Source organism: Ylistrum balloti, unplaced genomic scaffold (genome assembly GCF_031769215.1).
Source record: "Ylistrum balloti isolate Yb309-2 unplaced genomic scaffold, AGI_CSIRO_Ybal_v1 Utg369648, whole genome shotgun sequence".
Taxonomy (NCBI): Eukaryota; Metazoa; Mollusca; class Bivalvia; order Pectinida; family Pectinidae; genus Ylistrum; species Ylistrum balloti.
Window position 1 is genome coordinate 461,546 of NW_026781905.1, and position 69,104 is coordinate 530,649.

At 35.2% G+C, this 69,104-nt stretch overlaps 2 protein-coding genes across 4 annotated transcripts; one reads left to right on the plus strand and one right to left on the minus strand.

Moving 5' to 3' along the window:
* Nucleotides 1–413: 413 nt before the first annotated feature.
* Nucleotides 414–28,596, minus strand: LOC132555873 (uncharacterized). Of its 3 annotated transcripts, none has more exons than XM_060220245.1 (19): nucleotides 28,581–28,596; nucleotides 26,382–26,466; nucleotides 25,848–26,132; nucleotides 24,467–24,696; nucleotides 23,702–23,810; nucleotides 22,516–22,671; nucleotides 21,887–21,975; nucleotides 20,857–21,027; nucleotides 20,172–20,351; nucleotides 19,272–19,503; nucleotides 18,801–19,008; nucleotides 17,991–18,175; nucleotides 17,280–17,360; nucleotides 14,864–14,944; nucleotides 13,988–14,005; nucleotides 7,877–8,082; nucleotides 5,267–6,871; nucleotides 4,217–4,404; nucleotides 414–1,215 (listed from the first exon to the last, which is right to left on the minus strand). In XM_060220245.1, exons 3-19 carry the CDS (start codon nucleotides 26,125–26,127, stop codon nucleotides 978–980), a joined length of 4,257 nt encoding a protein of 1,418 aa, XP_060076228.1. In that variant the 5' UTR covers nucleotides 26,128–26,132; nucleotides 26,382–26,466; nucleotides 28,581–28,596; the 3' UTR covers nucleotides 414–977. The 3 variants fall into 3 exon arrangements, with proteins under 3 accessions (XP_060076228.1, XP_060076236.1, XP_060076219.1); XM_060220253.1 differs by lacking the exon at nucleotides 28,581–28,596 and adding an exon at nucleotides 28,458–28,558 and having other exon boundaries at nucleotides 14,864–14,941; XM_060220236.1 differs by lacking the exon at nucleotides 28,581–28,596 and adding an exon at nucleotides 28,458–28,558.
* Nucleotides 28,597–29,184: 588 nt separating this feature from the next.
* LOC132556119 (carnitine O-palmitoyltransferase 1, liver isoform-like) lies at nucleotides 29,185–58,576 on the plus strand. Its single transcript, XM_060220508.1, has 16 exons — nucleotides 29,185–29,309; nucleotides 41,005–41,159; nucleotides 41,343–41,465; nucleotides 42,027–42,330; nucleotides 42,902–43,006; nucleotides 44,697–44,828; nucleotides 46,167–46,221; nucleotides 47,308–47,437; nucleotides 47,812–47,951; nucleotides 49,311–49,510; nucleotides 49,889–50,042; nucleotides 50,491–50,562; nucleotides 52,798–52,958; nucleotides 53,697–53,853; nucleotides 55,775–55,891; nucleotides 58,373–58,576. Exons 1-16 carry the CDS (start codon nucleotides 29,185–29,187, stop codon nucleotides 58,574–58,576), a joined length of 2,334 nt encoding a protein of 777 aa, XP_060076491.1.
* Nucleotides 58,577–69,104: the final 10,528 nt, after the last annotated feature.

Below are 69,104 nucleotides of genomic sequence, written 5' to 3' on the forward strand. Positions count from 1 at the left end.
GTACCAGAGTATGTATACTTAATGTATACTTCTAGTACCAGTGTATGTATACTTAATGTATACTTCTAGTACCAGAGTATGTATACTTCATATATACTTAATGTATACTTCCAGTACCAGAGTGTGTAGACTTAATGTATACTTCCAGTACCAGAGTATGTATACTTAGTGTATACTTCTAGTACCATAGTATGTATACTTAATGTATACTTCTAGTACCAGTGTATGTATACTTTATGTATACTTCTAGTACCAGTGTATGTATACTTTATGTATACTTCTAGTACCAGTGTATGTATACTTAATGTATACTTCTAGTACCAGTGTATGTATACTTTATGTATACTTCTAGTACCAGTAATGTATACTTTATGTATGTATACTTCTAGTACCAGATAATGTATACTTAATGTATACTTCTAGTACCAGTGTATGTATACTTAATGTATACTTCTAGTACCAGTGTATGTATACTTAATGTATATTTCTAGTACCAGTGTATGCATACTTAATGTATACCTCTAGTACCAGTGTATGTATACTTTATGTATACTTTTAGTACCAGTGTATGTATACTTAATGTATACTTCTAGTATCCTAGTATGTATACTTTATGTATACTTAATGTATACTTCTAGTACCAGTGTATATATACTTAATGTATACTTCTAGTACCAGAGTATGTGTACTAAATGTATACTTAACGTACATGTCCCAGGACCAGATTTAATTCTATAACCACCAGATAAAACGTATGTTACATACTAGATGTGTCCTGATGACTTTTTTGAGGTATCTCTTGCCCTATAGTCTTTGTTAGCCATTCTGAAACCAGTTTGATTCTTCATGACTCCAGAAACATAAAATCCTTAAACAACGCTGTATAAAACAACTTGTGGAGATCCTTAATGTCAAAAATGTTGTAGTTTTCTTTTGTCAAGTAATTTCATCGGTCATGAATCAAATTAATGATCACATCACCGATAGTTTCCCTGGTAACCTCCACGGTTTCCATAGCCACCACGACCACCTCTGAAGCTGCCATGGTTTCTATTAGACTGATAATTATCATGATAGCTTCCCTGTCTCCTGTCATCTCGCCCATCTCTAGAATACTGACTGTTTCCATGGTAACTACGATTGTCACGGTGACCTTGATAGCTATGGTGATCCTGGTTGCCATGGTAATTTCTATTATCTGAATGTCTCCAATTTCTGAAAAATGTCAGAATAATCATTTCATCAGTACAGAGAATCACTTCCTCAGATAAAATTAACACTTAAATATCATATTCAGAGGACAATAAATTAGTCCTGCATGTTAGAATGTAACATATCATTTCCCAATTTGCTCGAAATTTGCTGTAGATAAAAGCAACAACAGAATCAAAAGAAATTGATTGACGGAGACAAAAACTATTAACAACAAGCAGGTAAAATCCGACAGCAGTTTAAATCAGTAGTCTTTGTCAAGAATATTTCTCGTAAACACCAAATTATCTACAGAAAGTAATAACACAATCACTTACAAGTTAAAAGGACTACCAGGTACTGTGGAGTTTTTTGTCGGGCTCAAATTTCACAGTCTTACAAAATTGTTTTTTTTAGTGCCTGATTTTGTGGATAAATCTTAAGAATTCATTTGCTTTTAAATTCGTTGTGACAATTTTGATTTTTACATCACTTCTTAAATAATTTGTGAGTTGATAGTAACTGTGAATTTTAGGGAAATAAATCCTCCACAAAAATGAATGATTTTTCAGTAAACAATAATTGTTTGTGTTGGTGTATAATTCTGTAACTAGAATGCAATTTCAGAACATGCAATAAAATTATTTTCATAAATACATGTCTTTTGTTATTTAAATTACACAACTGCAAATTGATGTACATGTGAGGTAGAGGGAGGTCTTTAAAACAACCCAGAAATATTCATGAAGAAAATGTTACAAAATGGCTACTGTAATGATACACATAAGTCCCTATACTATGTGTATCACCTTCAAAAATCACACAGAACTTTGATTTCATCTTTTATGATAAACACACAAGCTGTCTGACATATTTAATGCTCACTTAAAACACACCATACAAGGCCATCATAACATACCACTATAGAAACACACCATACAAGGCCACCATAACATACCACTATAGAATCAGATATTAATGTCCAGGTAGATCAAGTTATACAAGCAAGGACTTCTAACCAATAATACATAGTGGCAACTGTGATTACACAACCTTAATACCCTGATCTTATTGATGTATGGTCTGATGGTAACACTGTGACAATGAGAATACTACACAGTCCATCCTACTGATGGTAACACTGTGACAATGAGAGTACTACACAGTCCATCCTACTGATGGTAACACTGTGTGAATGAGAGTACTACACATTCCATCCTACTGATGGTAACACTGTGACAATGAGAGTACTACACAGTCCATCCTACTGATGGTAACACTGTGTGAATGAGAGTACTACACAGTCCATCCTACTGATGGTAACACTGTGTCAGTGAGAGTACTACACAGTCCATCCTACTGATGGTAACACTGTGTCGATGAGAGTACTGCACAGTCCATCCTACTGATGGTAACACTGTGTCAGTTAGAGTACTACACAGTCCATCCTACTGATGGTAACACTGTGTGAATGAGAGTACTACACAGTCCATCCTACTGATGGTAACACTGTCAATGAGAGTACTACACAGTCCATCCTACTGATGGTAACACTGTGTCAATGAGAGTACTACACAGTCCATCCTACTGATGGTAACACTGTGTGAATGAGAGTACTACACAGTCCATCCTACTGATGGTAACACTGTGTCAATGAGAGTACTACACAGTCCATCCTACTGATGGTAACACTGCGTGAATGAGAGTACTACACAGTCCATCCTACTGATGGTAACACTGTGTGAATGAGAGTACTACACAGTCCATCCTACTGATGGTAACACTGATGGTAACACTGTGTGAGAGTACTACACAGTCCATCCTACTGATGGTAACACTGTGTGAATGAGAGTACTACACAGTCCATCCTACTGATGGTAACACTGTCAATGAGAGTACTACACAGTCCATCCTACTGATGGTAACACTGTGTGAATGAGAGTACTACACAGTCCATCCTACTGATGGTGACACTGTGTGAATGAGAGTACTACACAGTCCATCCTACTGATGGTGACACTGTGTGAATGAGAGTACTACACAGTCCATCCTACTGATGGTAACACTGTCAATGAGAGTACTACACAGTCCATCCTACTGATGGTAACACTGCGTGAATGAGAGTACTACACAGTCCATCCTACTGATGGTAACACTGCGTGAATGAGAGTACTACACAGTCCATCCTACTGATGGTAACACTGTCGATGAGAGTACTACACAGTCCATCCTACTGATGGTAACACTGTGTCAATGAGAGTACTACACAGTCCATCCTACTGATGGTAACACTGTGTGAATGAGAGTACTACACAGTCCATCCTACTGATGGTAACACTGTGTCAATGAGAGTACTACACAGTCCATCCTACTGATGGTAACACTGTCAATGAGAGTACTACACAGTCCATCCTACTGATGGTAACACTGTGTGAATGAGAGTACTACACAGTCCATCCTACTGATGGTAACACTGTGACAATGAGAATACTACACAGTCCATCCTACTGATGGTAACACTGTGACAATGAGAGTACTACACAGTCCATCCTACTGATGGTAACACTGTGTCAATGAGAGTACTACACAGTCCATCCTACTGATGGTAACACTGTGTCAATGAGAGTACTACACAGTCCATCCTACTGATGGTAACACTGTGTCGATGAGAGTACTACACAGTCCATCCTACTGATGGTAACACTGTGTCGATGAGAGTACTACACAGTCCATCCTACTGATGGTAACACTGTCAATGAGAGTACTACACAGTCCATCCTACTGATGGTAACACTGTGTCAATGAGAGTACTACACAGTCCATCCTACTGATGGTAACACTGTCAATGAGAGTACTACACAGTCCATCCTACTGATGGTAACACTGTGTCAATGAGAGTACTACACAGTCCATCCTTTTTTAAACAGCAACAAACACTCTCATATCTAAAATGATACACAAATTGATAAAAATGAAAAACCGATATTCACAAACTAATAACATGCTCAAAAGCTAACAAACTTGCCTGTCCTCCTTGTGAGATCTGCTGTGATTTCTGTCCCAGTCTCTATTGGGATCATGTGACCTGTCGCCATGGTGATCGCCATAAGACCTGTGGTTTCCTTGAGACCTGTTGTCATGGTAATCGGATCTTGATGCCCTATCATCATACCTGGAATCTCTATTTCTTGATCTGTCTTTGTCATAGCGCTCCTGGAAGTCAACAAATGTCTATAAGTGAGTGGTCTTATACACGTATACAGTGTGACTACCTGTTAGTGTTAAAGTGCCAGGAATTGAGGTCTAACAGATGGTATTCGGATTTCAGTGAGCATATTTATAACACAAGTTAGCATGTATCCCTTAATTTTGTTCCAAGGTATATTAAAATGTCCTTCCCCATATCATTTTCTTTTTAATATCTTCAGTGTTGCTTTAATTTATGTCTTATGGGATCTAAGGATGTGTCAAGTTTGGGTGATGGAGGAAAGCTAAGTTTCAGAAGAAAACCAGTTCCTGGTGACTGCCCCACATAGGCCTAAGACCCACAAACCCAGAGACGGAGGGTTAATGACTATTTTACATTTTAACCACCCAGGACGCTTTATCACACATCACTGTTTCATTTACTTCATGTGTATAGAATTAATTACAACATAACATACTACTATAACTATGACAGTTGGACCCAGTGTTGCACAGGAGAATGTCAGGCAACAAAGATCATAAAATATTTCCATAATGTAAGTAATATACATCTAAAAATTACCCATGAAACCTTGACAAGATGAACTTGCATGGAGGTACCTGGTTCCTTATTTGTGACAAATCAAGCTACATATTGTGAAAATATGTCGAACATGCATGTAGATCTATTATTCCACATAACGAACTGGGATGATTAGTCAAATTTAAGCAACAGTTAATTTGATTATAGAATCAAATCTCTGAGATCTGCCATAATTTGAAATCTTTGAAAATAGAATATTATTCAAAATGACTAAGTACTAATTACAGACAATTTACAGACATCAAGACCATTTGCCTAAAAACAAAGCATTGAGAAAATACACACCCTGTCCCTGGAGTGTTGTCTGTAGTGATCCCCACTATCATTGACTTTTCTATCTCCTTTGGAGTGATCTTCTCTCCCTTCTGCACATGAGCTTTCTCTTGAGCTCTGCGAGCTGTTTCTCTTTTCTTCTGAAGACAAATTATCTCCCTTGTCCAGTGAGTTGTCTCCCTTAGCATCAGAAGACAAATGATCTCCCTTGTTTGGTGAACTGTCTCCCTTATAATCAGAAGACGAATTGTCTCCCTTGCTATCAGAAGATGAATTGTCTCCCTTGCTTGACAAACCATTGATGTCTTCACTTTTCTTAAAAGAATCTGTTGATTGCTCTTCCATTTTATCCTCTAACAAATCTTTGTTTTCAGTTTCATCTGAGCGTTCATTTGTCTCCATCTGTTCCATGGTAGATGTTTCTTCCCTATCTTTAATTTCTGACTCCTGTTCGGGTTGTTGAATCACTTCTGGCAAGGGTAGAACTTCAGTGTCTTCCACTTTACTATCTACTGAATCATTATCCATAGAATTTACTGAGGCCTTTTGAATGTCCTCTGAGGATTCTTCCATATGTTTCTCTGTAGTGTTTTCAAATTCAGATTCTGCAACATCTTGGTCTACAGTTGAACTTGTATCTTCTGTCTTTGATTTCAGTTGATCTTGATTCCAAGATCCCTCTGATGCAGCATTCCGTTCTTCCTTTTGTGAGGACGAAGCTACATTACTGTCCCTTTCAGAATTATCTCCCTTGGTTTGGGAATCTCCTAATAGTTCCCTCTCCTTATCCAAAGAATCACACTCTACTTCCATTTTATCCTTGGATGTAACTCTTTCACTCTTTTCCACATCATCCTTTAATAATTCATTAATTTCATCATCATCTAAATTATCCACATCATCATTTGATTTATTTTTAACATAACTTTCACTGTCTTCGGCTCCAGATTCTGATAAATGTTTTGAGTCATCCTGGTTGTTCTCTGTAACGTCTCTTAGACAGGCATCCTCTAACAAGCTATCAGGTGATTTTTCTGACTCATCTGTCACACCTGGTGATATCACACCTGATTCAGATGTGTTTTTAACAATGTCATCTAACTTACCAGCACTGTTACTAACATTCTCAGAGTTTAACATCTCAGCATCCGTAACACTTTCAGACTGTAATGTGACAGCCTCTGTAGTCACACTTTCAGACTGTAATGTGACAGCCTCTGTAGTCACACTTTCAGACTGTAATGTGACAGCCTCTGTAGTCACACTTTCAGACTGTAATGTGACAGCCTCTGTAGTCACACTTTCAGACTGTAATTTGTCAGCCTCTGTAGTCACACTTTCAGACTGTAATGTGTCAGCTTCTGTAGTCACACTTTCAGACTGTAATGTGACAGCCTCTGTAGTCACACTTTCAGACTGTAATGTGTCAGCTTCCGCAGAAACATTTTCAGACTGTAATGTGTCAGCTTCTGTAGTGTCCACATCTGTGTTTTTTGTGTCTAATATAGTTTCATTAATGTTGTCATCCACAATATTTTGTAAAGTAGCCTTCATTTCATCGGACAAAGAAACATCCATATCTTCATCCTCTTCCTCAGCCATCTTTATATCCTCCACCTGTAGATATAAATGACACACATATATGTATATTCTCAATCCCTAAATTCAACCTTCACACTATCAACAATGCGTGCTACCTACACTATAAATGATGCGTACAACTCACACTATAAATAATGCCATGCCAACAACTCTAAATTTCAGTTGATTGTGTTTGTTTTGTTGAGTTTATTGTCCTAGTCCAAGCTAAGGCAGCTTAATTTATTTAAGTCAAGACTAAGATAGCGTTTATCTCTTTTTAGAAATTGTCACCTGTATATAGTTTACAGAAAAATTAATCTTTTTGAGATGTGAAAATGCCATCCTAAAAATAACACTGCCATAGTCAATCTCTGAAGAATGCTACAGTATGTTGTTTAATCAACTTATTTTGACATGCTAAGATTTCTTCATCTGGTGTCAGAGCTTAAATATCTATTTATAACCATGTCATAATTTTGCCTTTCAAGAGAAGGAAATAATGGTTAAAACATTTCTCATTCTCAAATTCAAAACTTTGAAAGTTCAATAATACCCTTGTAATCTGATAGAAAATATTGCCTCTGTTCAAAAAAATTATTATACAATATGCAAAGTTACTGCAAACATTAAACTTGATAGTTGTATGGTATGGGTTATGCTCACTTTTGCTCTCGGCACCCCTGGAACTTTTCATAGTCAATCAGGGTCCCATGTGTGACACTTTTTGGATAAAACCAGATGACTAGTTTGATTCTTTGATTTACATTAAATGAATCTTCAGGTCACATGATGATATGTTGTACTGGCTTGGAAGTTGTGTACTGCTCATTTCTAATCATCTAAGGAGTGTCACACTCTGTGATTGGTTAGTTTTTTTTCAACTGAAACCCACTATAGATCAATGAAATTACCTTGCTTGTGGCTTCAATATTGCCACGAAATGATCCATGTGTGTAGAGAGTGATTGTCACCCCTGGAGTGTTGGGGATACTTCTGAATACTATACTTAGCTTACATAAGTAATATAAAGAGTACACCTACCCCTAGGAAAACAGAGGTCTTTGATGGTACTGCCGAGTCCTTGATTTTAACTGTTGTCCATTTCTGTGATCCAGTTAATTCAGGTGGGATCTCTTCAGTCTCCGTTTTCTGTGAGGGGGCAGGAGTGGGGTCAACTACATCTGGGACCTCGGTCTTCATACTAGTAAACGCTGGTGGGTCTTCCCATGAAGAACGTTTAATCACTTCTGAAATTGAAAAAAGAGAAATGTGCAGCAAAAGAAAAAGATATAAAGATATCATTTTAATTATATCTAATGTTGTCAGGATAAATTCTTACATTAGTCAATCTTACACCAGCTACTCGTTCAAATTCAGTTTTGTCTACTGTCTGCCAGCTGAAAATTCAATTGGAATATGAAAAGATGTCCAATTGTCTTTGGTCTTAGACTGAAGTTGACACCAACACCAAAACTTACCTTAAGGCACAAATCTTTATCATCTTTGAATGTTAACACATACAAGTCAGAGAAATGAAAAAAATATGTGGAAGATCACATTATACATATAATTATCATGCTCTATGTTAAGGTGAAAGAAAGAAAAATGATAAAAACTTCTCAATTATCATAAACATGTTCTACACAACATGGGAGTCATACATGAAACCTGTGAAAAGGGTTATAAACCATCCAAAAAGGAGTGAGATACGTAACATCTACGGGATGTCTTCTGATTAGGCATGCACAGATGCAGTGAAAGTGAAATCCACAAAGTCTGGAAATGACAGATTTAGAACCATTAAACTCTGTGAAAATATTTCTGTCTCCCTAAAATACTTGTTCAAAATTAATGGCGTATATGGATTATTATTTTGATGTGTGTATAAGAACAAAGACGAAAGAAATTGTTAAATGTGCAGGAAAACAGTTCAAAGAATACCTAAAAGGCTGATGTTGTGGACAGACAGCATTATGAAAATACTTCAGCATACAGATTTTATTGGGGAGTATATACAGGGATATATCAGAGTTACATACAGACTTTACTGGGGAGTACATATAGGTATATATCAGAGTTACATACAGACTTTACTGGGGAGTACATACAGGGATATATCAGAGTTACATACAGACTTTACTGGGGAGTACATACAGGGATATATCAGAGTTACATACAGACTTTACTGGGGAGTACATACAGGGATATATCAGAGTACATACAGGGATATATCAGAGTTACATACAGACTTTACTGGGGACTACATACAGGGATATATCAGAGTTACATACAGACTTTACTGGGGAGTACATACAGGGATATATCAGAGTTACATACAGACTTTACTGGGGACTACATACAGGGATATATCAGAGTTACATACAGACTTTACTGGGGAGTACATACAGGGATATATCAGAGTTACATACAGACTTTACTGGGGACTACATACAGGGATATATCAGAGTTACATACAGACTTTACTGGGGAGAACATACAGGAATATATCAGAGTTACATACAGACTTTACTGGGGACTACATACAGGGATATATCAGAGTTACATACAGACTTTACTGGGGAGTACATACAGGGATATATCAGAGTTACATACAGACTTTACTGGGGAGTACATACAGGGATATATCAGAGTTACATACAGACTTTACTGGGGAGTACATACAGGGATATATCAGAGTTACATACAGGGATATATCAGAGTTACATACAGACTTTACTGGGGACTACATACAGGGATATATCAGAGTTACATACAGACTTTACTGGGGAGTACATACAGGGATATATCAGAGTTACATACAGACTTTACTGGGGAGTACATACAGGGATATATCAGAGTTACATACAGACTTTACTGGGGAGTACATACAGGGATATATCAGAGTTACATACAGACTTTACTGGGGAGTACATACAGGGATATATCAGAGTTACATACAGACTTTACTGGGGACTACATACAGGGATATATCAGAGTTACATACAGACTTTACTGGGGAGTACATAAAGGGATATATCAGAGATACATACAGACTTTACTGGGGGACAGGGATATATCAGAGTTACATACAGACTTTAGGGATATATCAGAGTTACATACAGACTTTACTGGGGAGTACATACAGGGATATATCAGAGTTACATACAGATATATCAGAATTACATACAGACTTTACCGGGGAGTTCATATAGGTATATATCAGAGTTACATACAGACTTTACCGGGGAGTTCATATAGGTATATATCAGAGTTACATACAGACTTTACTGGGGAGTACATACAGGGATATATCAGAGTTACATACAGACTTTACTGGGGAGTACATACAGGGATATATCAGAGTTACATACAGACTTTACTGGGGAGTACATACAGGGATATATCAGAGTTACATACAGACTTTACTGGGGAGTACATACAGGGATATATCAGAGTTACATACAGACTTTACTGGGGAGTACATACAGGGATATATCAGAGTTACATACAGACTTTACTGGGGAGTACATACAGGGATATATCAGAGTTACATACAGGGATATATCAGAGTTACATACAGACTTTACTGGGGAGTACATACAGGGATATATCAGAGTTACATACAGACTTTACTGGGGAGTACATACAGGGATATATCAGAGTTACATACAGACTTTACTGGGGAGTACATACAGGGATATATCAGAGTTACATACAGACTTTACTGGGGAGTACATACAGGGATATATCAGAGTTACATACAGACTTTACTGGGGATACATACAGGGATATATCAGAGTTACATACAGACTTTACTACATACAGGGATATATCATACAGACTTTACATACAGGGATATATCAGAGTTACATACAGGGATATATCAGAGTTACATACAGGGATATATCAGAGTTACATACAGACTTTACTGGGGAGTACATACAGGGATATATCAGAGTTACATACAGACTTTACTGGGGACTACATACAGGGATAGATCAGAGTTACATACAGACTTTACTGGGGAGTACATACAGGGATAGATCAGAGTTACATACAGACTTTACTGGGGAGTACATACCAGGATATATCAGAGTTACATACAGACTTTACTGGGGACTACATACAGGGATATATCAGAGTTACATACAGACTTTACTGGGGACTACATACAGGGATATATCAGAGTTACATACAGACTTTACTGGGGAGTACATACAGGGATATATCAGAGTTACATACAGACTTTACTGGGGAGTACATACAGGGATATATCAGAGTTACATACAGATATATCAGAGTTACATACAGATATATCAGAGTTACATACAGACTTTACTGGGGAGTACATACAGGGATATATCAGAGTTACATACAGACTTTACTGGGGAGTACATACAGGGATATATCAGAGTTACATACAGACTTTACTGGGGACTACATACAGGGATATATCAGAGTTACATACAGACTTTACTGGGGAGTACATACAGGGATATATATACATACAGGGATATATCAGAGTTACATACAGACTTTACTGGGGAGTACATACAGGGATATATCAGAGTTACATACAGACTTTACTGGGGAGTACATACAGGGATATATCAGAGTTACATACAGACTTTACTGGGGAGTACATACAGGGATATATCAGAGTTACATACAGACTTTACTGGGGAGTACATACAGGGATATATCAGAATTACATACAGACTTTACTGGGGAGTTCATATAGGTATATATCAGAGTTACATACAGACTTTACTGGGGAGCACATACAGGGATATATCAAGAGTTATAATGTTACATACAGACTTTACTGAGGATTAAATCCCTAGATAATTTAGAGTTACAAGCATAAGCTGATAATTCTTAATACTTAATAATAAAAGACAGACATGAATGAATCAAAATAATTCTTAAAATTTCTCTACAGAGCAAGTTATGAAGTAAAATCAGACAAACAATGAATCCTACCTAAGGCAGCTGCATCAAGAATTTATATACAAATAAAACATGAATATACATACAACTGTAGACGATTGTACATGTCCTTGTTCATTGGCTTAAAGTTCTTACTTTAATTGTGATGTCATAACTTATGACATCATAAGCATTGTAACATCACCAAGGAAAGAGATACAACAGAAGAATGTTTACAATTATGTTCTGTGACAATCTAAGATGGTATAATTGCCAATATTGTTGCAAAAGTTCCGTATTTTTGTTTCAAGGCTTCTATCCATGGAAATGGGAAAGAATCTTTTTATTTCACTTTGGGGAAATTTTCAGAGGTAAACTACATGTATATATTTTGTGAATATTGCCATATCATGAAATAACTCCAATTTAGTTGGAAGCCTATTCTTGGACCTGCCTTTTCCCTATGAAATGAGATTCGTGAAGATCGTCATGAATTTTTCAATCTGCTTTGATTGAGGATTAACAAATGTCTTAGATTTGGTATGTGAATCTGATATGAATGGAAAGTCATGTATGATCCTTTATTATTGTCATTCCTATATTTCTACCAGGCAGAAATTTGCAGCTGTGTCATAACAATTGTTGCCATTAGCAATGAAATATGATATGGACAAATTTACTGCCAGATATGGTACATACAGAAGCATGCTATAAACAAGGCAGCTGTTTCATGGCTGTGTCAATGTCTGATGATATTATGATGGAAATAGTATGAGTGATGAGTGATGACAGATAGAAGGAGACAGAAGTAATATACAATTGTTTCAGGCCTCATCAGTCAACAGTCAAACATATTTCCCAATAGGTCTGGTGACCCTGACCTGATAAATTGTGTCTCTTGGCCCAATAAATTGTGACCCTGACTCGATAAATTGTGTCTCTTGGTCTGATAAATTGTGTCCCTTGACCTGATAAGTTGTGTCCCTTGGCCCGATAAATTGTGTCCCTTGGCCCAATGAATTGTGTCCCTTGACCAGATAATTTGTGTCTCTTGGCCCGATAAGTTGTGTCCCTTGACCAGATAAATTGTGTCCCTTGGCCCGATAAATTGTGTCCCTTGGCCCGATAAGCGGTGTCCCATGGCCTGATAAATTATGTCCCTTAGCCTGATAAACTGTGTCCTTTGACGCGGTAAATTGTGTCCCTTGACCTGATAAATTGTGTCCCTTGACCCAATAAATTGTGTCCCCTGACTCGATAAATTGTGTCTCTTGGTCTGATAAATTGTGTCCCTTGGCCCGAAAAATTGTGTCCCTTGACCCGATAAATTGTGTCCCTTGACCAGATAAATTGTGTCCCTTGGCCCGATAAAATGTATCCCTTGACCAGATAAATTGTGTCCCTTGGCCCGATAAATTGTGTCCCTTGGCCCGATAAATTGTGTCCCTTGGCCCGATAAATTGTGTCCCTTGGCCCGATAAGCGCTGTCCCTTGGCCTGATAAATTATATCCCTTGGCCTGATAAACTGTGTCCTTTGACGCGATAAATTGTGTCCCTTGACCTGATAAATTGTGTCCCTTGACCTGATAAATTGTGTCCCCTGACTCGATAAACTGTGTCCTTTGACCTGATAAATTGTGTCTCTTGGCCCAATAAATTGTGTCTCCTGACCTGATAAATTGTGTCCCTTGACCCCATAAATAGTATCCCTGACCTGATAAATGGTTTCCCTTGACCTGATAAACTGTGACCCCTGACCCAATAAATTGTGTCCCTTGGCAAGCTGCTGACTGACATACATGACATGAAACAACTGTTTTGTTACCTGAATTTTCCAAAATAATCATATATAGGCTATTTATCCTAAAACAAATCAATACATTATTTGATTTGTTTTGACATATCTAAGACATATCAAGAATAGGCAATCATGATCAGAAAGACGCTTTACCATAATCTTTTGGAAGCTTGGGCAATTGGAGATGTTCTTTGTCAGTCAACAATTTTGACTGTGGATTGCTTCGTTACTATTTTTTTAAGCAATTTTCAAAGGAAACAGCCGAAAATGCTTAATGTACATGAACATAGTCAGGTAACAATGTATGATATTGACACACTGACAAGCGTTGACTGGATATCAAGGAATTCTACGTGACACTAACTAGTACTAGGATGATAAAGCTGTAGCAGCAAGCATGATACATCTAGAACACAGAGCTTACCATGTGTAATCTCCTCCTCTGAAGAAATTAAATCAGAACTTTATCAATGATGGCTCCTCATGTTTCAGGAAGTCAATCCAAACTATACCGTCATTTTATAAAAGTATGTACAACATTTGCGTTGGGTGTCATTTATCTAAGTCTGATTCAAATAAGGTTTAGATATGGGTGTAGTTCTATCACAGAGTTTATGTAAAATATTTCTCTCTACAGTATCATCTTCTGTCACAGAGTTTATGTAAAATATTTCTCTCTACAGTATCATCTTCTATCTCAGAGTTTATCAAAAACACTTCTCTCTACAGTATCATCTTCTGTCACAGAGTTTATCAAAAATACTTCTCTCTGTGGTATCATCTTCTATATCAGAGTTTATCAAAAATACTTCTCTCTATGGTATCAACTTCTGTCACAGAGTTTATCAAAAATACTTCTCTCTGCGGTATCATCTTCTATATCAGAGTTTATCTAAAATATTTCTCTCTATGGTATCACCTTCTGTCAGAGTTTATCAAAAATACTTCTCTCTTACTTAATTGTATTTTTGTCTTCACACAATCATTTTATAATAACACTAAATACACAGGGTTAACAATCTGGAATATTTCGCCACTATCTATCCTCAGAAAACCTAATGATTAAAACTCATAAATAAACAGAGCAATTACTATATTACGATCAACTAGAAATTAAATGTTTCAATGATTATTTTTCCTGGGAGCAATATTTCATTAATATGCAGCTCTTGCTGAACAACACCATACATTAAGAAAAGGATTACTGCAAGAGGTAACCCCAGTGTAACATGATAAGTGAAACAGTTTTGTGTAATCAATGATTTCACAAATCTCTATATATCCACGTCAAATGACTTACTAGGTGTCACTGTCCTCTTCTTCACCAGACCTAGTACATCTAAGATGGACGCTCCAGGTTTTCTCCTTGGGTCCATATCTTCTGAAAAACAATTTTTTATGAAATATGTGGGAAATATAAACCCCTCTCTTGTAACTTTAAATGCCTCCCTCGTCCTAACACAATATTTCCATGAATTCCGTAGTTTGAACAATTTTGTATATTCAAGTTTGAAATTGTTTCGTACACCATACACTGAATATGTTGTACACCCATGTTTAAAATCGAATAACATGACAAAGCAGTGTTTTTGGTGCCAGAGAGGTGAGTGAGAAACCAGGGTTTGTTTTAGAGTCACAGTGGAGTATGAGCAGCCAGGGTAGTGTTTTAGGGCCAAAGCAGTGTATATGGGGCCAGGGTAGTGTTTTAGGGCCATAGTGGTGTATGTTGGGCCAGGGTAGTGTTTTAGGGCTAAAGTGGTGTATATGGGGCCAGGGTAGTGTTTTAGGGCCATAGTGGTGTATATGTTGGGCCAGGGTAGTGTTTTAGGGCCATAGCAGTGTATATGGGGCCAGGGTAGTGTTTTAGGGCCATATTGGAGTATATGGGGCCAGGGTAGTGTTTTAGGGCCATAGTGGTGTATATAGGGCCAGGGTAGTGTTTTAGGGCTAAAGTGGTGTATATGGGGCCAGGGTAGTGTTTTAGGGCCATATTGGAGTATATGGGGCCAGGGTAGTGTTTTAGGGCCATATTGGAGTATATGGGGCCAGGGTAGTGTTTTAGGGCCATAGTGGTGTATATAGGGCCAGGGTAGTGTTTTAGGGCCATATTGGAGTATATGGGGCCAGGGTAGTGTTTTAGGGCCATATTGGAGTATATGGGGCCAGGGTAGTGTTTTAGGGCCATAGTGGTGTATATAGGGCCAGGGTAGTGTTTTAGGGCTAAAGTGGTGTATATGGGGCCAGGGTAGTGTTTTTGGGCCATATTGGAGTATATGGGGCCAGGGTAGTGTTTTAGGGCCATATTGGAGTATATGGGGCCAGGGTAGTGTTTTAGGGCCATAGTGGTGTATATAGGGCCAGGGTAGTGTTTTAGGGCTATAGTGGTGTATATAGGGCCAGGGTAGTGTTTTAGGGCCATAGTGGAGTATATGGGGCCAGGGTAGTGTTTTAGGGCCATATTGGAGTATATGGGGCCAGGGTAGTGTTTTAGGGCCATAGTGGTGTATATAGGGCCAGGGTAGTGTTTTAGGGCTAAAGTGGTGTATATGGGGCCAGGGTAGTGTTTTAGGGCCATATTGGAGTATATGGGGCCAGGGTCGTGTTTTAGGGCCATATTGGAGTATATGGGGCCAGGGTAGTGTTTTAGGGCCATAGTGGTGTATATAGGGCCAGGGTAGTGTTTTAGGGCTATAGTGGTGTATATAGGGCCAGGGTAGTGTTTTAGGGCCATAGTGGAGTATATGGGGCCAGGGTAGTGTTTTAGGGCCATATTGGAGTATATGGGGCCAGGGTAGTGTTTTAGGGCCATAGTGGTGTATATAGGGCCAGGGTAGTGTTTTAGAGGATAAAGTGGTGTATGAGGGTCCAGTGCACTTTTCAGGGGCCAAGTAATGAAGGGCTGAGGTAGTGTTTTAGGGCTATAGTGGTGTATATGGGGCCAGGGTAGTGTTTTAGAGCCATATTGGAGTATATGGGGCCAGGGTAGTGTTTTAGGGCCATAGTGGTGTATATAGGGCCAGGGTAGTGTTTTAGAGGATAAAGTGGTGTATGAGGGTCCAGTGCACTTTTCAGGGGCCAAGTAATGAAGGGCTGAGGTAGTGTTTTAGGGCTATAGTGGTGTATATGGGGCCAGGGTAGTGTTTTAGGGCCAAAGCAGTGTATATGGGGCCAGGAAAGTGTTTTAGGGCCATAGTGGTGTATATGGGGCCAGGGTGGTTTTTTAGAGGCTGAAGTGGTGTATGAGGGTCCAGTGCATTTTTTGGGGCCAAGTAATGTTTCAGGGGACAAAATGGTGTATAAGAAACCAGGGCCTAGAGTAATGAATGTGGGTGGCAGGGTAGTGTTTTACAGGTCAGAGTGGCGTGTAATGGGTCAGAAATGAGTTTTCAGGGACAGAAGAGTGAATGATGTGTCAGAGCTGTGTTTCTGATGTGGCATGGTGTATGAAGGCCTAAAAGCAGTGTTTTTTAAGGGCCACGGTGGTGAATGAAGTGGTTTATTGACTGTGGTGGTGTATAAAAAGTCAGATTGCTGTTTTGGGGGCCAGAGTGGTGTATGAGTGAAAGATGTTTGAAGCGTTTGTTTTCTATTCCAGTAACAAATCATGCTTATCATGATTCAACTGCTAACAAAGAGAACAAAAAATAATAGAATATACAAGATTTTATAAACCCAGATATTTTGTGAAGCTTGGATATATTCTGTTAATAGCTTACCATCTCCTCCTTCCTCAGACATTGGCAAGTCAGGCTTGGCCATATAACATGTCCTTTTGGTACAGTATACCAGATGGTTAGCTGTAGTATAAAGTCAAATATACTTTAATAATAAATACAAAATCTTACATCACTTTTGTGTTTCCAATGTGATTTTTTGAATCACGGCTGATGAATTTTTATTTTTGTGAGTTACAGCGAGTAAAAATTGAAACCTTTGATCACTTTCACAAAAATCATATTTGTAATTAATTAATTTTTCTTCTTATTACATAAGTCCAAGAATTTATCTTTAGGCAGGTTCTGAACTAAAAATGTGGAGAATAAAAACGTAATGGAGGCAGCCATTTTAACCTCAAGATGTAACATTATTGTCCATATCATGATCAGTTCCTGACTGGCAGAGCCAATCAAAAATGCTCAAGGGTATATTACTTAAGTGATATATACACAATTATTAAATGGACAAATTTACACGTTGATTATGTGATAAATATTGGAAGTAATTTAGTTCATTTTAATATCAACAACTAGGAAACTGACAATGGTCGTGCAGGTTTTCAAACAATTCATATCTCTATTACTTAAGAGAACAAAACAAGACAATTTGGAGATTTTGAATTTATGTATTATAAGATTGAAATTACTACATATTGTTGATCTTATAAGATTTTTCCGAGATCAGTTCTAGTCATCACCAGGTATTCTTACCTATTTTGTTGCCATATCTTGACCCGAATCCACACAGACAATACATGGGAGATTCCATTCTACGTTCCCAGGGGATGTTAAGATTTAGACTGGACACTTGACAAGAGTGAAATCCCATCATATGGTTGGCATAAGCAATGCTGCAACTTGTGGCAAATCGACACATGGAACACTCAATATACTTCCTGGAAATAGAAGTTTGGTCACACATGACTTACTAAAATTGACCAGTAAGTTTGGTCACACGTGATTTACTAAACTTGACCAGTAAGTTTGGTCAGACAAGATTTACTAAAATTGACCAGTAAGTTTGGTCACACAAGATTTACTAAAATTGACCAGTAAGTTTGGTCACACAAGATTTACTAAAATTGACCAGTAAGTTTGGTCACACATGATTTACTAAAATTGACCAGTAAGTTTGGTCACACATGATTTACTAAAATTGACCAGTAAGTTTGGTCACACAAGATTTACTAAAATTGACCAGTAAGTTTGGTCACACAAGATTTACTAAAATTGACCAGTATGTTTAGTCACACATGATTTACTAAAATTGACCTGTAAGTTTGGTCACACATGATTTACTAAAATTGACCAGTATGTTTGGTCACACATGATTTACTAAAAGTGACCAGGAAGTTTGGTTACACATAATTAACTTGAAGTGACCAGCAACTTAAGTCAAACACAGATTATATATGGAGACCATGAGTTTGGTTAAACAAAGCATATTTGAAGTGACTGATGAGTTCGGTCAAGCATGACATACTTGAAGTGACCAGTTAGCTCTTTGCCATGAATACTTACTTGAAGTGGTCAGGAGTGCCCATGGACATCTTACATTCCAGACAGGTTAGATAATTAACCACTGTGGGGAAACGAGTTCCTCCAAAGTCTAACACTTTACTGACTGCTGGGGCGTTCAGAGACTTCACACTCTGTGGTTTTGGCTGCAGACCTGACTCTGGTACCTTAATCATCACTTGACCAGGTGTAGAGTACCTATTGTTTGGTCCTGTCACAAAAAAAAAAAAAAAACTTTTAAAATGAAGGGTATTAAGGTAAAAACTGCCTGGGGTTAAGACAACGTATCCATGTTTTTTAACTGCTAATAAAAACGCTGCAAGAACACTGAGAGGAGGAGAAATGGAATCTGCAACCAACCAATCAGCAACAATGTATACCATCTCGTAATAAAGTCAAATTTCTATGAATCTTAAATAATGAGTTGACACCTTTACTACAGTTGGATAAGTAAGAAAAACATGAGGCTGTTACCTAATACCCCTTTATGATTAGCTTGGTGATCTTTTTTCTTGTGCGCCTTGACATCTGGAACATTGTAGAAAGTGAGACGACACAGAGTACATTTCTTAGTGGATGCCTTGGACTGGTGCTTGAGGAGATGGCCGTAATATGTCTGAGTCTGACCCCAGCCCAAGGTCACAAACTTCACCTTGAACACCTTTAGACAGTACAGGCACAGAATGTGGGGAGAACTGTCATGTTTCTGTAAGGAAAATCACAATTAACAATGAGGGTATGTAAAACTTGTCAACAAACAAGCAAAATACTTAAATGACATGAAAATATGGTCAGTGAAACACATTTAACAAGAAATTAGTGCTTTCAGCATCAGAAGTTTTTGGTCAGCACAAAAGCTATAGAGTAAGATAAATCTTTTAATAGATATATTAAAAACAGAAATTCATGAAATAATGAATTGTTGTTTCTACTAGGACTTATTAATTAAAATAGCACATACAAAACACCTGGAAATTGAGAAGAAAACATTCAATGAATGAGTCTTTTTTTCCAATAGGAATAGGGTTTCTTGTAAACGAGTCAAAAATTTCATAATCAATTAGAAAATCAAGAAAAGATTTTTTCTAGATATCACTGTGCTCCCCTAGTAAAATTTAGGACGATAACATCTAACTCCATATTAGGCAATTGTTTCCACTAACAATGACAGTCTCCTCTTGCCTTGTAAACAGTATTTTATCTCATCAATATTGATTCTACACTGGTAAGCTTCTCACTTTTTATCTTCTTTTTTTGTGATGTCACAATACATGTGATGTCATGAATTTATGACGTCACAATAGAAACCATGGGAACCTCCAGCCAATCACAGCTCTGCTATGTCTTACTACATTGAGCACGTCTGTTACCTACCTTTTTAAAGTGGTCGACCACATCACTGTACATTGAGGACCTGAAACTACACAGGTGACAGATGTACGGCATCTCACAGGCATTATGGTTCTGTCGCATGTGGTGTGTGAGAGCGTTTCGAGATTCATGATCCCTTTCACATATCCTACACAGCAGAACATTTGCTCCATTCATATGCACCTGTAAAATAATTTTGGTGAATTAGCATCTCACAATACTATAGTAGTGTTGAATTTTGTTTTCTTTTTTGTTTTAACATTTTCATTTATTTCATCACAAGTGTAACACTGAATGTAGCATTAATATAGAGATAAATAACTTTCTTGTAACAATTATGAAACAGACTATAATTTACTCCCATTTACCTTTACATTTGTACTGATATTTCAATCATTACATTTTTTCTAGAATTATCTATCATATAATGGGGAGCTTTTGTAATTTGATTTAAAATATAACAATAATTAATTAATCAATAAAAAAATATATTAACAATTAATTGAAATTTTAAAATTTCAAAAAAAGAAAAAGAAAAGAAGAAAATAAAATGGAGCAAAACCGCTTTTTAAAAGAAGTATTAGCTGACTGATCAAGAGATCTTTGGAAAGACTTGCCTCTAAACAGTCCATTACCAATAGTTAATTAACACTGTCTTACTATTAGTATAGAAATCCAGCACACTCACCTTCTCTACGTGGGTCTGCATCTCAAACGGCGTGTCAAACTGTTTGTAACAGTGCTTACATTGAGTGAGGTCACTAAGGTCAAGGTTATGTTGTTTTCCACTGTCAATATGACCTTGAATGTGCATCATGGCCTTAATGTTATTGTACAGCATCTTCGAGCAGTACCAGCACTGTAAACAGCCCAACAACAACATGCAACAGACATTACAAAGTTTGAGCTTGAAGGCATTTTTTAAAATTCAGGACAACAATTCAGACTGAAACTTGCATAAAAATTGTACAAATTTTACCAGTTACGTATCTTATTGTAGAGCTGATAGTTTTGTCCTAAAATATAATAGTCCCTAAGAATTACAGTTCCTGTAGGGTGTTACTGTAGCTGTCATGATGGATTTGTAAAAAGGCGATCAGGCTTTAAAATTGTATCAAATTAACATCAATTAATTGATCAATTCAAGCATAAAGTAGTTTTTATTTTTTCAAGTATTCAGATCACAATTGAGACACTGATGTTTACTAAATTCTATACATCATTGCTGTCCTCATTATACTGGGTTGTTAGAGTTGAATCAGTAGGATATTTTGTTTCTGTCATCAGGGATGGTGTTTATTAGTGATGGGGCAATGATCAGATTTAATTGTCTGATTGTTTAATTATAATTTTTCAAAATGATCATAAGCACTATTAGATTTTCTTGTGTCATGTATAAAAATACAATATACATAGTACAGATTACATTCAATCTTGTGTCAATTTTAGGTAAGAAAGTATTTTAGTAAATAGTTACAAATGAAAATATTACTTCAACAAAGAACACATTCACTTTCTGTGAATATTAAACACACAGCCAGCCAGGTATATTATCAATCAACTACCCTGGAAAGCTAATCTGATTTTAAACTATTTTCCATCCTGGATTTTCACAGAGTTTCCATCACTACTGTTGATAAGAGTTTAATGTTTGAGTGCAACTCTATAAAAGGCCTGATGAAATCCTGAAATACTGTGAACTTGACAGTGTAACAAACCTTGAATCTGTATTCTCCTTTCTCCTCTACATATGAAGGATCTCCCTCCATTTTACCATAATAGTACTCATCCAGGGGCACCCAGCTTCCTGTAATACAAAAAGTACTTCGTCTGAACAGAAAAACACCAATGAAACAAAATCTATAAGTAGAAATATTCTTAACAAGACAGACGAGTGTGATGTCTATAAGTAGACTTTTTACCAAGCCTTCCTCAACTGTTTAAATACTAATAATAAAGTTTTGCATATTTTTTTATTTTCATAAAAGGTATTTATATGTTAACTAGGAGTCTTATTTGACATCTTGTTGGACATCTTGTTGAATTATATTAGCACAATTAAGACACTTCCAACATGAACCATCTGACTTTTAAAACCTCCCCTCAATCAATATACTGAATAGGACATTTTGGGGAGTTTTGAGAAGATAATAAATGACATAGGATTTTAACACACACCCTCATCAATACTGCATACTGAATAGGATATTAGGATATTTTTGGGGGGTTTATGAAGAAAATAATTGACCAGTTTTGGAAGCAAATTATGCAGAGTAAAAATAACAAATTTCGAGTATTATTGAATTTGAGAACTGGTCCATTATTATGACTGTCAACATGTATGTACCAATTGTATCAACGACATCCCCAGGTTTCTTGAGTTTTTTCTTAGCTGGTCCGGCACTGTCCTGGGTACCTTCCAGATGGCGTTTAGCCATGATTGCACTGTTGACAAGCATGGATGCTGCTGACATCGCCGTAGACTGAGAATTCCTCGAGGTAGCTGTATACAAAAATATCTCACATGTAGCATTAAATATTAACAACAATATGTCTAATATATAACTTTACAGAATAAGAAAACAAATATTTCAAATTTAGTTGAATTATAATGTTTTTCTCAGTTACTATAGGAAATTGACACCATGCAGGAATTGAAATTTGTTTGTGTGTGACTAAAGCGGATCACTCGTCTCCAATAAAAACCTCGGAAGTTGACAACCTTAAAAAGTTAAAATGTATGTATTGAACCTTATTAATTTACAATGAATACATTATCAGACAATGAAATACACACATACATATATATATATTCCTGGGTAGTTTATCTTCACAACTCAGGGCTCTCACACCCCATTTTGGGACTGGGGCCCGGGGCCCTTTGAATTGGGAAAAATAATGGTGTTTTCCTTAGAATTGGGAAAACTTGGGGTCTAAATTGGGAAAAAAGATAATATTTCGCATTGGGATATTCGGCCCCAAATCTGGCAGATTGAGAGCCCTGCAACTTAGTGTTATATGTTCACCTATATCATCATATTATGCAGACTATTTTAGTTCATCCATCGGAGGACTTCCATAGAGAGTAGTGAACACTCCACCAGAAAACAAAACTTGCACCATAATCATGAACCTGACAGCAATGGGTCTAATCAACCAAAAAATGGCAAACGGCCATATCTCCAGATCTCACGTTACAATTCTATATCACAAGATGTACTAATGTGGTTTGTTGTTCACGATGCATCGAAGATCCTTACATCTCTAGTAACCATCAAATCAGATATTTATGTGGGGCTCAATTTTCATGGTTTTCCCAAAATACCACTTCATGAGATAAATATAACTTGATACATCTACTTATATCATTATATAGATTTGATCAGTTCACAGATATATGGTTTGGGTAATAAAGAGCAACCACGAAGATGAAAAAGCTTCAAAAATTTATGTTCACTGTATCCCAATCTACTTAGGCACAGACACCAGAGTAATTCCGATATTCATGAATATCCATATACAAATCATCTTACCAACAGCATTTGTAACATTCTGTTTTGGCACCTGGAATTGTACTGGGACTGGAGGCCGCTGATGATACTGGTTTACAGAGCTGATAGGGACAAGACGCAGGGGACCTTGCTGTAAAGTTTAAATCAATTATATGTTACTCAAAATTTATATATTAAATTCTCTCATTCACATGCTATGAATTACTATGACACTATGTCTTCATAACATACCACATACTCTTATAAGAAAAGGATAATATTTTATATGCTGCTGCAGGTTTTTCCATAAGAGCCGGTCGCCGGCCAATTTGACCGGCTACTTTGATCATTTGGCCGCCTACACCAATCCAGTTCCGTAATAATGTTCCGTACACGACTACGCGTACACGGCAGGCCAGCCTCCTACATTCACTACACAGCCTACTACTAACAAAATTATTAATAACCCTGCTGCTGGATGTAAATCTCTCCAAGATTTTGATAGGAAAAGGAAATATATTTATATACTAAATGAAAGAACGATAATATATTCATATTTTAACATTCAACAAATCAAACATTAAAAGATCTATGGTTATGAAAATGGGAATTTTTACAATTTTTTCTATTATCTTTAAAAGCCCATATATTAAATCTTTACTTTAAATGATAAAAATATAAAAATACTGGCCTGTTTCATTACGTTGAGTGCATATCCTTAAATCATTATTTTACCAACAGCTAGAGTCAGTTTTGTGCCGTAAATAAAGTGGTAGAGAGCCGATTATTTCCCTTGAGTCTACCTACCATGTTGTTTCCTAAGTTGCTGCCCCTAAGGATGTATTGTGGAGCCCCAGACTGAACGTTAGTCATCATGGAGGCAGATGTCTGCATATTGTTGCTGATTACTGGAGGTTTGGATAAAGGTGGGGGTTGTGGTTGGGGCGCAGGAGTCACAGTCTTTTGTGTTGTCTTTTGAGTTGGAGGGGGCGGACTCTCCCCCACAAAGATAACGTCAGGACTTGTGGATCGTTGAGCTATATAATTGAGAACGTACAAGCACTACAATAATATTTAAGGCAGATACATAAACATTAGAACCTACAAGTTATTATTTAAAAATGAATATATTTATACTATCAAATTAATTTGAAATTCATATGACTATGAATGCTGAAAGTTCTTCAAATGAAACATTAAAGTTTTAGTAATAACATACAGATAAATTAAATAGCAACAGAAATTTTAAATGGTCTACTTTTCAAAATCATTATTTTTCATACTTATGACTATGTAATTAATTTGAAATTCATAAAACAATGAATGCCACAGTTATTACAAATAAATATTGAAGTTATATTAAAGATAAAACAGAAATCAATTTGTTCATAATAGAATTTTTCAAAACAGAAATATTCACACTATCAAATTAACTTTGAAATTATAAAGCCATGATTACATTGACAATGGATATAGGAACCAATATTAATGGTTAAATGTTGTCAAAATAAATTGAACAAAACAACATACGGCAGTTTTTTTTCATTTGATATTTATTATACTTGCAAGTCATTATATGTATATTTTAGTGCAAAGAAAAAATTTCAAATGTAAAACCTTGATATGAAGTCAAGTTAAGCGATGAATGAAGAATACATACTTATTTCAGCTATTAAAGGCCTAATTTCCATCCCTCTAAACACCTTTCTGGACGTTAGTTTTGAATTACCTCCCTTGTCAAAAATCAGATTCTGTTGATAAGTTTTCAAATTGCTATGTTTATTTGATTACCAGTTACCTGAAAGTTATGTTACACACAGGAGCTGTAAATAAATACTTAATAGTTCAGATGCATCTACTATTTCTAACTGGCTGAGATAAAATAAATTCTTTAATCAAAACTCCAGCCCCAACATCATTTTTATTACTTAATTTATTTAAAATAAAAAGACCACTTCATTCAAAGATTTACTAGACACTTTAGAGCAGAAGATACTTCCCCATCTCATACACCTGTTCTTATTCTTAATGTGTATTTTCAGTGATCACCATTAAAAATAGACCTGATCAAATTTTGTTCTATTTCATAAATTTTTAACTGGAATTAAAATTCTTCTGACATGTTGGTAATTTCCCGTATGGAACCCTAATATTTCTTAAGACTTTACATGAAATGTCAAGTACATACCTTGTTTCTGTTGATTTAGCGGTGTACCCATCGTTTTGGGTGGTGGAATGTTTTTCATGTGAACTTTCTGAACAGAAACTGTCGCCTTCCCAGCCCTCGCTTTCGCTTGAGCAGCCTTAATCATGGCCATGGCGTTGTCAAATTCAAGACGACATTTTTTCATGTACTGGAGCTGTGCTGGTGACAGATCCTCATTCTGACAATCCATCATTAACTCAAGCCCAATGGTACGTCCGCTACTCCGCCGAGGAGCTCGCGTGTTTGAATTTCTTTTCACCATCTTGTCTGAAAAAGGAAAGACAAATTGATATTGTGTCATCTTAACAGGTGCAAAATATCTAATTGTTTATGTTTAATGTTTCACTGTCTGATCAAAATCAAATTAAAATCTTAAAAAAAAGAAGTAATTTCATCCTGTTGTAATCTATTGTATTAGCTTACAAACAGGACAATATAACAGCATTGTTCTGTAATTTTACTGAACGATCAGATATATAGATGGGATTATTAACAGAGCAAGGATTCTATATTTACCTGTTGTACCTGAATCTGATATACCAAATTCTGACTACTGTAGCAGTCAGTGGCTGTCAGAAGAAGGGGTTCTACATGGTGAAATCTGTAAACATAATGAAATGTAATTTAGACATAACAGAAAAAATATATTTCCTTTATCACATTATTTTTTTTTAAATTTGGGATAAGTAGATTGGCAAAAATTTTCAATTTTTGGTTTGTATAGGGGAAAAATCATAACTTTAAAATTCCTTTTTTAAAAAATGGCCTTAAAAGTCAAGGGGAAGCATAACTAGTGTTATCTTTATATTCAAATTTTTTTGTCAAAAATTGACAACCTATAGCCAAGATAATTTGAGATTTGATGGAAATATTATGCATGTTGGTATTATCAAATTATATTGGAATTATTCACCATTTAAATATCGAAAACTGACAAACAACAAAAGAAATAATTAAACACACCAAATTCTTTAACCAATCATCTATGATGACTTTTAATCTGATTTCAAACACTGATACAAATTCTAAACACGTATTGAGCATGAAGAAACTTGACGCCTGTATCGTATTTTTCACAGAGGGTCGTCCTTAATGTTTCTGTTTTAATTTTTTTACTCCTTTAATTTGTCTTCCTTCATATTATATGGTTGTATGTGTATCAGTGGAAGAGGAACAGTGTACTTGTGTGTGTTTTAATGATGATGTTAAAGAATTTATTCATAAAAGTAATGTATTGATGTATCCAAGGGTGGATTTGTCCGAGTGTATGCATGTCTTGTCTAATGCACATGCATATATGTCTATATATAAAATCTTACAAACATAAAATGAACAAATAAAAAAAACATTACAGCTTTGAATGAAAACAGAAGGTACGCTTACAGGAAAATTAAATAGGTATTTGTTAGGAATTTTACTAAATAGTAGTATTTATAGATAGGCTTATTTCCAAAGATGGGCTTATTATAGTATCAAGATTAAGAACTCACTGGAAGGTCACAGAATAAAGGAAAGCTCGCATGTAACAAGCAAATCAAATTCAAGGACATCATTTATGAAAAATAAGTGAAAACCCTGAAATCAACGAAGGAGACTGGTAAATTAGTTTTCAATGTACCTTAATAACTTAAAAAATTTTTTGTTTGTTTGTTTGGTATTTTTACTTTGTAAAATCTGTTTTCTTGACCAGTAAGCAATCATTGTGCATCTGCATATGGCAACAGAATAGACAATATTCACCTGTTTTTGTAGCATTAATATTTGGAATCCTTTCTAAATGTTGATGAAGATTTTATACAACAATCTGCAATTATTTTTTTCACTTAAAAAACCTCGATGTTATCAACAATTTCATATTCACAAGGCAAATTGTGAAAAAGATGTCAAACCTGATTCATATCTTCATTAATTTAAAATTTTAATTGCAGATCACCTTATGTAGCGAATGCAGCAGATTTATCATTTACCTTAAAATGAAACAGAGTGATGTCCCTTTCAGAGGAAATATGATCAAATGGTGTAATTAAAAATGTTGCAGCATTATTGCAGAAAAGGAAGAGAATTAGCAGAAGTTTAAAAACAAAACATTTTCATTAATATTTTAGTTCCGTTTCTTCCATTTAAACAAGTTAATTTTTCAACAGTGTAAGAAAAAGATGCAAATTCTTTTAACATACATGAGAAATGTCTCAAACAAATCTTATGAATAATCTTCATAAAAGTATGAATGTATGTATTGGAATTATAGCATACTTAAATTTCAAATAACCATTCTCATTAGTTCAATGATCCTCTAATTAAACTGTATATTATAATGTCTGAAAAGTAGGTCACAGGGACATAACTCTTAATGTTTCCCCACGTGATACTGACAGACAACGTCAAACCTTTATCTTAATGACTATGACACATCACATGCATCATATTAAAATAAATCATGATGTAAATAAGTCATAACATGTGGCCAACAACCTAAAATGATGATACGTTTACGAAATCATTGATTAAAGTACCAAAAATATTATTCAAGATGGCGGACAATAATAAACCCCTTTCATTACAACAAAGATGATTTTTGCATAAATACTTCACCGTTTCGCGCTATTTGCACATGTGCAATGTAGTTTAAGTTGAACTGAATTGTGCTCCGAGTCAAAAAATCAAAGTCAATGCTCAATAAACTAACGATCACAATAAGACCCTTTCGGTTGTTACCGTGCTCGCCAGCTTCCGATCACCAAAAGTCACGTGACAGAAATTGACATACATATTTTTACTCAGCTAAAAATTGTTTTCTGCCACAACGGAAAAGAAATATCCTATTTCTATGTGATCGGAGTATTAAAATTTGTGAAATACGCATTCTTTTTTATTTTTGATATTTCGATATTCTATCATTTCCCTTTGGTATCGAGAGTTTTATTCTGATATTATCTTGGTTTTCAGCACGCTCTGCGTTAGATATTTTAATTGCCATCGATGCAAACATTTCATCGATAAAGACAAGGGCATCTGCAAAATGTAAATTATTTTACAAATTTTAGGTTTTAAATGGAATACCTTTTGGAATTTTGAATTATATTTAGTTATTTTTCTGTTGTTGTGGATAAAATATTCTCCATTAATACAATATAATTACAACAGTATGGCTTTATCCACAGAATAGTGACGAAATATAAAATATTTTAAGAAATTCGTTGTCCGTATAAATGCGTGAATCCTATAAATTTTAATTAGAAACTGTTAGCAGACAACTTTACAAGCTCATTAGACAGGAGAACAACAGAAGTTTGTGTTTCCTCCGTCAGAGCTGTAGGAGATGGCCGAAGCTCGTTGTGCCGTGGAAGAACCTAGAATATCCCATGTTATTTCTGAAGAGGAACAGAAGCGTGATATATTCCAGGAATGGAAGCGTTCGCTTGCACGTCGCTTTTACAGAACACGGTAAGATCCTATCCGTACGATTGGTTACGTTGACTACCACAATCTTCTCGTCATCTTTGTTATCAAGATACGTGGTTCTTTCTTGTTTTATAATAATTATCTTGGTATATCTAGCGTTTGATCACAGCTAATGAAATACCCCACAAAATTGTTTCAAAACTTTAAACAAATATTCCTTCTTGCTTTATTATCGAAATTAGATCAAATTACCAATATTACCAATAAATAACGTGATACGCGTTTGACTGTGAAAACCTTTCCCCCCAATTCCACAGGAGCTTGTTAAATTTTTGTTCTCCAAATTAGTGCTACAAAACAATCTAAAACCTGGATCACTTCATGATGACCGAGATAGGTAGGGATTTTATCCACGTTTTTGTTAGAAATCTCACTGAAATTCTCAGAATGTGTTTTACATTTTTGCATATGAAAATGAAAGTTGAAATTCATTCTAACCATGAATGATGCAAAAACTATTATTATGATTATTTTCCAAAAAAAAATCTTTTACATTCAATTTCCTCTGTATTGACAATTCCAGTTAACTGTTTGAAGGTTGTAACGTTTTCTGACAGAATACATTTTTTTTTATGAAACAGAGGTTTTATGACATACACATTGTATTTTTTTTTAAAATTACATTGTAAAAGACATCAACAAGTAGAAGTTTCTTTTCTGGAAAATGAGTACATCTGTCCTTGTACATGTTACCCTCTGAAAATAAAGAATTATTAGTATAAAGACTTCAACAAAGACAAAATAAAAAAATCTGATGTAATCAACAGTTCAGGGGTTTTCCTATATACAGTAGTCACTTACTTTCACTAAGGTATGAGACAGGGTCTGGTTTTACTTGTTTATTTTGTTAGGATTTATCACCTTGTGAACAACCAGAGTAATTTGGGTATACAAGGTTAATTTAGTGACAATGTCTCTTTGTATTTGCTGCTGGCTATCTTACCGAATAATAAATGATACGCCTGTCACATGCCATTCACAGCAACTAATACAAGGCATTTTGTCTTGTCCATAGACAAGAGCACAACAGCACAGGCAGGTTCGTTTTTCAGTTTTATGAGAATCAAAAACTGCCTCAGGAATGAAGGAATATTATACCAGAAACCACAGCTCATGGACTGAGCTGTCACAGTCTTAAAATGTTACTGGCTAAATCTCAAAAATATACACTTCAGTTGATGAACAACAGCCTAAACAAGCTTAGCTTAAACTTGTAATATAAGTAAGTCATTTGAAGACATGGCAGTGTAATTCTGTGGGTGTTTTGTTTTCGTTGGGTCATTATAATAGAGAGGCTACCAGTCCAAAACAAGAAACCAGAGACTTCTACTAGCCAGACTGTCATCATCATCGTCATCCACATCAGCCAGTCATTATTGTGGAATCAATTGGATTGGTGAATTGTTATGAAAATGCATGTGAGATAGGATAATATCGATATGTAAATCTCTGCTGATGATAGATATATAGATGGGCTTATCATCCATCAGAGAAATAATACAGAGTGAGTCCATCTGATTAATTTGATGATATTTTGAAAGTGTGTCTATATTGAAAGTCTCATTCCCTCTGTCTTGACTTATCACCTGGTAAATATAACCCACTTCATTACTTTGATTGAGAGTGTGTATATAAGTCCCCCTTCCTTCTAGCTTGACATATTACCTGGTAAAAATACTTTGATGGAGTTAGTTTGTGTATTTATACCCCCTGTAAACTTAAAGTGTGATATTACACTAGGATTTGTGTAGTAACTAGGCCACTATATTCTAACTTACCACTGTGTGTATATATATATATATATATATGGCACTAGTACTTGACAGGTATATCATTATATAGTACACTTCCTGTTAAACTTTGTACTGGAGTCCTACTTAATATCTAGGTCTATCGGGAAGTAGACCAGCTGTCAGACAGTCAAAACAATGGTATGTGTACAAAAACACATTCAGGCATACAGAACTAGTGAAATCAGGAAATACAATTATAATATCTCACAACCGGTGATTTTTCTATCCATGAATCTGGCCAGTGAGATTTCAGGTTTAGGACAGTATTTCAACTGGCTCAAACATCTGTCTGATCCTGATAGACTATTAAAAAATGTTTGATATGATGGGCTTACATGGTGTACTGATAATAATATCAATGTAAGCAGGATAATGGTATCTATTGAATGTCAATAAATCTTATACACTATAAACAGAAATTTGGAGATTTGTAAAATCACATTGAAAATCTAGAGAACTGCATTTGGATTGTCTATCACCCCCTTTGATTTAAATAATGCTTTAAGCTACAGTGATATAGACTGTATATCTATATGCATGTATTATGACTATAGGTTTACAAAAAGTTGCATAAAATTATATTAAAATTAATTAATTTTCTTTGCATTCATTGTAGATGTTTGAGCAATGCATGCACAGTCTGCCATATTTTATATGTCCTAGATTCAGTAGGTTTGTCAGGTGTCACTATTTGGTTGTCAGATAGAAAGATTTTATGATATGCATGTACAAATTTAATCCAGTAAGTCTAGAGGACAAAAACATTTCCTGAACAGAAATTAAATATTACCTATAATAGGCATATTGGGTGATGAATATGTTATTTCTGGAAATCTATACAATAGATTGCTTCATTAAGTTAATTACAAAATACTTGATATTAAAGAAACAGGATATGTGACAGAAACACTAACACTTAAACCAATTCTGAGATGATTTTATATTGTGCATTGTGCAGTGTAATATTGGAGAAATTGATCATCTGAGGGAAATGTTTATTTGTCTGCAGCCTCATTTTTGTATTTTTTTCTCTCAAATATTCTATAACTAAATTTTAAAAAGGTCACTATAATTATGATTCATATCTACATACAGTCAAACCTGTCTATAAAGGCCACTCCAGGGAGCAGAGAAAACTGGTCTGTATACACAGATGACCTTTAGATAGAGGTTCAATTCCAAAGAATTGCATTACAAAGGGAACTTAAACAGAGGTTGTTAAGATATGTTTGTATGTAATACTCTATATCATTGTGAATCTTTTTTACATCCAATTTTATTCAGTAGTAAAGGCCTTCTAATCATGTAAAATTCTTTTTGGCTACATTGTCATCCTTTGATTCAATCTCTGGCCATATAGTCAAGCCAAAAAATAAACTGATAAAGCACACCTCACCCCCTATTGATCAAATACCCGGGTACATGGAACTCTTGGTAGCTTGAAAGGTGTTCTGTTGTCTTGACTGGGCTGAAGTACTCACACATAACCATCTCATTAGATGGTAGGTTTTTGTGTGTGTTTCATTTAAAAATAAAAGGCAAGTCAGTAGGAAAGCTGTCTTTCTGGAATTTTTAACTTTTTATATTTGGCACTTATTGATTGCAAGGGTCTTATGTGTTTTTGGTTTGTTGTAACTTTTATGTGAAGAAGTAATTCATCGGATACAAACTTTGAACATTTTATAAATTAATATAAAAATGGACTTAAATATGTGGGGATTTGGTTAAGAGTTTTCAAATTTGAATGGTGGGGATATATATTACTATGCTGTTTTTTCCTCAAAGAAACCCTATCTGCTAGTGTAAAGTTTTAGTATTAAAAATAGAGGGGGGGGGTGTATTTAAGTTTTTTATGACCTACTTTTAGTTTGCTAAAGAAACTGATGATTCTGCAAAAAATGAAAGATGGGACGTATTTTTGGGAAGTGCTTATTTATGGTTATATACGGTATTAGTAAGTTATCCATTAAGCTGACCAACCATTAACAACAATAATATCTGCCCTGTAGATATTACTGTGTAATTCTTTTGTAGTATCTATAGAAGGTAATCCTAATTAGTTCCAGACTTCAGTACTGATTTAGGGGGCTAATGATGTCCAGTTTGTCCTTGTACTTGGGTACAGCTGGGGAGTAATAGTCTAGAGATTCATTATCAGTCTGATCTAAACACAAGGCAGTATTGACCAGAAATTTAGGGTATAGTTACGTAGGCATGCACTTGACTACCTTATACATACTTCCTCATATACATACAAAATTCTGCATGCAGGCACTTTTAGAATGATATGATATGAACTCTGTTTATTAGTCAACAATTGTGAAACAAGCTATCTGCTGATATTAATCACTTTTGTTGGCCCGGATAGAAGCATACTAGGGATCTTACTGTCAAGGAAGCCAGAAAATCCACTGGGTCGGGCAGGTGATCCATACCTATTCATGTCCCTTCCGGGAATTCTAAAACTGGGAATTTAATACTGAAAATTTCCTTCCCATTTCACCATTTTTCCCCCAAAATGAGTTTTTAAAAAAAAAATGCCTCATCTCATGCCTTTCGAAACCCTCTGTTACAATATTACATGTATGATAAAGAGTCAGTCTACAACCTTTATTCTACAAAAGACACCAGGTGCTGTCAAAATATGACCCTGTGAAGGTGGGACTGAAACTGAGTCACTTTGTAGAAAATGAGGCTTTCAGGGTATGTCAGCAGGTGTCAAGATATGAGTGTATGTTTCAATGACTAAGTACCGTAAATTTGCAGGTATAGTTTGCACTGGGGTATAGTACGCAGGTACGTTTTTTGGGTCAGATTTAAAAAAAGAAGAATTAAAAATAATATGAATATTGATTACCGGTTACCGTGGTGCAACAGGGAATTTTTTGATCCACCGATAATTAGGAAATCACAATGAGCGTGACCCTAACTATTAAGTATTACACAAAAGCCGGGTCACCTATAAACACAGAGTTATGGCCCTTTGTTCACTTTTCATACTGTAGTCTTAAAGCCAGATGTATATTACTGTAGAATGCTTTAAAAGATGGCTAATCTGATTATTATTGCATGTTGTAATTTATTAGATATTTATGATATAATAGCTCCATCATAAGTCATCATGTAACAAAAATCAATAATTGTTTGTAGCTTTAGTTCATGGTCTCATGAATCACACTGTATCACTTAGGTTAGCAATTCATTATGTATGAATCACATTGACCTATAGAACGAGTGGTTTCAGTTTTGTGTTTGCTGTCACATAATTGTCTTGTCATTAAATGAACACTGTAAACCATGAAATATTTGTGAGTAATTTTGAAGCTATTTCCTGGGACAAACAATATTCTAATGTAAAATAAACCTCAGTCCTCTACTGAATATGAATATTTTTTTGTGGTATTTATTTTCAGGATTCCCATCTTTCCTGATAATGAAAAAATGGTGTTAACCTTTGATACATTAGTGATGTACCTGGTATTATGGTAACTTTGCTCTTAATAGCAATAACTTAATTTCAGATCAATAAATATCATGATCATTTGTTTAGCTATCAATTATTAATGATAGTTTTATAACTTAACAAAAATGCTACTTGAAAGTCCTATTTTTATGCCCCCTAATCAAAAGATTGGAGGCATATTGTTTTTGTGTTGTCTGTCTGTTTGTCTGGTGTCAACTTTAACCTTGCCCATAACTATTGCACCATAAGAGGTGGGGCTTTCATATTTGGCATGTGTGTTTCTTGTGACAAGACCTTTCCTTTGGTACAAAAATGTTTGACCATGTGGCCTTGACCCTGACCTTTGACCTAAATTTGAAAAAAATTCTCATTAGCCATCACTATTGCATCATAAGAGGTTTTGTTTTCATATTTGACATGTGTGTTTGGTGTGACAAGGACTTTATCATGGTACAAAAAATTTTGACAATATGACCTTGACAGCGACTTTTTACTTATGTTTGAAAAACTTAAACATTGGCCTAACCTATTTCACAATGTAGACATAAGTGTTTCACAAAGTGTGCATGTAATTAGTACATGTCTTACACAGTACAGTTTTAATGTCCAACTTCAATATTTTGTTGCAACTGGGGGCATACTGTTTTATAAAAACATCTTGTTCATCAATTTATTGCCAAACAGCTGCATAGCTTTCTTTCATTCATGGAAGCGACTTCAGGTTTCCATCGGGGATAGAAAAAGAACAAGAGACACGCAAACCACTTACTTACAATGGGAACTTAACTTAAGATGTAACATCAATGAGAGTTTATATCTGAACTAAGTGCTGTATAGTTATTGTTTACAATATGATCTCGTTAAGTCTTCAATGTCTAAAGGAGGTAAGGACTTCTGTAACTCAGGGTCCATGTTTTACACACATCTGTGAAATGACCAATTTGATAAACAACATGACTGGAGGTAGCAGCATTATCAATATCACTGAAAATGAAGAGGCAAAAACAGCTGTATGGCAGTATTATCATTACATAGAAATTAATGAAGAGGCAAAAACAGCTGCATGGCAGTATTATCATTACATAGAAATTAATGCTGAAGTGTCTCATAATTATTTACAACAAAAATTCCTGTTTTATTTGGAATATAGCTTTGTTTCCTTACCTTTAATAGCGTATATATATATATATATATATCAACACTGCTCTGCTTACAATATGTAAAGTTTATCAAAATTATTTTCAAAATCAAATAATTATATCATTGATATAATCATGTGTATTTTTGTATTTGTTATTCACTTTTTAGAGCTGAAAAAAGTTTAAAATGAAAATGATACTAAGTTTATTGTAAACTTAATACTTTATGAAATAACATTGTACAGTATTGAGTCCAGCTGTGTATGAGTTCCACTACATGTAACACAGAGTAGCATGATAATGTATTGGATAAATAACATATAAACTATTAAAAAAAAAGTAATCTTTCAAAGGTAAAAAACTATTGTGCTGTTATTGCAATAGTAATTTCACTATCACAATACTATTGAGATAGCCTTTTTGACTCAATGGTATTTCTTACTTAACATCATCTGCAATGAGTTGCTTAAAATGTTTAACATGATAATTGATTTTTGCATTATTTTTTTAAAGAGGTCATGATGGCTCAGCCAGTCAGGGCATTGGCCTATGTAACCTCAGGTGAAGATGGCAGTTTGTATTTCTCAGGAAGCTGGGCAAAATACAGATCTGTGCAGATGTGGTTGGGTTCTTGGGCAAGACATTCAATTCAAGTTACTCTTGATTGCATGTGATGGGCCTTCCATATCTTGTTCAATGAGGTAGCCACCAGCTACTACAAGGAAACCTTGCCTCAAAGTGACTGTTTGTTAATGTGCAGTACATTAGGTCACCTAGTAAACCTAGTGCTGTTGGACTAAGACTCCTAATCTAGGTTATCTCCCTTGTTTAAAGTGTGGTAAATGTAGGTGGGCAAATATTTATAAATCAAAGTTTGATGACTCGTAATTGTCAAAGTTCAGATTTATTGAAGTCAAGATGTCTGATTGATAGGCCCAGACTGTTGATTTAAACCTGGTGTGATTAACGCATTTGTTCTGCAGTAAGCCCAGGGGATCTACATAACCTCATTAAGTAACTCAAGTCAGGTAGAAGGACTTGTTATATAAACTTTATGAAAAAGGCAAATAGAATTTGTTGGAAATTCTGCTCAAAGCATTGGCAATGCAGGAATAACTAGGGATGAAAATGGAATTCAATTTTGATTACATTACTCTAAGCCTATAAGATTTGCACAGCTTAAAATGGTTAAACTTATAACAACAGGTGCATGGACTTGCTAATTTTCCTCATTAATGTGAGAACCTGAGTTATTGTAGCTTTGCATTAAGTCCATCTATCTTTCTGTCAGACCTATATTTTGACCTTCGACCTATAGGTACTTTAAAAAAAAGTTTTCCAAGCTTATCTACTACATTTCTAGTCACCATAACTTTGGAACCTCATACTAAGGCTATTGTGTTCACCTTCATGAAACATTGTGTCGGTGGGGGAGGTGGGCTGTAACTCACTAAATTGATTTGTTTCAGATAAGCATGGTAAACCTCATACTACAATCTTGCCAGAAGAGCAGGAGATAAACACATTACCTTGCTCCAACTCAAAGATTAATTGGCATACTACAGGGCTATATATTAACATGTGTTGGTATTTGTGTTGTGTGGGTTTAGTGCAGGTAAAATATGGTACACCTTCATATTGGTTTACAGAGTACAGAGTCACAGTTTGTACATCAACAAAGATTAGGACTGCAATCAGTAGTCAGTACATTTGTACTGTAAATAGTGACAGGACAAAGTTTGATCTGTTATAGAACTAAGATAGGGAAATTACAGAATTATATAACAGTAAACGTCCTCAGGTCTATTATAGAAGTAAGATAGGGAAATTACAGAATTATATAACAGTAAACGTCCTCAGGTCTATTATATAACTAAGATAGGTGAATTACAGAATTACATATCAGTAAACGTCCTCAGATCTATTACAGAAGTAAGATAGAGGAAATTATAGAATTACATATCAGAGTAAGGGTCTCAGGTCTATTACAGAAGTAAGATAGAGGAATTACAGAATTACATATCAGAGTAAGGGTCTCAGATCTATTACAGAACTAAGATAGAGGAATTATAGAATTACATATCAGAGTAAGGGTCTCAGATCTATTATAGAAGTAAGATAGAGGAATTATAGAATTACATATCAGAGAAAGGGTCTCAGATCTATTACAGAAGTAAGAAAGAGGAATTATAGAATTACATATCAGAGTAAGGGTCTCAGATCTATTACAGAACTAAAATAGAGGAATCACAGAATTATATATCAGAGTAAGGGTCTCAGATCTATTACAGAACTAAGATAGAGGAATTATAGAATTACATATCAGAGTAAGGGTCTCAGATCTATTATAGAAGTAAGATAGAGGAATTATAGAATTACATATCAGAGAAAGGGATCTATTACAGAAGTAAGATAGAGGAATTACAGAATTACATATCAGAGTAAGGGTCTCAGATCTATTACAGAAGTAAGATAGAGGAATTACAGAATTAAATATCAGAGAAAGGGTCTCAGATCTATTATAGAAGTAAGATAGAGGAATTACAGAATTACATATCAGAGTAAGGGTCTCAGATCTATTACAGAACTAAGATAGAGGAATTATAGAATTACATATCAGAGTAAGGTTCTCAGATCTATTACAGAACTAAGATAGAGGAATTATAGAATTACATATCAGAGTAAGGTTCTCAGATCTATTACAGAAGTAAGATAGAGGAATTACAGAATTACATATCAGAGTAAGGGTCTCAGGTCTGTTACAGAAGTAAGATAGAGGAATTACAGAATTACATATCAGAGTAAGGGTCTCAGATCTATTACAGAAGTAAGATAGAGGAATTACAGAATGAATTACATTACACTCAGGATATATACAATACAATTAAATAAATTTGTAATATATAATATGATAAAGTGTCTCACCTACACATACCACCAGAATGTATTAAATGCAATTATATAAACTTGTAATATATAATATGATAAAGTGTCTCACCTACACATACCACCAGAATGTATTAAATACAATTATATAAACTTGTAATATATAATATGATAAAGTGTCTCACCTACACATACCACCAGAATGTATTAAATACAATTATATAAACTTGTAATACATAATATGATAAAGTGTCTCACCTACACATACCACCAGAATGTATAAAATACAATTATATAAACTTGTAATACATAATATGATAAAGTTAAACCTACATATCCTACAGAAGTCATTGGTCAAGTTTGAGGGAAATACTGAAAAAGTTTTGGCTTGTTATGCGTTAATGAACAACTCAATATGATTAGTTTGTATGAATAGGTTCATGATGGTCAACACTAAATGTCTTTTAACTATATTGGTGTAAGATATGTATCAGACATATCAAGAAATCACAATATACATAGAGGTTGAACTAAAAACTGGATCAATGTCATAAGATACAGGATGATAGACGTATACACATGTAATCAAGTAAATTCAGTCAGGATTTACATAAATTTGATAATTAGCCAATTTACAGCCAGAATATGGTAAGTTATTCAATTTGACTATTGTTACTGAAATAACACCAAAGGATTGATATCTTAACTTTGACACATTCATCAGATGGCCCCTCCTGCAAATTAAATCCTTTAGTAATGTAATTTACGGCTAAGGAAGAGGCTATTTTGTTAACATAGTACAATAGTTTGTAATTCTATTAAACAACATTAGATATGGAAGGGCTTATACTAAACAAAAAAAGAAAGGTAACACTACTTTATTCTGTGATTAATTAATCAACCCCTTTATAAATCCTTACCAATCATGTACGAATAAAGTAATTGATCAATTCTGATAAAACTGCAGTCATGGTTCATTATAAAACTTTGCGTTCAGTTGATGTTATTAGACTGTGAAGGACGTTGGGGTCAATTTCAAAGGTAACACCATTAGTAATGGGTATGGCCACCGTTTGCGAAGTAAACAGCATTGCAGCGTCGTCGCATGGAACCGGCGGATAATTCGAGCAGAGATGTTGTTCCATTCAGCGATTAAGGTTTGGGCCAGTTTGACGGCTGATTTTGACGTTCTCTCACGCGTCGCCCAAGAATGGTCCAGACATGCTCAATCGGTGACAAATCAGGTGATTTAGATGGCCAATCTAACACCTGTACGTTATTCTGCTGCTGGTGTGCGCTGGTGCGTTATCCTGTTTGAAAATAGCACCAACGCCATGGTGTCTTAAGAATGGCAGAACCACTGGTCTTAAAATTTTGTCCCGATATGGAATGCCGGTTAAATTGCCATTTAACACAACAAGACTGGTACGAGTCCCCCCACAAATACCACCCCAAACCATTACACATCCGCCAACAAAGTGGTCCCGTTCTGCGACGCAGCAGTTCGTAAAACGATCCCCTCGTCGCCTCCACACTCAGCGCCTTCCGTCATCGTGTTGAAGACAAAACCTGGACTCATCTGAAAACAGAACATTGTTCCACTGTCGTAAGGCCCAACAACGGTGAACACAGGTCCAGTTCTGATTATTACGGTGACGTTGCAACAAATTGGGTCCAGTGTAGGGACGCCGCGCTTTCAATTGGTAGGCCCTCAACCTGTTGCGGACTGTTTGGGGATACGCACGACGCCCAAACAATGTCCTTGTAGTCTCTACTGCGGTTACGAATCGATTGCGCAAGTGTATTAATCGTATGCGATGGTCATCCCTGGTGGTCATTTTACAGGGTCGCTTCGGGGACGATCGGATATTGACCCAGTTTGGTTTAAATGACTTACTAACTGTCAAGTTGTCTTAACACTGCAACCAAAATGCCGTGCAACTCGACGGCGAGACTCCCCAGTCTGGATCATGCCTACAGCCGTTTCTCTCTGTACTTGTGACAGCCGGGGCATAATGATAAAGTTGATAGATAGCAAGATTGGGTGATTTTGAAGTCCTGAGGATCTAAGGAACAGTTGTCAGTTTGAATGTTTATGAAATTCAAGCGAAGATACAAGTTAGTCGCAGAAAACCTCGTGCAGCTCTTTCGCTAATACAGACTTTCACGCTTGAATGATTTTGGTAACCCCCTTGGATTTTGTAATGTAAAACATTACCATTTTCTAATATTGCACAAACATCATTTTTTTTCACTCATTTACAGGTATTCGCCAAGGAAACATGTTAACCTTTCTTTTTTTGTTGAGTATATTATAACAAGGCATGGGTTTTCCATATCAGCATGATATATGTTACACTTTAATAACCAGTCAGAACTGATTCTATATTTTCCAGAAATTTGATATACAATGGGTTATGGCCTACCTCCCTATACAACCTTGCAGTGGTGGTACTGCTGTTGTCTTGCTGTATGATCTGGGACTGGGAATTCTGTAAAGGACTCACCTCCAGACTCTGGGGTCTAGCTGATACTCTGTCTATACCTGTAGGTAAGTAACTTTTGTATAATCTGAGAATGCTGTAAGGACTTCACCATTAGACTCTGTCTCTAGTCTCTGGAGTCTATTTTCACCTCTAGACTCTGTATAGAGTGGTCAGTGAGATGGTTTTACATAAAGCCTATGAATGTATACAGCAGTCAGTGAGATGGTTTGTCTCAATCTCTGTTCTAGGTTTCCCTGTTGTAATTAGAGCATTCCTAACAAGTTGTGTGGCAGGATTCCTCTTCTTCGTTGCTCTATTGTACATGCGAAGATTCATGCTTCGAACTCTACTCTCATACTCAGGATGGATATGTAAGTATTGATATGATAAAGATTGTTTTTCTCACAAATTCAAATTTTCACAGTTTTGTCAAAATTCATAAAGATAACAAAGATTCAAGGGAATCAGCAAATATGGTGTTTATTTTTCTCTATCAAATTTTTTTTCAAAATTTTTATTTTTGAACTTTTAATCCATTTGCAAAAATTGTGGAAATAACATCCTCTCCAAAATTATAACATCAACAGTAATTATAACATGAAGTTTGTGAAAATTACACCCCTCCAATACTATAACATTATTAGTGTATATAACATGAAGTGTAACCTTGTTAGAAAACCTCCAAATATCAAGATTTGCTTTTTGCTGTACCTAGTTACCTCAGCTTGAAACACATGCTTTAAATTTTGAAGACCAAATGAGTTTGAATACCTCAACATGAAAGATTATCCCATGAAAAGTAATTCAAGTTTATAATATGATATCTGTATCATTTTTTTTGGTGAACACGCAGTCTAAGACACAGTGACCACAATACTCTGGGGTCTGGCTGTATGTAGTATAATATAACATCTGTATTATCTATTTGATAGACGAGCAGCCAAAGACACAGTCAGCGACCACTATACTCTGGGGTCTGGCTGTACGCTGTGTATTTGGTTACCACCCTCTCCTATACAGTTGTCAGCAGTCTCTACCCAGGATGGGTGTGCCATCCCTTGGTCAAACACTTGACACCCTCATCCTCTCTCTTAAACCCTTGTATGGTGAGGACACAGAAAAGTGGGAGAAGATGACAAAAGATCGTCAGGATTTTGAAAAGAATCTCGGCCCAAAGTTACAGAGAGTTTTGGTGCTGAAATCATGGTGGGCCCAGAACTACGTCTCTGATTGGTGGTTAGTAACAATGTTATTGTATTAATCCTGTAATAACCCTGTTGGGCCAACACATTACATTTAACTAGGTACGCTTATTTGAAGGACTGGTCAGATAAAACAAAATGGCAGACAGGCTGCCATCTTGGATTTGATAGTGAAGATTATCACTGCTATTTTCTTGAGAGGTATTTTCGACTTAAAATTCAGAGCAAACACAGAGGAAGGAAGGAAAAAACAGCTTTAAAATGAGAAATAAAGATCAAACAGTTGTGGGTTCGAGGATCAATGTGATCTCTTTTGACCACACCATTTTATAGGGGAAGAGGATGGGGGGAGCTATAGTGTTGTACAGGTATGTGGTCCATTCTGTCCCATGTCACTTCTCAATGTGTTACATTCTTGATAAAAATCTTGAGAACCTCTCAACAGACTTGGTTCATATTTACCCTATAGTATCATAAAGTTCGGTACCATATTTGATTCCAGTTGGCATCGTAACACAACGTATCATGTCTTATGTCTAGTTTATCCGTCATTATTATAAAATTTGTAATTGCTATGATGATATCAGATAAATTGCTTGTTTCAGGGAGAAATATGTTTATCTGAAAAGTCGTAGTACTTTACTGATCAATAGTAACTACTATATCATGGACCAGAGCTACTGGATTGGGTCCAAAATACAGGTCGCCAGGTAAGTCAGTGTTTATTGCTTCTACCTTGGTGATAATACTGAGGACACACAAGGACGATTCTACCTGGTTATAATGAGTCGGCACATCAGTTAATATCTCACAATATTTGTCAAGTGAAAATATATAGATATTGCAATATCATTTTCACTAACACTATATTACAGCAACTTTCAACAATTTTTCAGGGATTCAACTGCAGAACTTTGGATGATTCTGTGGAGAATTTTGTATTGAAACCCAGATTCAATCTGTTTAACGTGTTCTTAAACTTGTGTGGTAACTTAAAAATTTTGTAGTTTTCAGTATTTGACTGCATTAAACTTATCTACCCCAAATATAACTCTTTCATGTACATGCTTGTTCTACAAAAAATCATCAATTATACGGAAATACAAGATATCATGATGTATCACAATATCCTTGTATTATAACCACATCCCTAGGAGTACTCCAATATGCCTCAGAATATCGCAATATCCCTCTGAGTACTCCAATATCCCTCAGAATATCGCAATATCCCTCTGAGTATTCCAATATCCCTCAGAATATCGCAATATCCCTCTGAGTACTCCAATATCCCTCAGAATATCGCAATATCCCTCTGAGTATTCCAATATCCCTCAGAATATCGCAATATCCCTCTGAGTATTCCAATATCCCTCAGAATATCGCAATATCCCTCTGAGTATTCCAATATCCCTCAGAATATCGCAATATCCCTCTGAGTATTCCAATATCCCTCAGAATATCGCAATATCCCTCTGAGTATTCCAATATCCCTCAGAATATCACAATATCCCTCTGAGTATTCCAATATCCCTCAGAATATCGCAATATCCCTCTGAGTATTATAATATCCCTCAGAATATCGCAATATCCCTCTGAGTATTCCAATATCCCTCAGAATATCGCAATATCCCTCTGAGTATTCCAATATCTCTCAGAATATCGCAATATCCCTCTGAGTATTCCAATATCCCTCAGAATATCGCAATATCCCTCTGAGTATTCCAATATCCCTCAGAATATCGCAATATCCCATGGATTATTGCAGTATATTACATTTGCCACCCTTACTGACTATGGTCCTAGATTGTGAGGAGTATTTAAACAGCTCTCTGGGTTGTTGATAATCACAGAGCTATGGAGGCAAAAGTATTGTATGCAGGCTAGCACAATGTGATATGTGTTCCTGCAGTGATCTCATTTGTTACAATAATTGGTGTTTTTTTACACGCTTTGAAGGTAACAATAGTAAAAAGGATTTTAACAATGATGCATTTATAAAAACAGCGAATTACGATATTTAACTTTTCAAACACAGTGTATGCTTTTAATTATTGCCAGCTGAATAATTCTTTTTATGTGTGGAAGTTTCCAATTAAAATGTCCTGAGACACAAAACGTTTGATGTAAACAACATAATTTGAAGAAAATGTTAGTCAGTTACTTAAAGGTATGGTATTTTTTTGTTAGATCATTCAGGTAAGCATTATCTTAACAGGTTTTAGTAAAATACACCTTTCTTCTTTCCCAGACAAAAGCCCTGATAACAGATGGACAGGGAGGGATTTTTAGGATTGTTCAAATACCGATAGAAATGATGTTTATTTTTTCCTAAAGTATTACCCTACAATTGACCAGAATAATTAATCATCATTAATCAGTGTTGTTGATTTTACTTAACAGGACAGCTAATTTAATGCATCAATTCCTGACTTTCAAGCAGCTTATTGACCATGAACGACTTGAGCCACTGGTCATCAGGAACACAATACCTATCTGTATGGCACAGTATGAAAAGGTTTTCTCCACAACACGGTAAGATTATTGACACAAAAATCAACATTTTTTTGTCTTTTACAGATTTTTATATTATGTTTAAATCGCGTCCCAAATCAGTATATACCACCTAACAACTTCATTCGGACCATTCACTATATAAAAAGGACATTTTCTAGTTTATTAGTTTAAAGCGGTTTCTTTTATATAAAAAGGACTTAAAAATTCATATTCCAGTTTTTTTACTTCCAACTTATTTGGATTTCTGAATAGAATAGAACAAAGAAGCCGGTATACTTAATTCTTTATATATGCCCATCAAAAGACCTTATTTAGGTCAATATTGCAAGTAGTGCAACTTGAAAACTTCATAGAAAGATTCAATACCATGATAGGTTGCACAAGTTTGATCACGGTAATTTCCCAAATGTAATTCACAGAGTTATGGCCCCTTATTCAATTACTATAACAATGTCCGTTCAATATCACAAGTAACTTTCAATGGGACAACTTCAAACTTCATAAGGAGGCTCATTAACACTACAGATTATACAAATTTGATGACCACAATCATGGAACCAAAATTTTTGAAGTTATGATAATTACCAAAACAGCATCCGATCAATATCTCAATTAGCTTTCAAGAGATAGATTTCAAACTTGATAGAAAAGTTCATTACGATGATTAATCAGACAAGTTTGATGATCACTTGATATCTCAATTATTTTTCAATGGATCAACATCAAACTTAATGTATTTGAGGTTTATTACCATCAGAGTTAGGACAGGTTGGATAACCTCAACTTTTTGTCTGGAATTCCCAGAGTTATGGCCCCTTATTTCAATTATCTAAACAATGTCCACTCAATATCTCCAGTAGTTCCACTCACATACACAGAAAACTTTACAATGAGGTTCACTATCACCATAGCTCGACAGAGGTAGATAACCTTGTCATTTACTGAATAATGACCTTTGTAATATTGATGGAACAATAACTGAAGTCTTACTCATGGATCACCTCGGAGTGTTGTTGTATACTTGGTGATTACCCTGGTTTACTTCACCATTACACAACTGTCACTGTCAGTAAATAACATTAATGTGTTGATCAGAAATTCTTTCCCTTTCCTGTTGCAAAATGCTCATTTGACCTAAAACGGATGTACCATTTACTGCTTTGCAAAACTCTTGTTTGTTATGTTGTTGTAATTAAAGGTTTCCTTTTGATCTACAAATCACGAAAATTTAAAAATGATTAATGAGATGGTCAGATTTTGATTAATGTATTAAATTAATGCTGTAATGTATTTCATGGAACATCTCAACTTTTGGTGAAGAGAAATGCTCAGTAGAAGTGTGATTTCTGTTTCTAGAATCCCTGGAGAAGATTGTGATTCCTGGCTCCATTGTGATTCAACAGAATCCAAGGTTGGTCAAGGACACTAACATTATTTATAGTTAAAGGTCAAGGTCAGATTAATCTCACAAAGTAGGTCAAGGTCACTAACATTATCTAATCTCTGTAGGTCAAGGTTACATCAATATATCTGACATCTGTTATTTCAATGTCACAAAGTCATTGAAGGTATAGGGATCTGCTGGTATATATGTTTATTCATTTCCTAAATGACATCACCTCTCCACATTTCTTATCCAATTGTCACGATACTTTCGACATGTCTTCACAATATAGACATGTTGTATAAGTTTGTGTTTCGACCTTCTACTGTAAAAACTGAGTCACATTATTTAAAAATATCAAAATAACGACCGACTGTACTTCTTAGTCGATTGCCATTATACTTCATGCACATGTTCATACACATCATAGCTTTGAAAATGTTGTTTTTCAACAACTGCAGCTAGGTCACCACTACTATAAATAGAAACAGACAGAATTGTTAACGTCACAGCTACTTTTCCGATTGTCACAATACATCACACATATCTTTCTTAACATCACTTTTTATACCATATAAGGTAACAATTTAGACATACACATCTCATTGACAGACCAAACCACTACACCTATTCATTTACACTTAGCTTTTCAACATCTTATGGTGTGCAAGGGTTTTTGTATTGTTTTCGATGCCTTGTTAGATATCTGTAGGTCAAGGTCACTGACATAATGTATATCTGTTGTTCAAGGTCACATCAATATATCTGACAAGGTAGGTCAAGGTCATTAACTCCATGTAGTTGATAATATGCTTGAGTTTAATTCTATGTACATGTAATGTAATGTAGAAATGAAACAATAACAATAAATCTCTAAATCCAGATATTGACAGCAAGATGTTCTATAAGGGAAAAAAATGTTTATTGTTACATATTTTTTCAAACTGTTATTTGAAGAATTTGAAGATATTGATAGCAAGGTGTTCTAAAAGGGAAAAAAAAACCCATTTATTGTTACACATATTCTTCAAACTGTAATTTATGATAATTGTTGGAATTTTGTTGTACATTTGTACTATATAATTACATACTATCTTTACATATTGTCTTCAGCATGTGGCAGTCCTGAGGAAGGGCCTTATATACAAAGTTAGTGTGTTTGATAAGAAGGGGAAACTACTCACACCTGTCCAGCTGGAAAAACAACTTGACTGGATCATTAAAGATGCAGATGTGCAAACAAGTGAGTCAACGATCCAGAAAAGTTTGTCATTGAGGATTAGATAAGGGAAAGGTTTTACAAAGTTTAAAATTTACTGAAGGAAAAGATAGAAGGCAGGTTAGGTATGGTAGGATAGAAAGAGTAAACATATTATATTTTGTGTTTGGATTTTGAAATATTCATATACAACATGAAACACAATTGTTTAAACAGCATGTGTTTCAGAAAAAAAATATTCAGAAAATAATTACATTCAGGATATCATCATAAAATTTACATGTTTTATAAAATATGAAATTATCAATCAGTTAGGACTAAATTTATATTCAAAAGCAAAGATTTAGGGCATGAAAAAATCAAATTGAATTTACATGTATTTCATCTTTTTAAACCAGGTACCATCAGTGAATCAGAAAAGAGCATTCCTGCCCTGACTGGGATAGACAGGACATCTTGGTACAAAATCCGTACCCAGTATTTCTCAGAGGGCATCAACAAGGAATCTTTGGACACTGTGGAGAAGTCTATTTTGTTTGTGAGTTATCTCCCTTGATGTTTTGGCTTGATAGCCATATAATACTGTCCAGACTTACTGACACAGTCCTTCCCTCATCTGACATTAACATCCTCCTTCATGTGTTTGCTTACTACCGTAAATTTTAGTGTATTATCCACAGGCTATACAATTCAAAACAATAGAAATTGCTTTCTGCGGGCTATCCGGTGAAGCGGGCTATATGATATCAGTATCTTATATCTAATATAAGTAAATAACAAACAGAAAGGCTACAATGTATAAACAGAAATATTTAATTATCAAACACTTGGTTGCAATCTCATAAAATGTTGGACGAAAAAAAACCAACATATTTTTGATAAGAATACATGTACAACTCCTTTAATAGGAGTTATCCCCCATTCCCAGTGCATCTCAAACACACTTTTGGGAAAGTGGTGCGAGTCTCACACATGATTGTACAAGTAAGGCAATCAGCCTTTTTCCCAATAGTGTGGAATGTAAAGTTGAGGTAACGTAAATTACATAGAGGAATTTTTTGTTTATTTCATGAAAAGTGTCAATAAAAATGAACCTTCATTTTCTATCTTTTAAAGTTTATAACTTAATATACCTAGGTACAGAGCTTTTATTGCATAAACAAGTAAATTAAACCAGCAGTAAACGGTAGGATACAGTAAATGGTAGGATACAGTATTGTCATACCTGGCTTCAGGAGTTGGGGCTCTTTTTTTAATATTTTAGCTTTTTAGGTAAATTAAGGCTCTAGAATAAATCAGTGTTGAGAGATAGAAAAGAGAAAGAGAGAAAAGATTTAATATGGTAGAAGGGGTATTATATAAGAATCTTTTTTATTATGATTTGAAACGTTCATATACGTGATTGCCAGTTGGGTACAAAAGAAAATTGGGCTGAACGTTAATGTTGAAGCTGAAAGAGAACGTTATATATCTCAGAGCATGTTTAAGATCGGTGAAATTGAAAAGTTTTTGCCAGAACTCTAAGGCTCGGCATTTCACTTTTTCTTTGTATTTTATCAAGAAGAAAATATAATAGGTATCTTTGAGATAAAAGAGGATGTAAAGAATACATAGAGGATCATACATGAATTTCTGTTTCATATTTAATCTAGAAAACGAGTTTTAAGAAATTTAAAAATTATAACAAGCCTTTTCCAAAATGGAGAAAATTTATTGAGTTTTGATTTCATTGTACAGCCTGAAGTGATTCCAACTCTATATCTGTGATCTCCATGGTTACATCACAATACAATCTTTGAGTGTGTGACATCACTAGATTGTCTAAACAGAACATCACACTAGGTTATATTACATATGTATAATACACAAAAATATTTCATTGTTATATTTTCTTTAGGTAAGTCTACAAGACTGTTCCTATGAGGATCTGACTGAGCGAGGAAAACATCTACTTGGTGGAACAGGTACATCAGTATGGTTTGATAAATCTATCAACATTATAACCTTCCCCAACGGACGATTCGGTCTCAACTGTGAACATTCCTATGCAGATGCACCGGTGATTGGTCACCTCTCAGAATTCAACATGACCAATGAGTGAGTTAAGCAAGTACTACTCAGTTCCTAATGAGGTCAAAAGCGTCATTAAAAACAAATGTAGTCAGATATTTCAAAGACTTATGGACTTTTATAAAAAAAATTATTTTGAGATATGTCACAAGATTTGGATAATTTTGTTTTTATGTTTGAAATTCAAGAAGATTCAGATATGAAATTTAGAGACTAACATGTTCCTACACAATAACTTGAAATGTTGAATAAAATACAAAAAAATACATGTAATCAAATGAAGGTGTTGTGCTGTTCGCAAAGCTATATCAAGGAAACAACTGACAATTAAGATTTTTAAAGAAATTATGAACATGTGTGTAATCCCCTATTAACAGCAGATGTAAATTTTTAATGTTCTTTTAGAATATCTGATGATCCATACCTGCCAGATGGTCATTGTAAGCCCCAGCCAGGAGATGAAACATTTCAGGAGAGAACCATGCCCACACAACTCTTGTGGGATATAGAAGAATCACTAGCTTCTGTCATTAAAGGGGCAGTCGGAACAGTCACAAAGGTAATTTGTTTAATGTATAAGTTTACAACAACTTTGGTTTGTATAGAAGTTATTGGCATTGATGTCTTACAGACAATTCCTGGTTTCAGTAAGGCCTAGGTCATTCTTTCAAACGAGACAATTTTATGTTCCTAAATACTTCACCCTCTTAATTTTGCCATTTTGGTCCATTTTAGTCGTACATTTTACATAATATAGATTTATTTGACCCTTTGTAATACATGGTTTTTGTCTGTTTTTTTTAGTTTGTTTCATCATAGAGATCAATTATTGATAAGTGTTTAATTAAAAGTCTGTTGTATTAGATACATATATATTGTGGAAAGAAGCTGTTGATAAAAAATGTGTCCTTTTTCCATGAAGCTATTGATGAAATTGCAAAACTTTGAACAATGAAACAAACATCTGACAGTTCCCCTTTGATGACCTACCTTGATATTTTTTGTAGGCAATAGACGACCTTGACCTTTGTGTTAAGGACCATGATTCATATGGTAAAGGATTCATGAAGACATGCAAGGTGAGAAATAAAATGGTTTATTCTTGGTTCACACTGATGTAGTTGTACTCCGATGTAGTTGTGCACAGATGTAGTTGTACACTGATGTAGTTGTACACCGATGTAGTCGTACACCGATGTAGTTGTACACCGATGTAGTTGCACACTGATGTAGTTGTACAGCGATGTAGTTGTACACTGATGTAGTTGTACACTGATGTAGTTGTACACCGATGTAGTTGTACACCGATGTAGTTGTACACTGATGTAGTTGTACACCGATGTAGTTGTACACTGATGTAGTTGTACTGATGTAGTTGTACAGTGATGTAGTTGTACACCGATGTAGTTGTACACTGATGTAGTTGTACACCGATGTAGTTGTACACTGATGTAGTTGTACACTGATGTAGTTGTACGATGTAGTTGTACACCGATGTAGTTGTACACCGATGTAGTTGTACACCGATGTAGTTGTACACTGATGTAGTTGTACACTGATGTAGTTGTACACCGATGTAGTTGTACACCGATGTAGTTGTACACCGATGTAGTTGTACACTGATGTAGTTGTACACTGATGTAGTTGTACACCGATGTAGTTGTACACTGATGTAGTTGTACACTGATGTAGTTGTACAGTGATGTAGTTGTACACCGATGTAGTTGTACACCGATGTAGTTGTACACTGATGTAAGTTACTGGAGAAGTGTTGAACTTGGTGTAAGAGAAATATCAGAACATACACATACACAACATACACATCACTACAACATACACATCACTACAACATACACATCACTACAACATACACATCATACACATCACTACAACACACACATCATAAAACATCACTACAACATACACATCACTACAACATACACATCACTACAACATACACATCACTACAAGATAAGACATGTGTCTAGCAACACACAGTATGTCAGACAATATACATTGATCTACATACACTCTAACACAAATATTGTTATTATATGATTTCAGTTGTCTAGCTATCCAATCAACATACAGATATTTGTCATATGATATTGTCTAGCTATACAACACACCAATCAACATACAGATATTACAACACATGATATTGTATAGCTATCCAATCAACATACAGATATTTGTCATATGATATTGTACACTGATGTAGTTGTACACCGATGTAGTTGTACACTGATGTAGTTGTACAGTGATGTAGTTGTACAGTGATGTAGTTGTATACCGATGTAGTAGTACACCGATGTAGTTGTACACCGATGTAGTTGTACACTGATGTAGTTGTACACCGATGTAGTTGTACACACACATGTAGTACAACACACATGTAGTTGTACACACATGTAGTTACAACACACTGATGTAGTTGTACACACGATGTAGTTGTACACTGATGTAAGTTACTGGAGAAGTGTCACACACTTACAACACAGAGAAATATCACACAATATTTGTCTAATAGTACAACATAGGGATCACTACAACACACACAGTAGTACAACACACACATATCAGGAAAAATAGGAATATTTATTTTGCTAAAAATCACAATCATTATATCAGATGATATTAAAATATCATAATATGTAACTGATCATAGTATCAATACTACAAAATACAAGTCATTACAACATACACATCACTACATACACATCATACACATCACTACAACATACACAACATACACATCACTACAACATACACATCACTACAACATACACATCACTACAACATACACAACATACACATCACTACAACATACACATCACTACAACACACACATCACTACAACACACACATCACTACAACACACACATCACTACAACATACACATCACTACAACACACACATCACTACAACATACACATCACTACAACATACACATCACTACAACATACACATCACTACAACATACACATCACTACAAGATAAGACATGTGTCTAGCTAGTCAGTATGTCAGAAATATCATTGATCTACATAAGCTCTAACCAAATATTGTTATTATATGATTTCAGTTGTCTAGCTATCCAATCAACATACAGATATTTGTCATATGATATTGTCTAGCTATCCAATCAACATACAGATATTTGTCATATGATATTGTATAGCTATCCAATCAACATACAGATATTTGTCATATGATATTGTATAGCTATCCAATCAACATACAGATATTTGTCATATGACAGTTTATGTTTTCTGCCATACAATCAGTTTGAACAGATCTGTTTTCCACATTTAGGTCAGTCCTGATGCATACATCCAGATGGCGCTACAAATCACGTATTTTAAGAATGCTGGAAAGTTTGCTTTGACGTATGAATCGTCCATGACACGTTTCTATCTCAATGGTCGCACGGAAACTGTGAGGTCACTGACATGTGAATCTGCTTCTTTTGTAAGGTAAACAGGACTCACACATAATCAATATGTTAATGCCTTAATTAAATAAGGTTGTAAAAGGACACAAGTGAAGAAAAACCTTTCAGTACTGATTTGAAAATGATAAATAAAGGGTGATCCAACACTCCTTATATGGAACTTTGTGGTAGTGTACTTGAATGGATCTGTATAGGATTTAATAGCATTCCTTAACAAGAAAACAGAGAAAGCAAAATGGAAACATCCTCATAATGTTGAGTTTCCTTTTTGTTTTATAACATTTTGACAATAGGTAGAAAAAAAACTTGTATTCCAGAGGGATGCATTCTTTGCTATTTTACCTTTTCTTGAGGGCTTTTCTCTGAACTGTTTAGTAATGTATACATCCATATGATGAAATGATCCTGAGGACTCAATGTGATGTGAACAAGCGATTTTAATTACAGGTGTATTAAAGAGGAATAAGCCAGATTCAAATTGCCAACGGATAGATTTTTTTCTCTCAGTAAATAACATGATTTTCTCTCAGTAAATAACATGATTTTTAATCTCAGTAAATTACACAATTTTTTTCTCTCAGTAAATCATTTGACTTTGCCTCTCAGTAAGTTACATGATTAATTCACCAAACCTTCGGAATTTTTCACCATATGTACCAACATTGAGTGATTTTAAAATTCCTCTTAGATGATGAATGACATTATATAATTATCTTGAGTTATACTTATTGACCAATCATAATCTCATATGATCTTACAGAGCATTCAGAGATCCCACAGTGGATAGAGAAGAGAAATTGAAGCTGTTCAGGAAGGCATGTACAGTTCATCAAAAGATGTACCGGGACGCCATGACAGGGCAGGCCAGTGATCGACATCTCTTCGCTCTCTATGTTGTTAGCAAAGGACTAGGATATGTAAGTGCATTATATCTTAGTGTTAAAATATAAAAGCTTATTAATAAACATGTTTTACCCAATGTTAATACTTGGAAGTGGGTTCTTAGTAGAAAAATATGACAATTTTGATATTCATTTGCCTATACACCATGCTTTGTGTTATTCAACTTTAACGACAAATTTGTTAGAAGTTTTTGGTGCAAATTTATGATTGCAGGTGTTACACACTGCTTGTAGAGTTTTAGTCCTCAAAGTTTGCCATAACCTTGCATTATGATTCATTGGAATAGTGGCAGTGTTCAGAATAAACACAAGTACTTGACATTCTTTTGAAATTATCAGATATATGACATTAAGAAATTATTAAATCATGGGGCTAGTACATCTCCCCACGTAGATTTTCACATTTCTTTCTCTCATTTTGGTTTTTAGGTGACCTGGTCTCATGGTGACCTATTCTAATACCCTTCATCTGGCATCATGCGTCGTGCGTCTGTAAACAATTTAACACTTTCGACTTCTCAAAAAAACCCGTCATCCAATTTCAATGAAATTTTACAGAAACCTTCCCTGCCCTAAGATGAACCAAAATTATGAATTATACAGTCCCTACCTCCCAGGTTCATATTAAATCAGATTTCAAAAATCTTCTTCTTAAGACCCAGATATGGTAGAATAAAATACTCTTCATGAATGGAAGCATCTTAACGTGCTTTCCCAAAATTTTGAATTTCATGGTCCAAGGGTCTCACATATCCCTGTAGGGAGGGGGTAAATTTTATTATAGTTTGCTTAGGAAAACTAGATTTTTGAGCATAATTTGGTTAATTTCCATTGGAAATATTTCAAACTTGGTTAGAATTATGAGTGAAGGATGATGACTTGATGGTATGCCCAATTTGATGGGCAGGGCCAAAAGGGGTCAAATTTATCTAAATTTCAAAAATCTTCTTCTCAAGACCCAGATGTAGTAGAATCAAATAATCTTCATGAATGGAAGCATCTTAAGGTGCTTTAAATACCAAAATGAGTCTCACATTTCTTCCTGGGGAGGAATATTTTTTTTAGACTTTACTGTCATTTTCATAGAAATATTGTAGTTTTGAGCATACCTGGAATAACTTTATAAGAATTACCTGTATATGATGACAGTTTTGATGGAATGCATGTATTGACACTGTCTGTATTCAGTGTCACAATTTCTGTTTCATGACACTTGATAACAATCCTTTAACCTTTCAATATTGTTTATCTCAGTTGACCGTCAATGCGGCTAGGTCTCTTGTCTGTAGTTACTCGCTAGATTTCAAAATTTAAGCCTTTAAAATCACTAACAAGCTCAAGCTAGCGAGGACAAAACAGCCATAAGGTGCATTTTAATTCATAATCAGCAGTACTGTATCTTACACTAGATTTATACGAAATGGTGTTTATCACTTGTGTGTATTCTGAACAAATCTCCATCAAACATTAAAAAGATGTACAGGTCCATACTAAAGAACAGAAAGCTATTATAAAAAATGTTCATTTGATTAAACTGACATCAACTTCTGGTGAACTTAAAGTCTGCCAGGTTTACTGCAACCTGTACGCCACGTTTTAATTAATTTGATTAATGAAACAGGTCATATTGTACACATTTACTTGACATTGTTCTAAATTATCTGATAAATAAACATTACAAAATATATTGAATTATGGGGCTGGTGCACCTCCCCGTCTAGATTTTAGGTTTTTTTTCGATTGATCTGGATTTTCCTCATTCGCCTCCAAGGCTTCAAAATTTAGTCCCTTATCATCACTGACGAGTCCTAGAAGGAGGATACAGCTGTATGGTACAGTTTAATTCATTTTTTGACTCTACTGTAACTCTAAATTTGTATTAAAAGATGGTGTGTGTCTTTTGTACAATATTCTGATTATAAATTTTGTTTTGTAGGAGTGTGACTTTCTGAAAAATGCATTAACACTTCCTTGGACACTGTCCACTAGTCAACAGCCACAGCAGCAGATAGCTCGTAGTCCTGACTGTAACCTACCACAGTACAAAGACATGGTAAGTGTACTCACAGTTAAAGACATGTCGTAGTCCTGACTGTAACCTACCACAGTACAAAGAAATGTCGTAGTCCTGACTGTAACCTACCACAGTACAAAGACATGTCGTAGTCCTGACTGTAACCGACCACAGTACAAAGACATGGTAAGTTTACTCACAGTTAAAGACATGTCGTAGTCCTGACTGTAACCGACCACAGTACAAAGACATGGTAAGTTTACTCGTAGTTAAAGACATGTCGTAGTCCTGACTGTAACCTACCACAGTACAAAGACATAGTAGGTGTACTCACAGTTAAAGACATGTCGTAGTCCTGACTGTAACCGACCACAGTACAAAGACATGGTAAGTTTACTCAGAGTTAAAGACATGTCGTAGTCCTGACTGTAACCGACCACAGTACAAAGACATGGTAAGTGTACTCAGAGTTAAAGACATGTCGTAGTCCTGACTGTAACCTACCACAGTACAAAGACATAGTAGGTGTACTCACAGTTAAAGACATGTCGTAGTCCTGACTGTAACTGACCATAGTACAAAGACATGTCGTAGTCCTGACTGTAACCTACCACAGTACAAAGACATGGTAAGTTTACTCACAGTTAAAGACATGTCGTAGTCCTGACTGTAACCGACCACAGTACAAAGACATGGTAAGTTTACTCACAGTTAAAGACATGTCGTAGTCCTGACTGTAACCGACCACAGTACAAAGACATGGTAAGTTTACTCACAGTTAAAGACATGTCATAGTCCTGACTGTAACCTACCACAGTACAAAGACATGGTAAGTTTACTCACAGTTAAAGACATGTCGTAGTCCTGACTGTAACTGACCATAGTACAAAGACATGTCGTAGTCCTGACTGTAACCTACCACAGTACAAAGACATGTCGTCGTCCTGACTGTAACCGACCACAGTACAAAGACATGGTAAGTTTACTCACAGTTAAAGACATGTCGTAGTCCTGACTGTAACCTACCACAGTACAAAGACATGTCGTCGTCCTGACTGTAACTGACCACAGTACAAAGACATGGTAAGTTTACTCACAGTTAAAGACATGTCGTAGTCCTGACTGTAACCTACCACAGTACAAAGACATGTCATAGTCCTGACTGTAACCTACCACAGTATAAAGACGTGGTAAAAACCAGCAACCATCATTTAAACTTCCACATGTGGACCCATGGCTGTCACTAACGAGGAAGTTTTGGACATGTTGAGAGATCTTATGTTAAGCAATTCATCTGACACTAGCTCCAGTAGGAGTGTAACAACAGACATTAATTGTACATCCCATCAGAGACATAGTTAATTCTTACGTTATAACGTTCAGTTAAGGCCTACCAGCCTTTGATGTTATGTACATGTTTTTATAATTATGTCACAATTAAAAAGCGAGTCCTATTTTCAGAAGTTCAAGGGTAAAAATTGTAAAAAACATTGTTGTGATGAAACCTCACTACTAGTGGCAAAATGATCTGACCAATAGATAAGCAACCCACTCATTAGTTACACTTGGTTGTGTTGTGATTGAAACTGACTTAAAAATTGGTAGGAAAAGGTGCTTAAGAGGCAACTGAACTTCAATCATTTTTACAGTTGCATTCAAGTACAGATTTGAGTTAACTTTCTATGATTTTAGCCGAAAGAAAAAATTAAGAGAAGTAAGCTACGAGAGGAGCAACTCGAAATTCAGTCTTTTACAGTTAATGGTCTCTCTCTCTCTTTAAATATAATGAGATCCTGGAACAGGGATACGATGTTAAGCCTTACTCACTGTGATTTGTACAGTCAATGGTCTCTCTCTTCCTTTAAAAATAATGAGATCTTGGAACAGGGATACGATGTTAAGCCTTACTCACTGTGATTTGTACAGTCAATGGTCTCTCTCTTCCTTTAAAAATAATGAGATCTTGGAACAGGGATACAATGTTAAGCCTTACTCACTGTGATTTGTACAGTCAATGGTCTCTCTCTTCCTTTAAAAATAATGAGATATTGGAACAGGGATATGATGTTAAGCCTTACTCATTGTGATTTGTACAGTCAATGGTCTCTCTCTCTCTCTCACTTTAAAAATAATATCCTGGAACAGGGATACAATGTGAAGCCTTACTCACTGTGATTTGTACAGTCAATGGTCTCTCTCTCACTTTAAATATAATAAGATCTTGGAACAGGGATACGATGTTAAGCCTTACTCACTGTGATTTGTACAGTCAATGGTCTCTCTCTCACTTTAAAAATAATGAGATCTTGGAACAGGGATACGATGTTAAGCCTTACTCACTGTGATTTGTACAGTCAATGGTCTCTCTCTCACTTTAAATATAATAAGATCTTGGAACAGGGATACAATGTGAAGCCCTGTAGGTTTTTTTAGTTCCTGCTTTGTCCTTGTTTTATTTAATTTAGATTCACGATAACTTTTGTAGAGATGTTAATAATTTTATACAATTTGTTTCTCTAGCTGTGCCCGGGCGGAGGATTCGGTCCCGTGTCAGACGATGGCTACGGTGTGTCTTACATGATACCAGGCGACAAGAAAGTGTTTTTTCATGTTTCTGCCAAAAACTCAACACCAGGAACAAGCGCCAGTAAATTCATGGATCAATTGTTTGAAACTCTCCAGGAAATGAGGGAAATGTTTTCCGATAAAAATGGAACATCATGATGTCAACTTGGAGATATTAGGAACATCATGATGTCAACTTGGAGATGTTAGGAACATCATGATGTCAATTTGGATTTATTAGGAACATCATGATGTCAACTTGGAGATGTTAGGAACATCATGATGTCAACTTGGAGTTATTAGGAATATCAAATGTTTTTAATCTTGATCAGGTTTTTAAAGTATTTTGAACTTTTTAAGACTATGACTGGCTTAAAGTCGAAAATGAGATTAATTGCCACCTTACTCTTTATTTTTAAAACAGCGTAAAACATTGATCATTGTTAAGAATAAGTCTACAGATGGTGTTTCAGCAATCTCTACCGTATGTAGAGATACTTACATACAAGATGTCTTCATCATTAAGTTAGAGACAATATCATAGGTTTGTATTATGTTTTAATATTGTGCATACTTTTACTTGAGGTTTACAACATTTTTTTATCAAAATGTGATATTTTTAAGAATTTAAAGTCATTTAAATCAAGATGAGACCTCAAAATTAAAAGAACATTTCATATCCAGAATTAAATGATGTTTTTTTTCACTGACAGATAAGACATATTCTTGCCAATCCTCATAATTTTGGAGCGAAATTTTAGAGTAGTGTCATAAGTAACACATCTTTTGATAATCAAATAACATCTCAGTTACAACAGTGTCAGAATGTCTTATTTTAAAACATTTATTTGTCAAAATAATTTCTTTATAATTTGAGATTTGAATTTTTTTGTCGAATATGCTGTGTGAAGAACTGAAAATTTAGTCATATAATCGATGTAAAAAGATGACAAAAAAATGTGATATATTTAAAGAAAAAAGTGATTCTAAGGGGGCCAGAAATCTCATTAGATATTAAAACAATTTGTATGATGTAACCACCTTGTTTTTAACCCTTATTTAATGTTGTGTGTTTTGTCAGCAACATAAAACCATGTTTTCATCCTCCACCAAAGCCAGGCAGGAAAACCATCACTGAACAAGAGGATAATTAATCCTGTTGTGTATCCAGAAAAAAACTGATTGAACAGGTCATTATTGATTGTGTATTGCCATGTGATAACAGCACCATGGTGCTCTATAAGGCAAAGTGGTATGTATACAATACAAATCATTATATTCTATATTTAGTCACAACATGTAAACTGTAACCATGGTTACTCACAACACATAATTAGTCTGCATAACAAAGTTGTTTTTAAGTAGTTTTAATTTGGGAAGATTGTTTCATACTGACTTTACCAAGCTACTTGTTAAGACAAAAATTTTATTGAGCTGTAAAGTTTGCATTAAGAGGTTGTTATCATGGTTTTTTTCTATCAATAATGCACATTCTCAACTCTATGATATATTGATGTCAAATCTAACCAGACCACCAAAGAAGTGAATATTTAAATTCTTTGTTTGAGACACCTAGGTAAAAGTTTTGATCAAGAATGTCAGTACATTCCATGTACTGTTGTATACCTAGATATTGAAATTTTTGTTCTTTTAATTTGTGTTGGAATTTTCTATTATGAGGGTTTGGTGTATAACTGGTATGTTTCTGTAGTATAACACCTAACTTCAAAGGTTTTCAGACAAAAAGATCTTTGTATTGTACATTTTCTGCTTTTTAGTGGACCAGTGCTTTGAACCTTAGGAAGTGAACCAGTGTTTTGAACCTTAGGACCAATTTGTAGTTAATATTCCTGTCACAATGGTATGCTTGTGTTAAGTCTGACCTTTTCTGGTCGATGTTTAAGAATCTATATTTTAATTTAATTTATTGCTTTGTAATCATGTGATAATATACAGAAATTGACCAATTGCAATGGGGGAGGGGATGGGAATAGGAGATGGGGAAGGGGACGGGAATAGGGGATGGAGGGGGAGGGGATGGGTGAGGGGACAGGAATAGGGGATGGGGGTGGGGAATAGGGGATGGGGGGAGGGGATGGGGGAGGGGACAGGAATAGGTGATGGGGTGGGGAATAGGGGATGGGGGGGAGGGGACAGGAATAGGGGGTGGGGGGAGGGGATGGGGCTATGAAGTATTTCTAACCATGTTCGTGCATCCTATCACATCCCATCCAATTTCAAATGTAGGTTACAACTTGAGAACTTCTGAAAATATTTGGTTCATCAAGTTCTACTATGCCTGATTAGGTTCTGGTTTGAATAGGAACATTGACGTTCACATAGAAATTTTCTAATTTTAGAAATGTTCATTAAAATAAGCAGTGATCAAATCCATTTTTCAGTAAGGAGATTTGATGGGTTTTGTTTTTAAACCTGCTTGTTTTCATGGCAATCAAGGTTCTTTTAGCTATTTTTTAAAATTTACTTTTCTTCCAATAAATGTGATTACTTTTTAGTGTTTCACATGTGTACCACAAACAATGGCAGTGTGATGTTGCTGTGACCAATGTTACTTATAGTCACCTACATACGACAAACTTCCAATCAATCATTTGTTGATTTGTCATTTTAGATAGATAACAAATATATCTCAAAGCTATTTCTACTGGTTATTGAAACTTTGTGTAGATATCTTTTCCTTGGACGTAAGTTCTTCATGAATGACTTGATTTCAGGTGTTTAGTCTGACCAGAAATAGCCAATCAGAAACTTTAGTCTGACCAGAAATAGCCAATCAGGAACAAGTAAATTTTATTATCACAAAGAGACCATTTCCGTGACTACCACAATATATATGTACCTATATCTGACTTTATCGTGTAAATTTTTAGGATTTTATCCTAGTTTTATTTATGATATTTTGTGGTTTATATTTTACTAGTGTGTCTTTGTGATATCCTACTTGTAATGATTTTTTTCTGTTAGTTGTGTGCAGTTTCGCATTCACTGTCCTAAATTTAAATTTCTCTGTTTTTGTCACCTTTTCTTCGATGTTGGGATTCACAATATGCCATTGTTAGTGTGTGAATCCTTTAACATCACACTGTTCAGAGTGTGTGAATCCTTTAACATCACACTGTTCAGAGTGTGTGAATCCTTTAACATCACACTGTTCAGAGTGTGTGAATCCTTTAACATCACACTGTTCAGAGTGTGGAATCTTTTAACATCACACTGTTCAGAGTGTGTGAATCTTTTAACATCACACTGTTCAGAGTGTGTGAATCCTTTAACATCACACTGTTCAGAGTGTGGAATCTTTTAACATCACACTGTTCAGAGTGTGGAATCTTTTAACATCACACTGTTCAGAGTGTGGAATCTTTTAACATCACACTGTTCAGAGTGTGGAATCTTTTAACATCACACTGTTCAGAGTGTGTGAATCCTTTAACATCACACTGTTCAGAGTGTGGAATCTTTTAACATCACACTGTTCAGAGTGTGTGAATCCTTTAACATCACACTGTTCAGAGTGTGTGAATCCTTTAACATCACACTGTTCAGAGTGTGGAATCCTTTAACATCACACTGTTCAGAGTGTGTGAATCCTTTAACATCACACTGTTCAGAGTGTGAATCCTTTAACATCACACTGTTCAGAGTGTGGAATCCTTTAACATCACACTGTTCAGAGTGTGTGAATCCTTTAACATCACACTGTTCAGAGTGTGGAATCTTTTAACATCACACTGTTCAGAGTGTGGAATCTTTTAACATCACACTGTTCAGAGTGTGTGAATCCTTTAACATCACACTGTTCAGAGTGTGTGAATCCTTTAACATCACACTGTTCAGAGTGTGAATCCTTTAACATCACACTGTTCAGAGTGTGGAATCTTTTAACATCACACTGTTCAGAGTGTGTGAATCCTTTAACATCACACTGTTCAGAGTGTGAATCCTTTAACATCACACTGTTAACATCACACTGTTCAGAGTGTGTGAATCTTTTAACATCACACTGTTCAGAGTGTGAATCCTTTAACATCACACTGTTCAGAGTTATAACATCACACTGTTCAGAGTGTGTGAATCCTTTAACATCACACTGTTCAGAGTGTGAATCCTTTAACATCACACTGTTCAGAGTGTGGAATCTTTTAACATCACACTGTTCAGAGTGTGGAATCTTTTAACATCACACTGTTCAGAGTGTGGAATCCTTTAACATCACACTGTTCAGAGTGTGGAATCTTTTAACATCACACTGTTCAGAGTGTGGATTTAGTATCCTGACATATGAGTGTTTGAATTGATACAAAATCACTGTTTACAGAATGTAGATTTATAATTTTAGTTACCAGGATGACTTAAAATGTAGGTTTAGAATGAAAAGCAGTAAAAATATTTAAGATGTCTCAAAAATGTGATGCTACATGTGTAAGGTAAATCATTTATTTTACCTGTAAAAAGGCCAAATGTTACATTAGAATCAAAGACATTACACAAAGAATTTTAAACAAGTATATAAAACAAGTCTTCACAATTCCCCAACATCAGTATTACCTTACAAGGTCCTGTTTTAATGTGTTCAGGCGATATTTAAATAAATTTTAAAAGTAAAGTTTACCTGTACACCTGTATATATGTAATAAAGTACAGGTCATTTTCTGGCAAATTATACATGTATTCTGCCCAAGGGAAATTTTGTTATTTGGTTTAAATAATATTTTATTTTCAGATTTTCATTTACAACATACAAAAATTATAAAATTGAAAATGGATCTGGCAACAAGATTATATATCTTATATTAAGCCATCTCCATTTTGTTATTTGGAATTGAACAATATTTTAAAACCAAACTTATCTCTTTAAGGTATCTCAAATGTACGATGCTTGTTTAACAGTAAGATATTCAGTATTTCGAGAATGATGGTAACATCTTGTGCCAAATACAATATGTCCGATGAGGCAGAAACTTCGGTCATGTGACGTTATGTAGGACTTCTAGGAAGGTGCTTGAGAGTACAAAGCTTACTGATGAATGTAAAGTTGAGTACAAGAAAAAGTGATATTGTGATAAACTATCAACAATACAACAGGGTGTGATAGCCGTATAAATATTAATTGTGTTATAGAAATATGATTGCACAGATGATTACACAACAATATACAGGTAATAATTGTAAGTCTGTAAATTACTCTACAGTTGTTTATATTCGCAAGGCTGATATTTTTAGTTATCTCCAAGTTTGGGCTCGTTACAGGAATTAAATTTCATGGATATCTATGAAGTGGTATGTATATATTTATACAGCCTTAACTAATATATTCCTTCTCTGGAGAAATGTTTACTGTGTATTTAATTTTGGACAATCTTTACTGACCGCAGATTTAAAAACTATATAAGTATTGGTATCCCAATACCGTGAAGTATTCTAACGTCCTAAAGGGGAATGGTCAGTCCCTAGATAGAGACCAGAGGTATTCTAACGTCCTGAGGGGAATGGTCAGTCGATGTATCTGTGTAGGAAGCCTAGATAGAGATCCGAGGTATTCTAAACTCCTGTAGGGAATGGTCAGTCCCTAAACTCCTGTAGGGAATGGTCAGTCCCTAGATAGAGATCCGAGGTATTCTAAACTCCTGTAGGGAATGGTCAGTCCCTAGATAGAGACCCGAGGTATTCTAAACTCCTGTAGGGAATGGTCAGTCCCTAGATAGAGATCCGAGGTATTCTAAACTCCTGTAGGGAATGGTCAGTCCCTAGATAGAGACCCTGAGGTATTCTAACGTCCTGTAGGGAATGGTCAGTCCCTAGATAGACACCAGAGGTATTCTAAACTCCTGTAGGGAATGGTCAGTCCCTAGATAGAGACCAGAGGTATTCTAAACTCCTGTAGGTAATGGTCAGTCCCTAGATAGAGACCTGAGGTATTCTAACGTCCTGTAGGGAATGGTCAGTCCCTAGATAGAGACCCTGAGGTATTCTAAACTCCTGTAGGGAATGGTCAGTCCCTAGATAGAGACCAGAGGTATTCTAACGTCCTGTAGGGAATGGTCAGTCCCTAGATAGAGACCCTGAGGTATTCTAACGTCCTGTAGGGAATGGTCAGTCCCTTGATAGAGACCCTGAGGTATTCTAACGTCCTGTAGGGAATGGTCAGTCCCTAGATAGAGACCAGAGGTATTCTAACGTCCTGTAGGGAATGGTCAGTCCCTAGATAGAGACCCTGAGGTATTCTAACGTCCTGTAGGGAATGGTCAGTCCCTAGATAGAGACCAGAGGTATTCTAAACTCCTGGTGGGAATGGTCAGTCGTTGTATCTGTGTAGGAATCCTGGATGGAGACCCCGAGGTATTCTAGTAGAGCTCCATCAAAGGAAGGTAAATACAATAAGGGAAAGGAGTCTCGGTAATGGTGAACCTTTTATTGTTAACATGCTTTGGATGGCTAGGTTATTTGTTATCGGAATCAATGAGGGATGGCCTGGTCATATGAAACTTAGACAATGTAAGTTTCACCATTATAGAACTCCTGGTGTTGATGTTCCATCCTTTTCCTTATAGTATTGACTGCAGATAAAGTGAAATCAAATCCCCAGTAAATATCTAAATTTATCACCAGTTATTCAGTATTTTCAGTCTTACTTTGAGCTATGACAATTTGTATAATACCTATATTTATCACCAGTTATTCAGTATTTTCAGTCTTACTTTGAGCTATGACAATTTGTATAATACCTATATTTATCACCAGTTATACAATATTTGCAGTCTTACTTTGAGCTATGACAATTTGTATAATACCTATATTTATCAACAGTTATACAATATTTGCAGTCTTACTTTGAGCTATGACAATTTGTATAATACCTATATTTATCACCAGTTATACAATATTTGCAGTCTTACTTTGACCATTTGTATGAAGTGTCAGTATTATGTTTTGTTTTTTTTTTATTATATTTTTGATATTTTTTGTTATCAACTCAAGTCAATATTGATTAAACCCGGTTTTCAACTTTCATTTCAACGATTTATCCTACCTTACTGTGATATAGTGACTTAACCCTGTAAAAGTTTCTAACTAACAAAGTGTAAAATTTTCAAACTACCAAAGTGTAAAAGTTTCAAACTTCCAAAGTGTAAATTTTTTAAACTAACAAAGTGTAAAAGTTTCAAACTACCAAAGTGTAAAAGTTTCAAACTACCAAAGTGTAAATTTTTTAAACTACCAAAGTGTAAAAGTTTCAAACTACCAAAGTGTAAAAGTTTCAAACTACCAAAGTGTAAAAGTTTCAAACTACCAAAGTGTAAACCCGTAAAAGTTTCAAACTACCAAAGTGTAAAAGTTTCAAACTACCAAAGTGTAAAAGTTTCAAACTACCAAAGTGTAAAAGTTTCAAACTACCAAAGTGTAAAAGTTTCAAACTACCAAAGTGTAAAAGTTTCAAACTACCAAAGTGTAAAAGTTTCAAACTACCAAAGTGTAAAAGTTTCAAACTACCAAAGTGTAAAAGTTTCAAACTACCAAAGTGTAAAAGTTTCAAACTACCAAAGTGTAAAAGTTTCAAACTACCAAAGTGTAAAAGTTTCAAACTACCAAAGTGTAAAAGTTTCAAACTACCAAAGTGTAAAATTTTCAAACTACCAAAGTGTAAAAGTTTCAAACTACCAAAGTGTAAAAGTTTCAAACTACCAAAGTGTAAAATTTTCAAACTACCCAAGTGTAAAAGTTTCAAACTACCAAAGTGTAAAAGATTCAAACTACCAAAGTGTAAAAGTTTCAAACTACCTGGATAATTTTCGTTTCTTTTTATGAAGAGTTTCAGGTTGTGATTGTTTGTTTATTTATACAAAATATTTGATGGTGGAGGAAAATATTCTGGTAATTTACGAGTAAAACAGAACAATAATGACAGGAGCTCTCTGTTATATAAATGACAAAACAGCATAAGAGCTAAGGGAATTGTTATATATCTTGGAGAATATATGACTGAAATGGTTCAAGTGGCTCAGATTTATTTCACAATAAGTGAATGCAACGGTATTGAAGGTTGGAATATTTATATATCAAGCTCAAAAGACAATTAAATTTCTTGTGAAACATAAAACAATTCACTATTAATAAAACATGTTGCATTTTAACTCATACTGCAAATCAAAACATTTCTGGAGATGTGTATGTGAGTGTGCACAGAATTTATGCAGAAACTCTGATAACTGATGATATTCTGTCAGTTTCATCAAGGCACGTCTTGCCCTTTGAAACTGCCTATGCCAAATATTCCATAGTCCAATTTTGGTGCCATTAAGTGTTTTGTTGGGTCAGCCACATTTACCAGACTTGTCTATCAATAAGCTCCTTCTTTGAGAATATAGATGCGAGAATGAACAAAAAGGCTGGTATAGAATGTGTGTATGGAGAGACAGACTGGTATGGGATGTGTATGGACAGACAGACTGGTATAGAATGAGTGTATGGACAGACAGACTGGTATGGGATGTGTATGGACAGACAGACTGGTATAGAATGAGTGTATGGACAGACAAGGCTGGTATAGAATGAGTGTATGGATAGACAGACTGGTATGGGATGTGTATGGACAGACAGACTGGTATAGAATGAGTGTATGGACAGACAACGATGGTGTAGAATGTGTGTATGGACAGACAAGGCTGGTGTAGAATGAGTGTATGGACAGACAAGGCTGGTGTAGAATGTGTGTATGGACAGACAAGGCTGGTGTAGAATGAGTGTATGGACAGACAAGGCTGGTACAGAATGAGTGTAAGGACAGACGAGGCTGGTGTAGAATGAGTGTATGGACAGACAAGGCTGGTGTAGAATGAGTGTATGGACAGACAAGGCTGGTATCGAATAAGTGTATGGATAGACAAGGCTTGTAAAGAATGAGTGTATGGACAGACAAGGCTGGTGTATAATGAGTGTATGGACAGACAAGGCTGGTATAGAATGAGTGTATGGACAGACAAGGCTGGTATAGAATGAGTGTATGGACAGACAAGGCTGGTATAGAATGAGTGTATGGACAGACAAGGCTGGTATAGAATGAGTGTATGGACAGACAAGGCTGGTATAGAATGAGTATATGGACAGACAAGGCTGGTGTAGAATGAGTGTGTTTGCAGTTGAAACTGGTAACCTTTGGACTGATCGCCTGATATTACCGTTTCAACCAATTATGCCCAAGTGACTATAGTTTCTCTAGAATCATTTGTGTTCACATCATAAATGGATGTATATGAGGTTTTTTTATCCTGAAAATGTGAGCTTACATTTATATTTTATTTTTGAGTATTAATTAACATTAGAGATTTTCTTTTGGGATTCTCAACAGGTGGACAGTTGAAAAATATCAATATTTTTTGAGTCAGATACATGTAATATATATTCATTTTTCATCATCTCCCCCTAATTAGAGACTGATCCATGTTATTGAATTAAAAACTAAAACTAAATAAGATCGAATTTCATCAGATAAACAGTTAATATGTTCTGAAGATAATGGTGAGGATTCTGGAGAGGAACTCCATGTTACATGTAGCAAAATTATGATAAGGATTCTAAATATTAATATACACGATAACACCACCATAATCATAATCAAATATACTGAAAATCTTTACATCTGAAGAAATTTATAATTGGATTAAAAAATTAGGAAAATATATATTCATTAATCTAGATTTAGCATTTAAGGTAAATGATGTATAATGCAAAAATGAAATTAGAAATTTGAAGAATATAGTGGATAAGATATCACTGGATTGTTTGTATTCATTTATACTCAACTGGTTTTCATCAAGAGGTGTGTCCTTCTTGATATTAATATTTCCAAACATATTTAGAAGAGACTAGAATAGGACTTTACATACTTAAATGTATAATTATATTTTGTTTGTGCTGCGGAGTTGTTCTCTGTACAGTGACTTGCTCTAGTCATTTCCCCAGGAGATCTTCTGCAGCATTACCTAAGTAACAATTATGTTTTATTATACACATCATTATTATATCCAATTTCAGAATCTTCCTTTCACAAAACAACTAAGGCAGGGAGAAAATCATTTAAATCTGTAGATGTTTAACTTCACGTAACAATAATTTTATAATAACTTGCATAAGTTTTGTTCCACAGACCATGCCTCATCATCTGATACTCTTCCTTATCTACTATCAAGCATGTTGGACAAACTACTTAATGACACTATCATTTACAACAGGTAATTTGAAAAGATCATTGTGTTCTCCACAATGTTGTGTGAAACATTTTTTCGTTATTTTCAACACAAAACACGTTTTTTAATCTGATTTTTTTCATAACCAAATTAACATGCATATAAGTTGATAATTTCACAGAGTTTTGAATTTGCTCTTAAACTTGAAGTTTAAATACCTTTGGTTATTGAGAATCAAAACCATTCTGAATGAAGTTTAAATATGTTGATATTTGTAACCACCTATACTAACTCTTGTTTTGTTTTTCTCTGTCTCAAGAATATTTGTCGTTTTTCTGAAGCATATAGTTTCAGCTCATCAGCTTACATTTGTCTCATTACTGGTGTGTTTATTTTCTTTTGACTCTTGACATCTTGAAGACACTGATGTCTTTTTACATATTTGAAAGAACTTTGTCATGTGTGACTTATTTGTAGACTAA

Bases quoted from the DNA above. Each gene is read 5' to 3' on its own strand.
- LOC132556119 (XM_060220508.1), top strand. From the start codon at position 29,185: ATGGCCGAAGCTCGTTGTGCCGTGGAAGAACCTAGAATATCCCATGTT. The intron at 29,310-41,004 runs GTAAGATCCTAT...TATATTTTCCAG, and splicing joins CGTCGCTTTTACAGAACACG to AAATTTGATATACAATGGGT. The intron at 50,563-52,797 runs GTGAGAAATAAA...TTCCACATTTAG, and splicing joins GATTCATGAAGACATGCAAG to GTCAGTCCTGATGCATACAT.
- LOC132555873 (XM_060220245.1), bottom strand. From the start codon at position 26,127: ATGGTGAAAAGAAATTCAAACACGCGAGCTCCTCGGCGGAGTAGCGGA. The intron at 21,028-21,886 runs GTTTGTTACACT...GGCTGTTTACAG, and splicing joins AAGGAGAATACAGATTCAAG to TGCTGGTACTGCTCGAAGAT. The intron at 18,176-18,800 runs GTAAGTATTCAT...TTCTATTTCCAG, and splicing joins GGCACTCCTGACCACTTCAA to GAAGTATATTGAGTGTTCCA.